Source organism: Trichoplax adhaerens, genomic scaffold (assembly GCF_000150275.1).
Source record: "Trichoplax adhaerens TRIADscaffold_38 genomic scaffold, whole genome shotgun sequence".
NCBI lineage: Eukaryota > Metazoa > Placozoa > Uniplacotomia > Trichoplacea > Trichoplacidae > Trichoplax > Trichoplax adhaerens.
The window spans coordinates 80059-152147 of record NW_002060978.1 but is presented as its reverse complement, the minus strand read 5'-3'; the positions used below and the strand labels follow the sequence as shown (position 1 = coordinate 152147).

General features: G+C 32.9%; 8 protein-coding genes across 8 annotated transcripts in view; 3 read left to right on the top strand and 5 right to left on the bottom strand.

The window, feature by feature from the left end:
• Positions 1-153: 153 nt before the first annotated feature.
• On the bottom strand, positions 154-1279 carry TRIADDRAFT_62217 (uncharacterized protein; the record flags this gene model as incomplete). Its single annotated transcript, XM_002118137.1, has 5 exons — positions 154-222; positions 358-423; positions 699-764; positions 878-982; positions 1256-1279. 5 exons carry the CDS (start codon positions 1277-1279, stop codon positions 154-156), a joined length of 330 nt encoding a protein of 109 aa, XP_002118173.1.
• A 24806-nt stretch (positions 1280-26085) lies between these two features.
• On the bottom strand, positions 26086-27312 carry TRIADDRAFT_62216 (uncharacterized protein; the record flags this gene model as incomplete). The annotated part of the gene is made up of 1 exon (XM_002118136.1): positions 26086-27312. The coding sequence occupies one exon, from the start codon at positions 27310-27312 to the stop codon at positions 26086-26088; it is 1227 nt and encodes a 408-aa protein (XP_002118172.1).
• Positions 27313-37089: 9777 nt separating this feature from the next.
• On the top strand, positions 37090-40016 carry TRIADDRAFT_62215 (uncharacterized protein; the record flags this gene model as incomplete). The annotated part of the gene is made up of 5 exons (XM_002118155.1): positions 37090-37151; positions 37277-37334; positions 37520-37582; positions 38590-38664; positions 39243-40016. 5 exons carry the CDS (start codon positions 37090-37092, stop codon positions 40014-40016), a joined length of 1032 nt encoding a protein of 343 aa, XP_002118191.1.
• A 1624-nt stretch (positions 40017-41640) lies between these two features.
• Positions 41641-43991, bottom strand: TRIADDRAFT_33726 (uncharacterized protein; the record flags this gene model as incomplete). The annotated part of the gene is made up of 8 exons (XM_002118135.1): positions 41641-41831; positions 41911-41985; positions 42150-42303; positions 42470-42610; positions 42693-42750; positions 43032-43114; positions 43287-43404; positions 43825-43991. Coding segments are annotated over 8 exons (987 nt in total), but the record flags the coding sequence as incomplete, so codon positions are not given.
• Positions 43992-48673: 4682 nt separating this feature from the next.
• Positions 48674-51737, top strand: TRIADDRAFT_33763 (uncharacterized protein; the record flags this gene model as incomplete). The annotated part of the gene is made up of 13 exons (XM_002118154.1): positions 48674-48832; positions 49047-49177; positions 49292-49379; positions 49448-49532; positions 49777-49857; positions 49951-50055; positions 50209-50253; positions 50332-50483; positions 50552-50692; positions 50846-50988; positions 51079-51232; positions 51314-51478; positions 51657-51737. Coding segments are annotated over 13 exons (1530 nt in total), but the record flags the coding sequence as incomplete, so codon positions are not given.
• Positions 51738-52054: 317 nt separating this feature from the next.
• TRIADDRAFT_33740 (uncharacterized protein) lies at positions 52055-55541 on the bottom strand (the record flags this gene model as incomplete). Its single annotated transcript, XM_002118134.1, has 11 exons — positions 52055-52184; positions 52333-52397; positions 52493-52576; positions 52831-52929; positions 53035-53156; positions 53266-53298; positions 53516-53555; positions 53886-53927; positions 54559-54657; positions 55073-55162; positions 55491-55541. The coding sequence occupies 11 exons, from the start codon at positions 55539-55541 to the stop codon at positions 52055-52057; spliced, it is 855 nt and encodes a 284-aa protein (XP_002118170.1).
• A 1439-nt stretch (positions 55542-56980) lies between these two features.
• On the top strand, positions 56981-60191 carry TRIADDRAFT_33711 (uncharacterized protein; the record flags this gene model as incomplete). Its single annotated transcript, XM_002118153.1, has 14 exons — positions 56981-57079; positions 57403-57468; positions 57925-57995; positions 58436-58550; positions 58637-58798; positions 58903-58935; positions 59017-59094; positions 59188-59243; positions 59321-59399; positions 59486-59551; positions 59630-59694; positions 59776-59860; positions 59938-60014; positions 60098-60191. 14 exons carry the CDS (start codon positions 56981-56983, stop codon positions 60189-60191), a joined length of 1146 nt encoding a protein of 381 aa, XP_002118189.1.
• Positions 60192-63697: 3506 nt separating this feature from the next.
• Positions 63698-72089, bottom strand: part of TRIADDRAFT_33760 (uncharacterized protein) — a gene marked incomplete at both ends in the record, with an annotated part of 25197 nt that continues 16805 nt past the window's right edge. Inside the window, 4 exons of the mRNA XM_002118133.1 lie at positions 63698-63846; positions 64261-64380; positions 64497-64619; positions 64703-64861. Coding sequence (XP_002118169.1) covers positions 63698-63846; positions 64261-64380; positions 64497-64619; positions 64703-64861 — 551 coding nt within the window. The remainder of the gene's footprint in view (positions 63847-64260; positions 64381-64496; positions 64620-64702; positions 64862-72089) is intronic.

Genomic DNA, 72089 nt, shown 5'->3' with positions numbered 1-72089 from the left:
AAGATTCCTCCCTTCACCTATACATTAATGTATTGAAATAAAATTGAAAATTTCCATTCTTAAAACTCCAAGTGATTTATACACCACTATCGTTTTTATTTCTTATCCAGAATATTACATAATTGATAAATAGTAAACCTTACTTTGCTACTTTTATCGAACCATTAATTCTTTAATTTTAGCTAGAAGTTGTGAATCGTCAGATCCAGAAAGTTCATCAATCTATCAGGGAAAATTTTCATATTGACCGATTTTAAAATTAATATTATAGTATCGTTTAGCAGACGTTGCTACTGTACATGGCATGCAATTTTTTATACGGCAAGATATTGCTATTAGTGATCAATTCTATAATACCTTTTGTCCATTTTGATAAAATTGAAACGTTGGCATGCAACTGATACCACAAGCTTCGGCAGTATCCTATTTTAGGAAATAACAAATCAGTATTGGTGATATAGTAAGACTCAATTGTATTTACGTAAAATACTGCAACCAAATAGACTTAAATGACTATTTTTAATAACATCGCTTGTAAGGAGGAAGTTTTATGACTAAGATTGTTGTAGAATCACTGCTCCTATTAATTAGTGACTGGGCCGTTTATAACATCTCAAGATTAAAGACGATCTTTCCTATAATATAGCCGTTTCACATCCAGATATTTTATTAATGCGCTTTAATTAACCAATACTTACACTATTATCATCAACATCAACCTTCAGAAATATAACATTTTCATATTCTGGATCCTTACTCATAGCCTAGAAATGGGCAAATTAGGTATTTGATGAAGGGACGAACAAAAATCAAGTCCATACAGTATTGCATGAATGAAGAGTTACTGTCCTTGAAATGAAAATAATAACCGTTTTACCTCGTATTTAGGCCCTATACGGCGACATGGACCACACCACTGAGCATAAAAATCAATGACAACTAATTTATCATCGGCTGATTTAATGATAAGATCAAATTCTTCCTAGTAAGCAATTAAAGAAAGATGACGAAGAACAATTAATTAATTTTGGAGACGATAACGAGAGTAGTGCATCCCACAAATTTTTCTTCTAATAAAAAAAATTAACCCTTCCTTTCGATATAAACGATAAGCAAGATTTAGAGTAACCGATACAAAAAACCAAAGATATATATAATTATACACGGATTCCATGTTTAGTAAAATATAAATGTCTATGCAAAGATAAAAATAAAGAAAAAAACTGGAAATATAATCTAAAAAATGAAATCTCACATTGTTAGCCACAAACAAGGCCATCTTTTCGAGAATGAATTGGATAACTAATACGACGAAGGCTTATCTTTTCTTTTAATTTACCACAGCTAATAGCTAATAAATATTAATACCCTACTAAAAGATACACAAAATATTCAACGATACCCTGTCTATAACTATAAACAGCTGTTCAAGTCATATGAGATCATCCCATTTTTTTGTCACGGCCAAAATGATTAATTCTTTTATTTGCCGTTTCTTTTTCAATTTTAAATTACTTCTGTCGATTAAATCTAGACTATGAAAGGTTTTTGCTATCATTTTTGATCCTGTTGCTATGACAACTTCAACCTACGTATCCTTTCTTTCCCCGATAGCGCCCTATCATTCTATCATGATACTTATTAAGTAAAGTTCATTTTTTATTCCATTGCAAGCATACAATACGACGTAAACGATCTAATCATTTATTCAGATAGACAGTAGAGTTGCTTATGAACCAATAATAAAGTGAACATACTAATAGCAAAAATTGGAGTAAAATAACAATCAATTTGGTCTTTTCTACTAATAACAAGACAATACCCTTAAGATACTGTGAACAGCGTTCAAAAATCTATTGTTGCTGGACGTAATTACAATCCAGTAATTGCTATCTGAAATAGTTACATCCCAATTTTCTCGCTATACAAGTCCTTAGCACTCATTTATTCTTTAATTGTCCCACTTTTCTTACAAGAACATTATTGTTGATCATCATTGTCGATAGAAATTGCGCTAGAAACTATTAAATAATTAGCAGAATTTGAGTCATAAATGTTGCTAGTCAATCTTCAGACTTACAGTTTAAAACTGTGCAGCACAAAGAGTTAGCTGATTCTTGTTTATCAGTCTAGGATTAATAACAATCATCGATAAAGTGAATCGACTTGCTTAGAATATTAAAATTACTTCCCAATTTTCTCGATACAACGAGTTTATTTGATGATATGCTATTATTGGAATATTGAACAATGATTACCAATAGAAGATCGATTATTATATGAAATGAAACAAGCATATTTTATAGTTGGTATTTTGAATATGGGCACAATAGTAGAAAGGATAACCGGATTTATGATCATCTATAATGGATCGTCAAAATTTAATCATCAGCTCGGTTAAATGACTACTGATAACTTCCTTAGCAAGAATTGCATAACTCTAACGTACATATTTAAGAACAAATGTAAATAACGTTATAAGACACAGTCCATCAACAACACGACGGGTTGTAGGACTAGTTTACTATAAAGAAAGGGGTTTTAGTTAGCAGCATACCGTACCGATATGAAGTTAGAATGTGTTGTCGTTATGATAAGATTAAGTACGAGAAACTAATAAATTGCAGCTCGTGTTTTAGATTTGTGCGCTAAAAAGGGAAAGACGATTGTTTATGTAGAATCAATTTAATGACTTCTAGTAATTTCCTAGATTTATTCGAATATGAAGACAGTTTAATTGACGACATATCAACCGTAATTATAATTTCGTGCTATGATTGATGGACTAATATAAAATTTCCTCATTTATCCCTAGATAAGAGAGTTTAGTTGACGGTTAACTAATGCAATAAGGATATCGTGTCTTTATTACAATAAAATTTTATAATAAACCCCTGTACAAAGAGACTATGGTCGACTCTGTATCTTTTGTGATTCAATTATTGCGTCATGATTAACGTAAAATTCTTTAATATACTTGTGTATACATAAAGAAAGTTTAGTTGATGCTGTGGAAATAAACTAACAAATCTCAGAGCTCGTAGTTTAATTTGTGTAGTAGAAAGGGTAATCTGATTGTCGGTTTTATGCAATAAATCACAAGATCAATTTCATTTGCCTTAATTTTAAATGAGTATTGGTAGTTTGCTAATTCATCGGTAATAAAGAAAGTCTAGGGTAAGGTATTTGGAGTTGGAATATGGTACTTTGATTGTTAGTACGAGTGTACAGTAACATCCATTATGAAAATAAAATAAACAAATCTCGTAGCCTGTCGTTTTAATTTAGATAATGCAAAGATTAATTCGATTCTTGATCGTATCTTTGGGAATAGCAAAGGCACACTGGTAGCTTGCATTTTAGATGACTAATGATAAATATAATTAAGCAAATACGATTTCGTTTTTTCTGGTATATTGAATATAGAGAGGTTATTTAGAGGTATACGTTGTTGTGATTGCATTAGGTTGTTTATGTGATCAATGGATGATTATCCGTTGCAATGTTAAAATCAACCTAGATTTTATATCAGCTATACACATGAATAGAATGAACATCCAGTAGCTTCGGGTAACATAGCTACAGCAAACGAAAATAGATGTCAGATACAACGTATTTTAAAAAAGATCAGCTTTATCTAGCAATGGAATTTTTTCATGTTTTATTTGTTAAACACAGTCGCATATGTGATTAAAATCAAGAAAATGATAAAGTATTTTATGAACGGATGCAATGTTCAATTGTTAGATACGGATATTAGCGATTGTAATAACATCTATAATCTGTTGTATATAATCTAATTAGAACTACCTAGTTAATCTTTCAGATCTTATTTTAATACAAGTTATACAACCGCATATAATCTTTTATGCTAGACTATTTTAGAAATTATTATCTCCTAATCAAGCTGTCATTAGAACGGGTCCATTTTGAAGAAAAATAGCAAAAGCAAATTGCCAAATGTTTACTCAGAAAGGGATAGAACAGGGCTAAGGTATCTGTGTAAATAGAAGTTCAATAAAGTTCTACCCCTGACAAGAATTATGATGGGCTAGAAGAAGAATTACTATAGTAAATCACCAAATACTCGCTCAATAAGGGCATAGAATAGGAATAAGCTGTCTATACAAGTTAAAATCCAATAGAGATAGATTTACTTCTAAATAAAATCTCTTTACAAGTCAATAGCCGCTAAGACATGAGATAAGCTACCGCTAATCGGCTAATAACGACAGCTAGTAACTCTCTTAGTCGATAGAATATTCATTGGTCAAAATAGAGTTGGAAATAATCATTGAGAATAAATTGGGTGCAGCTAACAAACTATTTCGATCTAAGTATAAGTAAGGCTCGCTCTTAAAAATACTTTGCATATGAGAAGTTACAAAGAAATAAAATAGAGTGTTAGCAAGAATCGTCGGCCGTTAAAGACACTACTGTATCATAATATATAAAAGTAGGGGTAAAATCATGCTTGCTATTACATCATATTATTAAATACTTAGTCCATTTAGCTTTATGAAAGCCCCTAAAGAATTTTTAATGTCTATAGTAAAAGCCTACATCATAATCGAGAAGAAACGACCATGCTGGTAAAGCACATGGAATAAAGCAATGATGGGAATGGAAGATGATACACAACAATACTTTGCTTTTAACGTATAGAAAAAAATTTTAGGAAATGATTTTAGTTTCATAAAGTTAATCCATCATAACAAAAAAAGAAGTAGAGTAGAAAAACGTATCGATTGATATTAATGACACCAACCAGGTGATACTGACTTACTTTCGTTTCTGCTATTTTTCTGTTGGTGAACGATATTTTATTCTTACTCCCTTTGGTTGATTGGCTAGATGTAGGCGATTTTTCTTCTTCCAAATTCCGACTATCCGATTTAATGGTCGATGCTCTTGTACTTTCAGGTTTGACGACATTAATTGGTATTTTCGAATTGGAAGATGATGAACAACCCATGATAAAATCCTATTAATAATATGAAGACAGCAAAGATTAGCTTCTCTATATTGAATAGTAAATTTCGCTTGAATATTCGATTTATGGAGAAGATGTTTAATATCGTTATAATCTGATAGCAACTACTACCCCCAATAATAATTAATTGATATATCTTAGATTGACTGTAATATAACGAATTTGGCCTGAGGAGCTCTTGATAGTTCTAACTTGATTATAACTATGATCTAGTAGGAATAACTTATCTTGGACTGATTGAATTAGGACACGTATTGGCTTCAAGAGCAGGTAGCGGATATAGCCCTATGGCAACTGCCTCCCTGAGGGATAATTGGTCTTCGATGGACTGAAAAAAGATAAATTTTAGCTTAAATAAGTGATGTATATAGCCTGATGGTGACTAATACCTCGAGGAATAATCTATCTGCGAAGGATTGAAACAGGATGAATAATGGCCTGAAGAGCTGATGGTAGTGATAGTCTACCGGCAACGATTATCCACTACGAATAATCTATTTTTAGTAGATTAAAATAGGATGAATATCGATTTGAATGGCTGATTGTAGCGATTATTGATTGGAGACTAGATAAATTATTAATTAATGGAAAATAGTATATGCTCGACTGGAAAATGACACTGGATAGTAAAAGAGCATCAATATTGTATCTTAGATGACTGCATGCGCTTCTGACGCTACCAAAGATGATTAATTGACAATGATTTTTCACTTCTTGTCGACTTCGACTCTATATTATAGAATATCACCGTTTCGACATGGAATAATGCTAAAGAGCTGCATCAATTCATCTCAAGAAGACTAAAATGAAGTGAAATGATATATTTTTCCTTTATCATGTTTAATTTGGCTTGATTCTAAAGCATAATAAAGACATCATTCTATCCTATGCTACACTATTGAGTTCACTGTCTTGTTTCCCAACTTATAATGAAATTACTTTGGCTCGTTTTACTCACCTTAACTTTACAATTAAGAATATTGTTGATATTAGATTATCCTAGCTAACGATATTAATCCACTTTGTCGCACTAACGTTGATTTCGTTATTAGAATTATTATAACCATGAGATGATCCTAAACAACGGCATTAATCCTCCTTGTCGAAGATTAAAATACCGTGAAAATTCTATGGCTCTTTCTACTCGCATTGATTCCGTTATTAAAAATATTGTAAATACTAGATGACTATAAATAACAACATCAACATTAATCCTCATCGTCTAAGGTTAAATACCGTAAAGTTCCTTTACTTCTTTCTATTCACATGGACTTCATAATTAAGAATATGTGCATTATAGATAGATACTAGATGATCCTGAACAACGACATTAATCCTTGTTAAAGGTTAATATACCGTGAGATTCCTTTGGCTCGTTTCCCTCAAATCGACTTTGTTATTGATAATAATATAGACACTAAATGATCCTAAATAACGCCTCCATAACGTCGGTTAAAATACCGTAAAATTACTTCAGCCCTTTTTGCTCACGTTGGTTTCATGATTGAGAATATTCTGGATACTAAGCGACGACATCAATCCTCTTCGACGAAGACGAAATTAGAGTGAAGATATTCCCAACCCTCCTCCCCCTCTCTTCTTGTTCACTTTAAATTTATTTCTAAATAATAACAGTAGTCCACCTCATCGAAGGATAAAATATAGTGAAATTACAAGCTCCTTTTTACTCAAGTTTACTTCGTTATTAAGGCTATTAAATATACTAAGTGATCTTATGCGAGGACATGAATCCTCTTTGCCGACGTTTAAAATACTTTAACTTTTTCTAATCTCGTTAATTTGTGTAGTTAACCAAGTCTAAAATACAGTGATATCGTGTTTTCCCTCTCTTCTTGTTTATTTTGACTTCATGATTAAATGCCTTATGATTATTCTTTCATCCAAGACCACAACATTCAGATTTATAGATACTAGGAAAAATTGCACCATATGCGACAGCATTAGCCTACTGCTACGGTATTGGGCACGTAGCTTAATTTGTTCAAAATATTATGACTTTTCTTCTTCAATTCGATATCATCATGAAGAGTAATATCGATCCTATATTGACATTATTGTGGCCTTATCCCCATTTTTCTGTTATTGTAAAGAGTAATATCGATTCTAATTGCCATTGGCGTGGCTTCCTTCATCACTTTGACATTTATTATTTATTTTAATGAGCAATATCGATTTTAATTGAAACTAGTGTGGCTTTCTTTTTCGCTCTGACATTATTCCAAAGACTAATAATGAGGCTAACTGTAATTATTGTGACTTTCTTCATCACTTGACACTGATTACTTTTAAGAGTAATAACGATTCTAATTGAAACAGATGGAGCTTTCTTCTTCACTCGATATTATTGTAAAGAACAACATCGATGCTAATAGCAAATGGTGTGGCTTTCTTCTTCACTTTTACATTATTCTTAAGAGTAATATCGCTTCTAATTGAAGCTAGTGGAGCTTTCTTCTCCACTTTGACATTATTTAAAGAGTAATCTAGATTCTAAAGGCAATTGATGTAGCTTTTCTCTTCACTTTGATATTATTTGAAGGAGTATTCTCGATTCTAATTCTAAATTGGTGGGTCTTTCTTCTTTATATTGACATTATTCTTCAGATTAATATCGATCCTAACTGCAACGAGTAATTAAAGCGACTCTTTTTTGTCGCTTTTACATAATCATAAAGAGTTATCTCGACCTTCTATCGGCGTGAGTATGGCTCTTCTTCTTCATTTTAATATTACTGTACAAGGTAACATGGATACTCTATTTTGTTAATCGATAACTAGATGAACATATTGAAACTCTATCTAGCACATCTAGACTAACCATATTTACTATAGCCAAACTGCATTATAATGATTGACGTTCTTCTTCCACCCATTAGTATTATAAGAGTGATATCGATACCACATCTAAACTATATTGAAATTATTGGATCTCTTACTCACTTTTACACTCGTATAAAGCGCATTAGTCACCGGATTGAAACAGGTCCATGACCTTTTCAAATACTGTACAGTATTACAAGAATAGGCTGAAGAACTTTTGCTCTTCTTGCTCATTTCAACTTGATTACTTAGAACGTTATAGAGTTAGATATTATTTGATCCGGAGCAACTACTTCAATAATCGATGATGAAAGGTAAAATGAATTTAGAATTGGATTGCTCTTATTTTTGATTATGGCTCATTAGACAAACTAGCACTAATCCTATCTGTATGATTGCTTTATTGCAGCAACTATTTTCAATCTCGCCAAGGATTGCTGGTATGAAAAAATTTTGCTTTTATCCTTCGATATTTATCTCAGTGAAAATATGAATCAATGCAGATAACTTAAAGCAATTCAAGTAGACATTTACCATACTTCTGTTTAAAGCTAAATTTGTACCCGTAATGAAGTAAATCATGGAATTTTTTTTGCAGAACAACTTAAATGGCAGTGTTAAGGTAAACCGAAAATATATTTACTCTAACTCGCAACGCTGACTGGATTCTAAAATGGACTATGAAAGTTTTCTCGTTCCATAACAAGTGCATGAAACCAAAAGTTAAATTGAATTGCAAGAGCGAAGATAAACTAAGATTCTCTCTGCTCTAATAGTTAAGGCTGAATCTAAAATAGGCCATGAAAGTTCATCAATTCAAAACAGCTGTTTGAACTCAAAGGCTAAAATAAATTATACATGCGAAGATAGACCAAGATCCTCTTTATTCTTATCGTTAATACAATTTTTATTCTGAAATAGATCATGAAAGTTTTCTCATTCCATCACAACGGCATGAACTCAAAAGCTAAAATAAATTAGGCGTACAAGCAAAGATAGACTAAGATTCTTTGACTCTTATCATCTTTATTAACCTAACTTCATATTCTAAAATAGATCACGACAGCTTCTTCCTTCCAACACGACGGTATTGCATGAAACCCCAAATAAATTAAAAGTATAAGCAAAGATAGACTACGATCTCCTTTATTCTTACCATGATCACTAATCCCAACTTTAATCTAAAATATTTATCAAGGTTTCTTGATTCCAAAATAATTACATCGACCACTACTTTTAAAATAAACTATACAGTAGAGGCAAAGACACCCTGGGATCGTCCATACTCCTATCTTTAACGCTATTATTCGTATATAATTTCATTCTAATATGTTTATTAATGTTTCTTCATCCTAATACGAGTGAATTGATCCTACATTTAAAATAAATCGTAAAATCTCAAACAGCTGAAAACCATTTGCCTCTCTATATTAACTTTGATTTTATCGCAAAGTACTTTCAGAACAATTATGGCATTATTCCAATCACGGCAAAGGACTAGCTCTCTGTTATGAAAGATTTTCCCTTAAACTTGCTGTTAATCTTTAGTCTAACTAGAACATGAAAGCATTTCTTTATGCAAACAATGGTCTTAACCCACTGTGATTACATGTCATAAAATTCCATGCATGTACTTGAAGTTAATATGAAATTTTCAAGAAGAACACCATTAAAATCATCATTGATGCTGCTAGAATCTCCCAGCCGAGCTCACTTTACGATTGATAATTTTATGACTCATAGTAATTTAGAAACAATGTCTATAATCTACGGACTAGTTGTTCTCAGAATGTATAAAATGGTTAATACATATCAGATTAATTAATGGAAGCAATAAAGAAGGTAGAATTCATATCGAGAAAAATAGCGGTAGCTACGCAACGGCAGAGAATAGCCGTTGATTGATCCCAAAAGTATCGCCATTCCTTCTCTGAGCATAACATCGCTGCATATTAGTTGTCAGCAGTATTAAACCTCCAGAAAAATGAGACAGCAAGCAGCCCAGTAAAATAATCTAGCCTTGGCCACAACTACCCATGGCTAAACGACTCCAAAAGTAATTTTTTAATCACGTTGAATTTTTCTCGCTCCCTTGTAGTCAACGCCATGTCATGCATGATTAACACCCGTATTAATAGACATCCCATTTGATGAATAGATACTCGTTAATCATCACTCTAATAAGAATACAAAGCCATGATGGAGATGTTGAGGAAAGTGAAGAAGAAAGTGACACTTTATGATGGGTATGGTGGATGGATAATCCAATGAAATCCTTGTACACTATGTCTCCATCATGATGGAGCAGTTCGTTTTCATTTTTCACATGATCACTCTGTTAATACTAAATTAATTTGCATCCTATCTTTGACCAATATGATACCATATCCATATAAATCATTGCTATTTCGACTGTAATATAATACAATCAAGTTATATTTAAATTTTAATTTATTGCTGTTATTGGTGTCCTAATCATGGACTAAATATTGACGAGTACGGTAAGTATACTGCAGTATAATTTTTTGCTCTCTTTTACTTCTGCCATCAACAAGTTGATCCTATTCAGCAGGCCGGTTGATATGGCAGCATCCGTGAAGTATACTACTTTTCTCTATCATCCTCAATGTTCATCATAGCTTTATTAAAAAGAGAATTATCCAGATCGTTTTCATCGGCCAATATAAAATGTAAATCAATGTATTCAAGAACGTTATTGGCATAACATAGACCAGTATTCTCATTCTAGTTGAATCATTATTTCACTTATAGTTTACTAGGCGGTTTCCATCAATCCAGAGAAAATGCAATCAATATGTTCAAGGGTTTTATTTCCATGGAATAGCCTAATATTCTCATTGGAATTGAATAATCTGCCAGACAGTTTTTATCGGTCAAGGAAAAATGCGATCAACGTGCTTTAAGAACATTATTTCCGAGGCATAGCCAGGTACTCTCATTCAATTGAATAGCCTACCTAACTTTTCCATCGATCATGAGAAATCGCTATGAAAATGTGTGAGCGTTATTTCCATATCATAGACCGGCTTTTCATTCCGATTTTAATCATCCTCTCACTCGAGCAATAGTCTACAAGAAAGTTGCCATCGATCAAGATAAAACGTAATCAATGACCTCAGAACTATTTCCATAATATGGCCTGGTATTTGATTCAAATTTAATAGCCAACTAGATAGCTTTTATCAATCAAGAGAAATTGCAATAAATGTGTATAACAGCCTTATTTCTGAAGCTAGACCGATATTTTTATTCCAATTTTTAATCATCCTGTCACTCTAATGATAGTCTATAAGACTGTTTTCATTGATCAAGTGAAAACGCAATCAACGTCTTCAGAACAATCTCCATAATATGGCCGGGCATTTCAATCTAATTTAATACGGTGGTCTGCTGGATAGTTTCTATCGGTCAAGGAATATTGCAATTAACGTGGTTAAGAACATTATTTCATTAGCGTAGCTTGGTATTCTCATTCAAATTTAATCTCCTCTCGCTTAAGAGAAGGTCTACCAGATAGTTTCGGCCAGTTAAGGGAAAATGCAATTAACGTATTCAAGAACCTTATTTCCATCGTATAGCCAAGTAATCTCCTTCCATTTCAATCATCATCTCGCTTACCTTCAACAATTTCAGCTTAATCCGATCGATATTTTAAAACGAGTAATTGTAATTAATCAAGGTTATGAAGGAAAAGATCACAAACACTATTAGTAAGTAAAGATGACTAAAAATATAAAAAAAAAGAATGATAGAAATAATTTTTCTGCCTTAATCGATATCTAAAGTTCAATAATGGCTAGTTCAATATAACCATTATCAACATTACGTTTAGCTGCTATAAATCATAAAGCAATAGATGATCGCCCATTTCTGTGTGTTTCACTACATATAGATAATCGTTTCAAGAATGGGAAAGAAGTGAAATGGGACGCAAATAAGATACCACAATTAAAATAACATAACCCAGTAGTGTGGATCGATAGTTTACCCGTTGAATTCATTTCTACTGGACTTAATTACAAAAATTTTTAAGTTTTAAGTTTACATCATTATGTGGAATAATAAGTTAAAGGACTATAATAGATTCATGGGAGTATATTGGAGGAGAGGAAAATAGACTAATCATTCGCCATTTTGGTTGTTAAGGACATTTTAAAATGGGAAAGTCAAAAACAGAGTAGGATATAAATCGAAACAAATAATAAACCCGCTAAGATTGCTAGCATCATTTTGGATAGTAAAATAAATCGAAAAAGCTATCAACAAAGTTTAAACCATTTTACTAGCGTATTAATATTTAAAATACAGACGAATGAGTAAGCACTTACTTCGTATGCTTTACTAAGACATAGAGAATATGAAGATCGGAAGATGAGGACGCCAAAGTTGACCAAGGACGGTATGGGTGGATAGGAATGGAAGCTGTTGAAAATTTTTGGTTCGAATTGCTACTCTGCTACGCGTAAATGCCAACGATATAAAGTTGTTCTGTCATTCAAGCTCTACTTTAACGACTTCAACTTTTTCTGAATGTTACTTGCAGAAGAAAGCTTCGATACAATATGCGATTGATGTTTAATCAAATTTAATAAAAGTCTTTCTTCGACTTTGGATAGAATCATCATCTTTTAATTATTCTCCCATCAATAATACGTTATTCTATTTTGAAAATAAAAAAGAGAAGAAAAAGAACTAATTTTAGATCCTGCCCTAGATGATAGATAAAAGCAATGATGGCTAGAAATATTCTATTAACTATATAATTAAAACTCAAATCTATTGTACATGCAGCTGATGAGAAAACAATACCTAATTTTATCCCATTTCCAATCAAATCAATTATTTTCAATCATGTTTGATAGTCTAGCCTGACTAGGCTGCCTTGGTGATTAGCAAAATAATAGAATAGCAACATGAACTAGCACGAACTATCCATCATTCAATGACATTTTCCTTGATGTCCGCATCATCATATTTTACTCTAATGTGACGATGATTGTCAAGATAGAAGAAAATAAATGAAGAAATTAGTTACGTTCCTTCTAAATGTTCACCGACAACAAACATACATGATTTATTCAATTCGGATAAAACTATCATAAGTATATGATATTATGTCTTTACTTATCGATGACGATAAATTGGAAGAGAAATATCTTCATACTTTAATATTTGTCCAGTTGTTTACTTGAAATTGGCAAGTCAACAACAACATGATAATCTCAATTTATAGATGAAAAGGAAAGCCATAGGTAGCCGCTAATAATAACATTGATGAAGAATGTAGACACAACTATATCACTAATACAATATTGCTTTATTTTATCCTACTAATCATCAGTTTAATTAAATATATAATCATTTCGTGACTAGTTCATGCAACACCAATAGAACTGAGATTCTATCGCAATGAAGTCAAGTAGTAGAAATGTTCCAAAAAGCGTTTTAGAGTAATTAAAAAATATTTGAAATATTGAAACTTTGAAATATTATATAGCTGCAATTTATAATTCTTCAAGTAGATTCAATTCAGGTGACAGTAGGTATACACATATTTGTAATGGTTATAAATATTGAATATTAGAGATCGAATTGAGATTTACATTGAATGAAGAAATATAAATTTGCCTGGATTTACAAGCTATTAAGCAGATTTACTTTAAATACTAGTTTCTTGAGAATATCAATATTTCATGGTATAGATAGGAATTGTATTTATACCATGCGAGTATGTAATCGAAAAACATTACGTTGCTTTATTTTATAAACGGTATCATAAATTTTCCTTTAAACAGATCCATACCATAGATAGAAGTATTACTCAGCAGAAATAGGATAAAAATTTATATTTCGTTAGAAATCATAAACCTTACCTCAATTTATAAGTTGCTGAGTTGATTTAATTCGAATTAAAAGTATATTATGGGTATAATTATTGCACAGAAGAAATTCGACTATAATTTACATTTAGTTGGAAAATATTGAGCTGCTTCAATTTATAATATGTTGTGTAGACTTGCTTCAAATAAAAGAATACTATGGGTAGAAATATAGCAAAGCAGAAAGTGATTTGAATTATATTGAATCTGGAACTATTAAATATCCTCAGTTTATAAGCTGTTGGGTAATTTGCTTCATTTCAATTTTTCTAGACAGACGTGATCCGAACAGAATCATTCTAAGAATAGAAATACGATTAGAATTTATATTTAATTCCAAAATATTAAATTATATCAATTAAAAATTTATAGAGTAGACTTAATTTATATTGTAGCATAATGCACATACAATTATTTTGTGCCAGAACACGAATTAGGATTTATTTTTATTGAGAAAATATTATCTTACTTCAATTTATAAACTATTGAGTAAACTTGATCCAATAAAAGCATACTAATAACACTGATATCTTACAGTGGAGAATTAATTTTTTAACCGTGATATATTTGAATTACTTTAATGTATTCTGTATTTCTAGCAAAACTGATTCAGAAAGAAGCATATCGTACTTGAAACATTTTCGTAGCAGACCTAAATTGCAATTCATAGATACAATCTGAAAATATTAACTTACCTCAATTTCAAATTTTGGGAGCAGCTTTAATTCATACAGTAGCTTATTACGGGGAGAAATATTTTATAGTAGAGATAAGATCGCAATTTGCAAGTTAAATTGACTCTAGATGCTTTAGATCTCGTAGATAAACTTGACATATATCGGAAACATATTGCGCTCACAAATAAAGTACAGCAAGATTAAAAGCCATGTAGATTAAAAAATTTTAAAATATCTCAGGGTAAATTGCGTAAGAGCTCATTGTAGAACTAGAATTTTTTAAATTAATATTAAATCAATAAATACTAAATTGATTTGAGAAAATTTTACAATTCATAGAAAGGCTAGCAGCAAGTTAGAATATATAAAAAGAGCCTAAATTTCTATCGAGAATAGATAAATTGCTTTACGGATAATACATAGGATATTGGATAAACTTAATTCAATATGATGCATTATAACTGAAAGGATTTCGTGACATATTCTTAGTACTACTTAAGAGCAGTTTCATTAGCATCAAATAATCAAGGAACAGATTACTTTAAGCAGTACCAGACAACCAGGAAATAGATAAAATAATATTACCATAAAAATAATTTATACGATAATACTTTGTATAGAATCGATGTAATTGTAAACATTCCTATATACAACTATTTCGTAATAAAAATAGAATTCAATTCTCAGTATCACTCAATAAAGAAACTTAAACCTTATAGGATAATCAGAGCATCTGGGATATTCGTAGTAAATTGACTTAAAATGGTAGCATAAAAATGTTGAACTGAATTTATGCTACACCGTCAACGCTTCAGGAAAATCCTTGTCCTATTTAGTTACAATAGTTTGAGAAATGATTGAGCCCTATTATATTTTTGCCTTAAATTATCATGATGATCTTCATATTATCAGTTGAATTGGATATATTTAACTAAGTTAAGAGGATGGCGACAGTGTGGGCAGTTTGTCTTGAAATAAGTATCAAGTAAATCATAAGGTTCTGTCTCAATCCTTCCCATTTTTATTTACAACTGTAAGGTAAATAATGAGTACTACAACTACATTTTTGCCTGTCTACAACTGTACTGTCTTTATAAGATTAAACAAGGTTCATTTATTACATTAAAATAAAATTTAATAGAATAGAATATTAACAGTGTGGGCACCCACGAAAGATCTCGAACTGAAGGATAACTTATCCTACCATAATCTCCTTTCTCATCAAAAAAGCTGATTTGTTTCGATTTATTACTATCCGATATTTATTATAATCAATTTTACGGTTGAGTTATTCTACATTATAAGAACTAGCCTTAATCACTATTACGACATTTGGCATCATAATATTTTGCTGTATTTCTACACAAGACCGACTCATTGAGTTAAAAAACAGACATTTGAATGTCATCTAACCTAATGACATTGTCAAGTGTACATTCTGCTTTTAGCATCATGTTTATCCAGTCATGTCTAGACATCAGAATATCTATAAAAATGGATACTCTTATTGCAATTCTAATTTGCAACCGTATAAAAAAAAGAAGATTAGGCACTTTGCATCTGCATATATATATATATATACTCAAGTTAGCTGCTTTTTCAAAGTAAACATTGCTATTTGTCCGCCTTTTGAAATTGTTTAAGATTACATTTCTAGATGGACAAAATGGTTAAAATATAATAAGAACATTTAATCAAAGATCAATTATAATCAAAATGCATAATTAAAGTCCAATCCTAGAATGAAGATAAACATAGTTAAGAACTTGAATTTTTGACAACAGAAATTAAACTATTTTGAAATAGCATATTGCTATCTACCTCATAGAGTTGTTTATGTTGGCATATCCATAACAACAAAACAGTCAAAATGTCAATATTTAAAGTTAAGGAGAACCAATTATGACGCATATACTTACTTTCGTAAAGATGAATAAATTTAGCGACTTTCCCAATCCATGGTATAATAAAATTAACGATATTGTAATTGGGCGTCATGTTTCACCTCTTGGAATTGTTTATGCTTATATATCTATAATAAAAAAGGGTTAAAATATCAATAACTAAACTTTAGAAATGATATGAATAATCTACATATGTTATATAAGTTTAACCTGATTCTAACTAGACTAAAGATGAAAACGCTTAAGTACTGCAATTTCTCCATTTTTATACAATTAACTTAGGTCGTTGTAATTAGGTGTGTAGTCTCTCTCTTCCAATTAATTATGCTGTTATGTAAATAACAACAGACTGTTAAAAAATCAATTCTATAAGCCGATAGAAGATAACGATGATGTCATAATTAAGTTTCCCTTTAATGATCAATATGTTCAAGTGCAACCTATTTAGATATAATTAGCCTTACTACCTTGTGATATGTATTCTGAAATGCTTAAAATTCCTTCTAACAAATGGTAAAACTACCAAAATATAACAGCAATCGATCATGTAACTATTAAAAAATGTATAATAGATAGATGCTCATCGAAATCCTAGTCTTAGCAGAAGTAAAATTTGAGGAGGTGGAAGTCATGCTAAATGTTCATATTTGTAATAAATATAATCCTTGTCAAGCGCTGCTATAATATAGCGAAAGAAATCTCTGGCAACCTAATTCTACTACAAACATCTTAGATTGAATCAAGTCTACTTTGATCAACAGTAGCAACACGCCAAATTCCAATTGTAATAGGAAAGCTGAAAATTAACGTAAACCACTTAAGTAGTTCTTTTACTAGTAAATATATTCCAATCTTATGCAATCAATACTCACTAAGCTGAAAGTAATCTAGATTTCAATTAAGGAACTGTTATTAAAAATAAACCATTAATTATACTTGGCCATCAACCGTCGGCTGACACAGTTACTTATACAACCGTGAATAATTTTAATACTTTCTAAGAGAAGAATTGATAAAACTAATAATCATCTTGTGAATTTACTGCTTAAATTATGGATAAATTGTCCTACGATATTATAAACTATCGTCTAATATTGCTAGTACTTCAAGTAATGTTGAAAATAAAACATTTTTAATAAATGGATTTAATGGTAAAATAATTTATCATCGTCATTGTCAGAAACTATTGGTAAAAAATAAAGTTATAATCCCAGGCAACCGGCTATATTCTGTTTATTTAAGGAATTCATAACTTATCATGTTTATGAACTCTTATGCGAGTAATTCTGCTACCAATTTGTGATTTAGGTATATCAAAATAAAGATAGTTTATATAAATAAGTCGATATTTCACGTAAGACTCATTCATAATGATCTTGCCATAAACTACGTATGGGATACAATTTTTCAAAGTGCACTATGAGATAAAGGAATGATTTAAACAACATGGTGTTATTTCTTGCTACTCAGTTGTAAGATAAACAGTAATTAGCCGTTGACATGGATATCTTTAGGTAAGAAAGTATACGCTATATATTAATAATACAATTGGAAGTAACTTTTATCTACCAAGACCTTAGACCTTAGACTAAGTAGAAAAATCTGATATAAGAAATCTTAGAATTATAACAATAACCATCGTAAAGTAATGAATCTTGTTTACTAATAAAACGGGGCTAAACGCGAGAGAATTGACAGTCAACAAACAAATTTAGGTAAAAAAAAATGAAAATGGAGAATTAAGGATATACAGTCGTCATGGAAGTGGAAATCAATGTTATGATCTCTAATGTCTTAATATTTTGAGGAATTAATGAAAATATATTTGAAAATGATTATTAAAGTCATCAAGAAAATGTGTCAAAAGTCAAAATATATTCAAAATTAGAATGATAATGATTTTTTTTCCAATCTATCCAATCACAAAGTTCAAGGATTTCATTATTTATGGATAATTTCTCGTATTTTTGAGCCAACATAAGCTATCTTGTACAGATTGTCTTTACAAGCACAGAGAATAACCAAAATATTGACTTTAAAGGAATTCCCATAAAATATAATTACAAAGTTTTCGGCTATTTACGTACGAATTCTCTTTCCAAGTCTCTTTCAGCACAAACCATCCTTAGTAACTTTTAGAAACAAAAGCGATTGCTTTTTAAACAGAAACTGTGAACTGAAATAAAACAATATTAAGCTAAGTAGAAAAAATTGAACACAACTGAACAATTTTCACGTTACGATTATAGCATGCTCTAGAAATAGGGATAAAGTCAGCCAGGCAACTTTATTTCAAATATGAATTCACATTTGTTGACAATTTATTTAAGTATTTGTAACTATTTTGGAGTCAACTAATTGAAAATCATCGTGAACCTCAACAATAATTTCAATCCTCAAGCAATAGTAAACAATCCTACGTGAGTGGTAGTATTAAGATTTGCCAACTTTGATCGATAAGAGTACTTAAGCCTTTAAATTCCCCGTTTCCCCAGCTGCGGCTATTTTCGACACCGATAAGCAATAAAAATTTAATATATTACTTCAATAAGGGCATCAATTGTAAGCAAGTAGTAATTTTCTTTAGTACGAATTAATATGAAATAAAGTTATTGTGTCTCAATAATTTGAAGAGTACAACACACATTCTCCCGACTTCATTGGTAAATATCGGACTTTGTAGTAGTAATCATCATAAATATTTTTTAGGCCTATTATTCATATCATAAACAGAAAGATAAAACAATCTTGCTTTTAATCCAATGTGTAGTCCTTGCTTTTCGTCCATGTAGTTTTTGGTCTACGATAGATATTTATACAGCTTGAGAAATAAACCAAAGCCGGACTAAAAAACACTAGAAATACTACCGGTGTTGATGTGCATGCGGTAGCCTATGAATAAAAATTATCGAATGTTAAAAATTAGTACGCTATTTAAAAATAAAAATTTACAAATATCGCTTTAAAGCTTAATTACGGATGCTCCTCTCATTTTTCGTCTAAACAGCTTATTAAAATGCAACGGATGTGTATCACATCCGGTGCATCAATAAATCACAGAAGAGCTGAAATACTACGGATACTTATAACAGCCATTGAAGGCTGCATGTATATTGCAAAATTTCTTATAAGATACCAATAATACCTACAATAAAAGGTTGACTTACCATATTCTAATATTAAAGTGTTATATCAAAATAAAAGCAGAAAATTATCAGTTTGAATTTATTAGCTTTTAATCTACTATGTTTTCCTTGCTTTTTATCCAAAAAAAATTGAAGAATAATTAAATAAATTTGAGTTACAGTTATTGCAAGGATAGGCATGTACCAAATTAATAGTATAATAAGAGTTCATTTACATGGAGTATGATAAGTAAGATATTTTACTACTATAAACGATAGCGTAGGAATATTGTACTTTAGCTAATGTACACTTTATGTAAACATCGATGCTATATTTAAATTTTGATAAATTTATATTGAGCACAGAATATTAAAATAAAAATTGAAATATCAGTAACTTTAAAAACATAATTAGCGCCATGGACGAACTTGTTCGATGAAGAAATGGAACTTGCTTATAGCTGCTGCTCAATGTTGATCAAGGAATCATTAGCCACTTCTAAACGGACTACTTCTATTATTGGCATTGAGTACCGTATCGCTATAGGATCTCACCATGGACTGTTAAGTTTTCTCCCTTTGTAGTCTCTGATCTAACTAACTGTACTTATAGCAACCTCAGGTAATTTTATAATCATTTTGTTAAATTTCCGCCATTTAAAAATACCTCGAATAGTCAAATTAAAGGTAGTAACTAACTTTGCTTCAGTTGCATTTGTGGAATCAATTAATTTACGCTCTAATTTGTATCTCCCAGAACGATATACCGATAAAATATAGTTATTAAGTGAAGTAAATATCTTAATCATTAAAATTCGACAAGAGAATCTTCTATTCTCCTTACTTATGTATAAGCTCTTTTAAGTTGCGTCCTTTATTTTAGTATCTTGATGAAACATTTCTATAGCAGAATATATAAACCTGAATTCTCAATTAGGGAATCCTACTGTATAACATATATACTAATTATAACTGGAATAGGTGTTTTCATATTAGTATCCTTTCGGCATAGTTTGGTTGGGATTAAAAATATAGTTACACCTAGTTATGAAATGACCTCGAATCAATTTTATGTGTGATATATTATACTATCGTCTACAATATAACTGGTGTATCTGTACTTAGAATAATTCTCTATTAGAAAACAACAGATCTTAATAACTTTACTACACAACCTTATTCATTTTACCGTAACTAAATGGCTTAAATTTCATTTAATTCAATCTATACTTTCAATTACTAATAAAACAATATGATTAAAATTATGAAGCGACTTCGAAGTAATTCTATTTTTAAATTCATATCAACGTCATATTTACGCAACTAAGTCAGCATTTTTATGAGAGTAACAATGTATTAGAACAAAATAGACTTTAAAATTCGATTAAAGAAATGCATCACCTAGACTATTGTTTAGGATAGGCTTTCTATTCTAATACTAATATGAAAAATTGACTTAAAGCCTGAAATATAATGAGTCTTGCAAGAATAGAAAATACCTTAAATTAAATAATAACTGGGCAATGATCAATTACATGAGTAAATAACAAGAGAATGGATATGAAGAGGTGAATTTCTAGAATTGCTCCAGATTAGCTACAGTACATCATGATGTACAGTGTATGTATTTCAGATAAAGACTCTTTCGTAGAAAGGTTACTACTGTGGTAAACTTGACTTTAATTAATCAAATTACCCCCGAAATGTTGGGCTATGAATAGATGAAACTGTCAAGACTGATTTAAATCCATTTTTCTAAAATGACGAGCTAATACTGCGCAAAATAGTAATATTTTCCCACATTAATATCTTTATATGCCTAACTGTAAATCCATCACCAAGCAAATTCATTAAGCGAAAATTTTCGCACTGCATTTTTACAATAGATTAGAATTCATGGCGGCTATTAAGAGACAATATCCGTCGCCATATACGCCTTCTTGACTGGGATTTTCATCGGCGTATAAATAGCAACTGTCAGTTGGTATATAGTTTCTATAAAGTATAAGATATAATATTATTAATATGAATTAATAGTTAATTTCTTTATCCCATATCCGTATGCATGAATGATTTTGAGTTACAATTTATTATCAGCGTACTAATGAAAGCATCAGCCCGATCATTTTTTGTTCTTTTTATGATTTAAGTAACGAAATAAAGTCTCTGCGGCCTATATTTTATTAAATTTAGGAATAATTTGATTATAACCATGTCAAAAGTAGCTTTACTGGTAGTAAGTACTCCTATAATTTCGAATTTCATCAACAATTGAATACTAACATTACGTAATGTCATTATTTTCCTCAGCGTGAATTCTATTATAGTTCATAGGATGTCTCTATGTCTATAATCCCAGTTTCACGATCAGTAGCTTGTCAATCTGAAATAAATACTGTTCATACTCATTCGATTTCAATTTATTAATGTAACTTTCATGGATGGCATTAGCGTTTATAACTATTAAGTCACTAGATAGGGATGATTGCTGGCTTTATGACTTTTAATCAACTAAGTAGGAGTGACTTCCAGATAAATAAGAGCTATTATTTATTCTACTTCTGCATTTTACAGTTAGATTTTAAATACCTTGAATTCAGATATCCTTTAAAGATCTCCACTTACAAAGCACTCCTTGACCTATTTTAACATTACAGCATTTGCATATCTAAAACATTATAAGTAGACTTGGCATGAATATCTACAGATTATTTCCAATTTATTAGTTCAGTATTACCCCTTATCAAAGTTCAATATTTATTTCGACCTAATAGTATTTGCATAGAAATAGCTAAAACACTATAGCTAGGAACTTTTAACTATAGTAGATACAGCATTAACTATATTGGGTCGTTTATATTCGTTTTTAAAGTACTGTATGACCAATTTTGACCTCATCGCATTTATACAGGTACGTCTGAAATTCTATGAATAGGAATCTTGTATAATATTACACTAATAGCCGTAGAATCTTTTCGTTCATATACTTTTGCAAAGAACTTTATGACCTATTTCGAGCTAATAATATCTGAATGGGCATGTCTGAAAATTACGTGTATAAACTTTCTTATAAAAGCAAGACAATAACCATAGAAATTTCTCGTTTATATTTGCTTTTAAGGTAAGTAACCATTCATACCGATCTAGTAGCACTTGTACAGATAGATTGCTACCATCGTAATTAGGGACAGGTTATGATTAAATGTAGAATTCGCTCTTTTATTCTCTTATCAAAGTTCACGACCTGTTTAGACCTAATTGATTCTACATGAATACGTCTATACAATCATGAATAGAGGCTTTTGCTACACGTTCTAACTACATCAACGTCGATGATTGACACAATAATCTAACTTCAAGACTATTAAACTTCATATTTCGATATAGTGTCACGTTCTGTAATAGTTACATAATTAGTATGTTACCTTCTTTCTATATATGGTTAAAATATCACGTCAGGCGTATATAGATGTAGTTATGGTACTATATTAAGGTTATCTATATATGTATTCTCATGTTGCCATACTTGGCATGATAGTCTATTTGTAATGACTAAACTAGGGAAACCTTTCTGTTAGTGATGATCTTGTGATCTACGTCAGTAGATCAAAGGTCAGAATAAAGAAAGTATATAAACTCTTCATTTTAACAATAAAGTTAGTTCTTCAACTTAATTACTGGGTCTCTTTGCTGATTGCAGATCTAGTACTTGTTACAAAATTTGGAAGTTGTAACAAGCAGGCTCTGAATATATAGTATCTAACTATTAAAAATTGGAATCCCAATCCTGCCATATCTATTACATTCATTTTGAAGTAGTTAATGAGCCACTTTGACGATATTGCACCTGCACGAATAAGCTTTAAATGTTATGACCGAGAAATAGGAGCAAAATTAGCACATACAGCATATATAGACGTCTATTTACCTTTGCACCATTATGGATATTAGAACTTGGAAGTAATAATCCAGTCTTAGCACTTGTGTTATAATTCGGCATGATGGCCTTTTCCGCTTTAATTTTCCACATATGAAAGAAATTCTACTGTAATTAATCAAGCTCAATTGTAAAAGTTTAACTTTTTACAAATTACTTAACACTTTAAAATTAGTATAATAGCCCAGCTGCATGATTATCAATTAGAATTGTAATTCCGCCTTTCAATGCATTTATAATTTATTCAATTACTGCAAGTCTAATTTCTTATACACTATATTAACACTGACAAGCCTAAACAATAACCATGCTTCACGATCGTTAATTAACCTTTTCCTTTTAATTTTAAGAGCAGCTGTAATTTACCAGGTTTAACAAATTTAATTTTTACATATACCTTTAACCATTAAAATCGAGCTATTTAAGGACGATAACCAAGCTTTATGACCACTACCTAAACTTCTGATTTTGATATTGAAATCAACCGTAATTAATGATATTTCTATTTCATAAAATTTTATTCTTGCGTCTTGCATCTAAAATTTAAGGCCTAAACGATTAAGTTGATAATTCACGCTTCACGATGTTGTGTGCTAGTTAAGGAGGACCAATTAAAATCTCAATTTTACCTTATCTACATATTACAGATTTCTTACTAATGCTACACACGATTATTGATAGGCATGTAATTTAGATTCTATAAGCGGTACCATTTATTCGATAAAGTTGACATCTTCAAGCTTCGCATGAACATATGGCAGTCTAGATGATTATGTCAAAGACTCGGAAATAATCGTGATCAACTTTTAGACTTGTAGTTTTGATATTAGAATTAGAGATCATTTATTCCATTGCTATTATGGAGTCTTTAATTTTTCTTGTGCTTAATTACGAAACTGTATCTGTAAATGGTGATAAAATCTTTATCTATAACTATAGAAAACTTACAGTTACAATATATTAGATATGAAATAGATTTTATTGTAGATTCTAGATCCGATTGTGATATTTCCTGCTAACGCAAATCAGTAATTCTAAAAGTTTTCAACACGATCTTTTTCACAAAGATTGTCTCACTCAATTTATACTTTCTATAGTTACAATCTAGAAACATAAAGAAGAGTCTTAAATTGTATCCGCTATAACTTGCAGACTTAATATGCGCTCTTCTGGAATAGAAAGGTAATTAGCCCATACAGGTAATAATCTATATTTTTATTTAAAAGTCATTAGCAGTAATTTAAATATCGTATTTTAAACCTTAAATGTAGATATTAAAGAATAAACACATAAGCAAGCTATGATGATTTTAGATAGAAAAATGATAATCTGCTACGTGATCATGTTACGAAGGAAATCATATACAAAATATGCAAGATATAGCTAACAGTAATTTCATTATAAGTCATAGTATGGAATAGTATAGAATATCATGTTTAAGTACGTTAATAGTACATAATATAATGAGTATTAAACTGCCGGATACCAGTAAACTAGTGGCCAGTGGATGTCGACTGTAATATTTGCATGCAATTTATTAAGCTAAGAGACTATTTCCTGGGTGTGCTGTGATGAATGGGAAAATTTTTATATATTGTTTACAAAACAGCTTAAAATCTCTAAATTATTCAAGATAAAAAGCTAACAAACATGTATTGAATCAATGATAATTATCGTAAAATTATCATAAAGTAGTGGTTGGAAAACTGCTCTGCTAAAAACAGATTACTCCATTCCCAAGATGAAGGATCGCGTAGATTTTTAAGAAGTCTTTCCACTCTTCCTTCTCAATCTTGCTGTTAGAAAAAACTTTTTCTACCAATTGAACTATTGTAGACTTGAATGTATAAGTATCTTTGCTAGATTACATGCTAAGAGTTAGGTAGGATGACAGTTAGTTTAAGTTTCAATGGCAATATTTACATTGCAATCATTTTGTATAGCGCGGATATGCCATAATGAAGACATCAGAAAAGATCAGGTAATTGCAAAATTGTTTCACATAATATCTTAGTAAGTTAATATTAGTTTAGTACAGTCTTACATCGCTAAATATCTCTCCAAAAGTGACTCAAAACTATTTTGAACTTGCAACACTATCTTCGCGGATTAGACTCAACGCTGCGCAATATTTTGCGCCCAAAAGTTACCTCAATTTGATAACAGCCTATTCAGTTTCCCGACGAATTTCTTCAATTATTCACTAATTTAAATATTTTTATAAATACACGTTTATCCATTTCATGTCTTGTACAGTCTTTGCACTTTGATGTCGACTTCTAATGTTAGATGTAATTGTTAACTGAAATTTTAATAAAAATGATTATCCCAGTTGCCAAAATGTAACTTTTATTAAAGAGGACTCTCACTAGTTCATAAAATTTAGTACTACTTTCAATTTCTGTAGGAAGGACATCGCTGGATGATGACTTTAGATGAATTTGAAACAGAATTTATTCAATATTTAAGCTGTTTGTCAGATACAGAACAGTCTAAAATGATAGTATAGATTCAAGGTACAGATTCATTCCTGAATGTAGTCATCAATATGATCATCGACTCATTCGTTTCGATATTCTTGAACTAGTACTTGCTCAGCTTAGATCAGGCACTTAGTGAATTGAATAATTGCAGAATGGAGCCATTATATCACCATCAATTCTTTGCTTGCTAAAACAAAATAAAAATTCTTAGATTGGGGTGAATTCTTAATTAGGTGTTACTTCAATAATCCGCGTTAATGTAGTTCCCTCATCGTTGGATTTAGGTGCAGTCACAGTACTTGTTTCAGAATCTAAAGCTTCCATGATGTCAATTCGTCTCTTACGACGCGAAATCGAGAAACGTCCGAGTGATTGTGGACTAAAGAGAGGCGCCATAGATCCACGACGATTTCCTAAGCCAAATATACCACTACCGATGATAGGTAGATGTGTTGGTTGGCGGACTCGTGGATATCGTAAGGATGTCTTCAGACCTAACTGTTTCCTAATGGTATCATTGGTAGATGCATAGATGACGGGATTTAGAAAGGCATTAAAGACGATTGGCAATAATACTACGCGCTTCATGATATAGTAATCACTAAGTGAGACCAATTTAAATATAATTAGAACTTGATATACTAAGCGAGGTAGCCAACATACAACAAAAACGATAAATGAGATAAATGCCATATAAGTTAATTTTCTTCTGATTACTGCTTTAATATTCCTGCGAATCATGATCCAGTCTGCACCCGGGCCACGGACTTTTAGCGAAGATAAACTGTTGGTTTTACCCGTGCGTCGAGAAATATCGACATAACAGAATATGGTTATCATTAAGGGGAGATAGAGACGGAAAGTCTCCAAAATAAAGAATAGCATGAAATCAATTGGTCTAGCAATTATTTGGCATGGGCTGTATAACTTCGATTGATTTGATATATGAGAGTCACGTAAGATATAATCGACTGGCCAAGCAAAGGATAGAGCCACCAGGGTAAATAATAACGTAGATGTATTGCGTCTACTAAAGACTCTTTTGTATTTAGTTGGTTTAACGACAGCATACCAACGTTCAATACCCATGGAGGCAATCATCTGCACTGATAGATAGCATGGTACATGAAGCAGATATTCCGATGATATCAGTCGACAGAATATATCTCCAGCTAATCCTTTTGGAAGGATGTAATCTGCGATTGGAATAATAAAGGAAGGCATTAAAAATAAGATGCAAGCTTCAATTAAACCACTGACTGACAAACCAAAGATAAATTTATTGGATGATTGACGCATTATTTTTTTCCGACGACCAAGAAGAAAGCAGATTAAGGCATTACTAGTAACAGCTAGAAAGGCTGTAGTAGCATAACATGCCTGCAATATTGGAAGAACATTAGCAGATAGTGTTTCATTGATGAAAATGTTGGGGTTCCGGCTTTCATTCATGTTATTACTTTCTAAATCCGTAGTTTCAGTTCTAATCAATGCTATTTGGTGGTTTATGTAGTAATATATTGAATATGACTTTGAGCAAGATATCAAGTTATCTTAATTATTTTAGATAGGCAATTACTTTTTTCACAAAGGAACAGTAAATTAAATTCCAGTAAAAGCAGTGTGATACAGTTTATGATCTCGATGATTGGAAGCAAATTGGCAATGTCGCTTGATGATAACAATACTGCAATTACGATTAGACAGAAAATCTTAGCCAAGACGGTATGAAGTAACAGATGGAACTTTTCGGGATTATGCTAAATAAAATATTGAAAGATGTAGATTGTCAAGAAATTAATGATGTGAATAAATTCTTCAGAGATGATAATTTCACCAACAAATTACAAGAAAACTAAATGGTTGATGGATTATACTGCTACTTAATCGATAAGCAGTCTAGTCGGGAAATTATCTTCAACAAGCTACCCAAAGCATTTTTAATTTAGAATAGTTCTATGATAAAATATTGAAATTAATGTCGAGACCAAACTCTAGCACGCAAATAAAATTCGTTTTCGTCGATTATAGTGATATTAAAAATCGGTTTGTATTTTTTAATAATAAAATTTGAATTACTTGATAACGATCAATATGACACTAAAGTACCGACTGAAAGCCTATATACCAGAGATCTCTACACAATAAATATCTTTCTAAAGCAGAAAATTGCACATATTACTCATGCAAAAGTAAAATAGCAACTATCGGTTATTGTAGAAATTAGATTGATAATATAGAAGATAAGTCTAGCAATAATGAACAAAGATAAATTAGTCAACACCGATTATAAATCTATTCAAGGTATCCTTTAATTTATCTCTGATGGAATTCATGAATTTTAAAGTAGATGGTAAGCATAGATAATAGCTTATAGGCAAAAATAAATGCATGCAAGCCCATCAGCTAATGTCATGCAAAATAAATTAATGTGTTAAATATAGCAGTTTTAAATGATAACCTTAGGTAATAATTAACTTTAGCTACAGTCATCAGGTAGGGTAATATTGAATATTTAAAAATTAAATACTCCATGGCGATTGATGCATGACTTTAACAATCAAATTGACCTAAGCAGAAACTAGAATTAACGTTGTTTATTAGTTGAGCTTCATTATTCTATTTGATATAGTCAACAGGATACAATATCGACCTTCACTGAGATTCTTAACTGTGACCTTAGGTGCTTAATAAAGTTAATATGGAGGCAATTGCCGAGATCATACGATATTCACATTGTCTAGAAGACTAACCAAGTTGGATTGTGAAACCTTCCTATTTGCATAATCTAAATAGGTTTGGCTCCAGCTGTGTCAATAAGTATAGGCGTCAAGATGATAACAATTTTCAGCAAACCTATTTACATTTTTATCAAAAGCGGATAAATTATACGGATTTCCTTTTATCCTAATCTTAATCCCACCCGTTTATTCCAGATAAGGATTTAATGTAGCGTTGTTCTATATTGACAGTAGGCAAATAAATTCTCATTTGCATTACATGCATGCCATCTAGCTCTGTTCTATGATACAACATAGATCTTGTAATAGAAATACTAAGAGGCATATTTCTGTAAACAATCTTGCAAGAATTTGATACTAGCATGAAAGCATCGATTTATAGAGTAATGGATATTTCTGCCATAGAGTTAAATATATAGCTCAATAATATTCATGATATGATTACGTACTCAATATAATAACATAATAACCGAAAGGAGGAAATTCAATGTATACTTAATACATGAAAAAATTTTTCCTCGTTAGTTTATTAAATATAAACCGGTAGTTTCTTTGTGAAGTTATTATGAAAGAGAAAGTATATTCGACTATATTACTTTCTCTTAATAATATTTAATAGTCTTTGATTAGGATGAGTTCTGTAGCTTTACTATACAGTATTTTAAAATCAGCTTTAGTTTTATTAATTAATAAATTTCATAATAATCTTTTACTTTTACCTAATATACCTTATTATTTGCCTAAATATGATATGGACTATGATGGTGGGTTGGATGAATCAGCGGCTACGGGCTTAGTAGCCATTCACAGAAAATATGCAAGGGATTTTAATAAAGGTGAATACTTTATTGTAGATAGTAATGGAGGTACAATGCGGTAGTTACGGTAGATCAGCGTGTAAGCCGTCGTGAAGTAAAGTGAGGAAGTACTACTACGACCAATAGTGCAACTGAATGAATCTGAGGCAGAAATCATCAGTATTTATAGTTTTAGAGAGAGAACATATGCAGAGAACAGTATTATAGAATTAGATACATCATATACCATAAACAGACTATATAATAGTGCATGGGTGTAGGAAATAGCCAAGACTGTAGGTGCTACAAATTACTAAATACGACAAGCTATATTTAAGCATAGTTGAAATAGACTTTAGAGGTATCTATATTCGGAACATAACGAAATGTCTATATTTACGAACATGTCTAAAAACTACAGTGAAACTAAATACACTACATGGACTAAACTGAATCATTTTGTGAATTGAAAAAAATTAATTTACAATGTAATGTAATTCGACATCTAACTATCGTATTTAATCAGTAACGATTATATTTTTTTGATTCGCCCTTAGAGTAAGATTATGTAACAGTTTAAACAGGCGCAATCGATCATAAAAATTTCAAGCTGTAAGTAAATTGGAGTTTTCATTGTTATATTTCGCCCCTGCTGGCTATTTTTCAGTATTTCGCTGCAATATTAGGAGAAAGGCCGTTGTAAAAATAGAGCAATGAAGGTTACATTTATGTCACATGTTTACGGAATTGCATATGCAGCCCTTTGATATTAATTTTAATATTAATGCATTAATTCTTTCAATTTCATTTGAATAATACATATTTTCAATAAGGTATACACATTTCAGTCTATAAATCAATTTACTATGGAAGCAGTATAAATATAATCCAAAAATGCTTTTCAGCATCTTACTATTTATTAATTTCAATGTCATGTGTTTACTAATTCTTTAATCTTAACTGCCCAAGTCACGCCTAATCAACCAAACAAAGTCTATAAATTAGCCAGTGTTCTCGAAATAATGTATTCGTATATAATTTCAATAATTCTCTTATGTAATGCTATTTCATTTCAAAATGATTGGCTAACTACTAACTTAAATTTAAGCTTCTCATACTATGCAAAACCAATAAACCAATTATAAAATTACTTCAGTTCGTAAATAAATAGCATTCTACTTCTTGGAACTCATATTATTAATAATATAATAATATATCGTACTAAATTATAGCGATAGATGAATTCCTACTTTTCTTAGATAAGGGGACTGAAACCGGCAAAAATATTCTAGCTATAAATGTTAAATGTGAAGCTTACTTCGCAATTATTGACTATTCGATATCCAAATTTTCTGGTTAAAGTGCAATAGTTAATAGTTCTTAGCACTTGATTTGTAAGTAAGTTTGGGATCTATTTCTCGATAGAAGACTGTATCATTAATTTACTAAAATACTTATAGCACCAAAAATTTCTAAATGTATTGTCATTAAAATCATTAATAACACTATTTCACGATATCATTTATAAAATGATTTCTATCAATAAATAACTGAATCTCTCATTATTTTCAAACTAAAAATGTGATAAACGGTAAAGTAGAAGATTAACGAATACATTTATATAACAGACGACATTTTTACCATAATATTATGCTCAATGATATCATTTAGAAATTACTAAATTTTCTACTTAAGTAAATTAAAAGTTTCCGGGAATAAACTAAAAATTCTATTTTGATCCTAAAAATTGAGATAGAATAAGAGTAAATCCAAGTTTTTCAATATTTACAATTTCTTTCTGTGTCTAGTATCCAATTTATACAGTAGATACTAATTATAACTATCCTAAGAAGATCATTAATGATTTTGTCACAAGTAAACGAAAGACTGAAATACAAAACTTTAGATGTAATCCAATCAAGAGTTCAGCAAAAAACACTTATAGTTCTTTCATGCTTCATCAATGAAAAACATTATCTTTTCAGCCTATATTCTATGAACATTAACTTTTTCTTTTAAGTGGCACACAAAGCTATAAAATGAAGGTAAAATCGAATTAAAAACTTCTTAATCTTACTCAAGTTGAATGACATAAAGTATTTATGAAAACATAAAAATATTTAATTTCATAAGTATAAACCTAAAAACAGCGATATTTTAATTTCGTAATATTTTAAAATATTTTGTTTTATTCATTCATCAAGATGTTGACCTTGAAGCTTAGTAGTGGTTTATCTTAAGCCTTAAATTGCATTCTATCAAAGGAAATAAAAATATTTTTATGTCGTTATAGTTACATTTAAAAGTTAACTAAATAACTTTGTGCAAATACTTTATTCGACCTTGGCTAAATGTTTTACTCGTCATTCACCTACGTTTAACCATATTGAATTTTCATTGTTTATGAAGATGAAAAGTAAATAAGCAGATTACATGTTAATCTCTTCACAATAGTTTAGTGATAGATACTAAGGTCATTTTCCTAAGCTGATTCCCATCATCAATATATTTCCTCCCTAGTGTTACTATATGATGCAATGATCATTCACAGTTGTATAATTTACAATATCTAATGCTCTCTATGAAATAACTGAATCGCTATTTCCTGTCATTAGAAATAATTTTTTATCAACTGGGTGTTGCCCGTATGTTCATAATAATTATTAATCCGATACAAACGATACGCTAATATTTGTACAAGTTTGATTGCTGTTCAGGCTAATGATAGAGATAATTGTGTTTATTACTAGTGTGAGAGTAAACCATGTTTATCATGCGATAATAATTGAATTTTAATATCTCGATTTGGTATTAAACATAGTAATTATTTATTTTATGTATTCAACCGTCTGTAATTTGCATTATTTCAACTTTATTATCAATCATTCTAGCAAATAAATTGTAATAATTGCGATAGGGCTGCTCTTGCATTACTTTTGAACATGAAGGAACTGGTTTGACGTGCCATCATTTCTTTTATTCCTCATATGATCATATCATTGCAATTTCGAGTAGCTATTTTACTTAATCAAGCGAAATAGTTCGACTTATCGCTACGAAAGGAAATATGATGGTGCATTTTATACACTTGGGAAGCTTAACGAATTCCCGATAGTGTAGCAGATCAATTTTGATCAACGTTTGTTGTTTAGTATCTATGGTTCTGTTTCAAGATGGTCGATAAGGAGACCAAAACATAAAAATAGCAGTTTAAATACTACAATAAAATTTTAATTTGTGCACAACAATAACAGTCCTCGATATTGTTCTCTACTTTAATGAGCGATAAACTGATGATATATATAATATACCTTTAAAATGTTTCAGATCCTTATTTTCCACTTATAACGGAACAAAAATCTTTAATAACAGCTCCTGCTTCGAAACTAAAGTTTAACATAAGAGTATGCGCAGCTTAACTGCTAAAATAAATCCTTTGCGATACTACCTTCTTCCTAGATAATAGTCCTTTGGTATTTACGGTATACCACTGATGATATTTTTGTTATTGTACCCACTTATGATAGCAAGTACCGTTAATCCGTAATAACAGCACTCATATTAAAACTTGACTTTGAAATTAGGGCATGAAGAGCTTGCCTGTTTCAATAGATCCGTAGATTATCTATTTCGATAAATTGCCCGTTAAAGTCCATGGATTGAAATTAAAGTTTTTATTGTCACCATTTTCACTTACAACGGTACGATAATCCATAATAACGGCTCTCATAATGAAATTAAAGTTTGAGCTCAGAGTATACTTCGCTTGAATACTCTAATAAGCCATTAACTCGGGGATGTACAAGTCCTTGGCGAATCTATTTTCTTCTTAGAGAATAAGCTGCCCGCCAGTATTTATGATATACCTTTAAAAAATTTTTTTTTATTACACGGATATGCACTTTTTATTATCTGCAATGAAAACGCTCACACTAAAATTAAAGTTTCGATTAGGGCATGGATAGCTTACCTGTAATAACAAGTACTTGGTATACGGCTCAGTAAAATAGCAATGCTCTTATCTGTGATAGAGTTTTACTTCAGTGTTTAAACACTAGCAAAATGGGTTTAGCAATTATATTCGAATAAATTTTTAAAATGATGCTATTAATATTTGAAGGTATTGACGGTAGCAATGTACGCCTATTATAGCAAATTGAAACAAACAAGATATTGCCAAGATCTATACTCAAGTTTTCGTTCACTTTTTAAACTTTGATGAGCTCTTTTCGACAACTTTGCCGCTAATAATAGATGAGAATAATATCAACGCTTATAGGCCTATTCAGCTTTTGGAAAGTTTTAGTTCATTTTTCATACCCTGCCGATCTCGATTTGACTATGGATTGTAAAATTAGTCTCACCTGGATGACTTGTTTAATTTTTGATGAAATTAATGGCAGTATACAGCAGATAACAATTACGCCCGTACTAAGATCACTAATCAAGTTTTAAACCCTTTCTCAATCTCTTACCCGTCCTTTTAGCTACTGATATTGGGAAAAACTATGAAGACGAAGGAAATTAACACTTGATAAAATAACCACTACTACATCAAACGATAACAGCGGTACTAAGATATTTGATAATATTTTATGTCTGTATTCAAGCTATAATTAATTCTTCAAGAATTCTCTTACGAATAAGGTTTCTAGAAAGGAATTTGTAATCGTAGTAACACTGGTAATAGTTAGAACAGTTAGAACGATACTGCTATCCGCAATAAAATTTTATTTGTTTGCGTAAAAAAACTCTCATCGTCATCATTTAAATTAAGGAAGCTCTAATAGAGCAGTTGCAATATGATGATTAATAATTTAGTCTTCACAGCCAATATTAACAGCCCAAATACGGAGCTGTAAGTATTTTTACTTACAGATACGCAGGATAAATTTGGGCTATGAATAGAACAGATTAGCTTTGAAACAATGCTATTTCATATTAGTATTTTACCATAGTAACACGCAAAGGATTTCTATCTATAATGGTAAAGCATGTGATACTCCAGAATAAGTATTGCTAATTATAGTTGTTAAAGTTAGTCGATATCTAATATCTAATAAAAAAAGATATCGCCACCGACATTCAGTTTTAGCTGTATAAAATTTCAGGTCAATAGATGAGAATTACATAGGCCCTAACATGGTTGCATAGGACTTAAAAGTAGTCGGTATTTAAAAATAAATTTTTGATTGGTAAATTTACTGAGATCAGAAGGAATAAAGATAGCAGAGACATACTATCTTGCAACTTATTGATTCGATGAGTTTCTAACCCCCTATTGCAGCTAAAGTTGCATATCAGATAGAGCTCATATATGCACGTACATTTCTGATATGGAGTTATGTGCTATTGCTAAGCTCTAATTGGACCTATCTATTGCGTCCTATTTATCACCTTCAATACTATAAATTCATAACCGATCCAAGAATTAATCAGTACTAGTCCAAACTCCCGTCGCTTTGCTGACGGTTTACGATAATGTACCCATTTGTTAATAATTTGTTAATAAAATTAACAGATAGTATTATCATTCGATAATATATATGTTATATATCCCGGTAATAGTAATGTACTATGCTATATTAAGATTAGTTAATGGTCCAAAGCACATTATGATAACTAATGTACGGTGATGGATATGCCAAGTTAAGATTAGCAGGTACTGTAAGATATCTACAGTGCGGTACAATGCCCTTAGTCCTGTGGTCAATTCTATACCAATCATTATAATGTGTCTAAGGATTGCTTGAGTATTCGATAACAACCGTTATAAAAAAATGTAATAATCAAAATGGCTGAGTAGAAAACTCTATAAAGATTCTATGTTTATTCAATTTTCATCAGAGTATTACATCAAATCATAACTTAAAGGCCCAGTGGCCACCCTTAGTGATATAACAGATACTATTTCAAAAATCAGTACTCTGTAGAAATTACTACCTTAGAGCTATTCGTTTTACATGAAGAAATCTTGAGGTAAAAAGTACAGTAAGAATCTTATACTGACCTATTGAAATGAACCCATAATCAGAGTCATCTAACAATAGTATAAATACCCCTGCGCTGCTCGTAGGGAGGCTGGCTGGCATTTCTCTAATTGAGTAGCGACTATTCAATTTTTAAATCCTAAATCTACTACTTATAACCCTCTGGCTTGACTATTTTGAGAATTTCTAATTTAATCCATTCTCAACTTTCTGAGACTATAAGTATCATTTGACAATATTTATATTTTGATTAGTTTATCATTGTATATGCTAGCTTATAATAACAATAGCATTCAGTTTGCAAGCATCCGACCAGCTTGATGAAGAGCTTATAAAAATTTCCCAATGTCTGTGAAGGTCCAATGAATCTTAACAAAATTCTTTGACGCGTAAATAACAAATTGCACTTTGATCGGATGTTCAAAGGTTATTTTAATTAGCGTCACATGATGGGATTAAATTAATAGCCCTTTTCTATTTCTTTCTTAGGTGTTCTTTAATTCGAATGGATTAATGAGGTATCGAAGCTGCATAAATTGAATTAAATTTAAACGACTAAATTCATAAGCATTACAATGATATTAATAAAAATCTAATTTATAGCCTGATTGCTAATCTATGAACATCTTTCCATTATTACAAGCAATCGCTAAGATATCCTAACAACAGTATTACTGGTCATTTTAAGCGTCTGTTGTTCAGTTCAAGGATTCATTGTGTAAGTAAATAGAATTCAAGTTTTTTGTTTCTGCGTATACTATACTACAGAGTCATTTTGTATGATGATCCATTTCGATAGTTAATTTCTTACTCCTTTCCAATCAATTTATCCATTAAGCATTTTTATTATTAATTGCGTTTACTATTTAATTTGAGAATTTTATCTTTGTTATCCTACTTACAATATTACAGTTGACGGATATAACTCTGAAAATTGAAGTAGTTTAATAACTATATTGTACGTTAGCAAAGTTGACATTAGACTTTTCCATATTATCGGTACCTCCTTTTGCTGCTATGCAAGCACATTCACGCTCTAAAGGTTATGCATATATGTACATAGAGAATATCAGGAAGTCTTAATGATCTTAGCATATGTTATCCTGTAACGAAACAGTATCAATTTTAGTCGTTAAACCGAGTAGCTATCAATTACCCAGGCTTCCGTAATCTTATAGATGACTCCTGAAGTATGATTCAATAATATAAAAATATGGTACGATTACTTCCCAAAGTCAAGAATTTGATGTAGTTTTGAGATTTAGAATGGCGAAGTAACAACCGCTATCAATATCCGCTTGTTCATACAACTGCTGCAATTGTACCGATCAAATTTTAAACATTGATCAATCCTCACTTTGGTGACGATCTGATTAATTGGAATTTATTCTATTTATGGGCAGTCGCAACAAGTAAAAAGTTACTATAGCATTATAGGGGGAATTAGGAAATTTTCTTATGCCATCAGTTGATTCCTGCCAATGTAAATATCGGCCTATCTATCCTTTAGGAAAAGATTAAAGTAATTTAATGACATCAATAGCCGTTGGCATAACCAAGCCATAGGCTTTGAACAAATAAGTAGAACTTTCCGTCTTCATTCCCGATTATTTATAGGGTATATTAGTATAACTCTTAAGTATATTCAGTATCATCGATAGATTTAGCTTCTGACTCTTTAAATTTTTATATTAGGATACTATGCCTGGTAATTCGGATAATACCGGAGCCGAAGAATCGGCGAATAAATTATCCCCACTTGGGTAAGTATCACAGGCTAGTGATTCTTAGCCTCTTCCAAAATAAATATGAGTTTCTCTCTTATTACTTATGTCTTCCTTGGATTCTTTCGTATGTTTTTAATATAATGAATATTTCCCTACTATAGCGGTTGGCTTGATACCGCTTTGCAGACTTTGATTGTACAAAGTTCGCCATTCCAAAGGGTAATTCATACTTGCCATTTTATGTACGGTGACGAATTGCATAGCATAAGCAATAGAAATTGATCTGTGATTATTGCAGTTTCGCCTTGGAGTATATTTTATGTTGCACGAATGTTCAAAATAAGAAATCTTTACATAATAAACTCACTTGCTAATCCTGGATTTTATACCGCCAAATCTTATAGGATTTATCGTTAAAGCGAAGTAGAAGCAGTGGAGGTATTTTCCCTTCCAGCCCTATCCCAGAGGTAAGATACTTGCGCTGATGAATATTATGAAACTGAGAATAAGATTTCTATAGTACTGTAGAATGAGGGTAAAGTCTGGTAATTACAAGAATTGTTGTATATTCAAAGCTGCTGAATCTGGGCATATTTTGCAAGTTCATAAAGTCAGATATATGCTAAATTCTTAACTATGTCTAGTAATCGTTGGACATACTACGATATCGAGTATACGTAAGATTATAGAAATCAAATAGGATAGCTTAGATATACTAATTTACAATCCAGTTACTTATAGCAATATAACTGTTACAGTATGAAGAATGGGCAAGTTCGTAGGTATTAAATAAAGTAGTTTACATGTGTCGGTTCACGATGCAATTGCTATCAAAATACATTGTATAACTATTGCAGTAAAGATCAGGAGGCTTGGTAGATTTGCTTCAATATGTTGATTTAAGATCCAATTACTAGCAGCTAGGCTAAAATACGCTTCTAGAAATTGTAAAGTATAAAAATTATGACAGTATGGAGTATAGGCGAGATCCTAGAGGTTAAATAGGTTTGTTTTAATATGTTAGTTTACGATCCAGTTGCTTAAGAAGGATATAGCTTTTGAGATGCGAAGTATGTATATAGGCAAGATTGTTGCGGTAATAGATGTGTTTAACTATTTATGTTGATTTACGATCTAGCTTCCTCGGAAAGTATATAACTTACTATGATATCGAGTAGAGACTGATATTGGTATATCATCTACTTGCTAGTAAAGCTGTAAAATAATTTAAATATCATAAAGTAGAAAAGCGAGCAGTTTAACAGTATAAGTTTGTTCTATTTCCCGCTTCCGATTGGACTGCAGATGATCTACAATAGAATACTGTTTGTAATCTTCTCTTACATAGGTAGTTAAAATTAGTCAGAAATAGTTGTTATTCAATTTAAAGTTAAGCTTGTTATGGAAGCCAAGCAGTTATTATGGCTGATTTGTGTTCTTTAACGATAACCAGCTTTTATTTCGAACAACATAGGAATCCCAAGAAGGTCTTCGTCTTACTAAAAGCATGAATGATTCCTTGATTGAAATTGATGATTTATCAGGAATTGTAAGTATATAGCCTTTAACCTTAGTGTCTTCATTAATTTGTAATATATATCATCAATTCCATCGAGTAAGATACCATCAGCATGATTAGTATTTTAGGGATTAACAGATAAGTTAGAAGTTAGAAGGATACGATGTAAACTTTACAACATCATCAATAGGATCGATAAATTTCAAGTGTTTCACATAACCCCATAACCCATCCTATGGTTATAATACGTAAGATAAATTACAGTCAAATAAAAAATCAAGTAATCTTGCTATAATTACGGTTAGTTATGGTTTAAAGCTACTTGCCATAGCTTATGGCAATGGCTAGTTCCACCTTTAAAATTATTGTCGCTATGTAGATGATTCCGTTGTAATCAGCCCTGACCATGATCTCAAAATAGTTGGCAAAACATCCGTTAAGAAGAAATCTCAATAACCATTTAATTTAATGAGTGAAAGTCTCTTAAACTGAATTACTCGATCTCGTGTATACTACTTTAAGAATCTATTAGGTTTATTTCAAAGTCTTTGTCCTCATAATATCCTTTGGTAACTACCAATAACCTCTTAATATTTCATATTTCAAAGGAGCAAAGCACAGGTCAAGATTTAACGGATGGAAATCAATCTACAAGTAATGGTTTATCGACCATTACTGAACATGAAGATACCGTTGATGGCTTTCGATCATCCTTAAAAGAAGCCAAGGAACGATTAGAACAAATAAAGAAGGAAAAAGAAGAATTACTAGCTTTACAAAAGCAGACAGCGCATGAATTATCCAATATGACGCAAACAAATCAAGCATTAATCAAAGAATCAGATGAAAGAGAAGTAGAATATGCAATATATAAAGAAGAAGTTCAAGCGCTTAAGGAAACCTTGATAGAACGCGAAGAAGAGTTGCAACTACAAAAACAAGAATCCGTTCAATTGCAAGCATTATTGAAAGAGAAAGACTTAAAAATAGATCAATTAAATGAAAAGAATCATGAGCTAAAATCGCAAGTTGTCTGTTGTATGCAAGAATTACAGCATGCCAAAGATGATAACAACAACATTATGCAATCTTTACAACATACTCAGGAATTTCTACAAGAAGCTAAAACAGAAGGAGAGCAATGTCGTCAAATGTTAACCCAATGCAAAGATATGTTGGTGGATGCAGAGGAGCGACGAGAACAATTACGAATTGTGATTGAGCAAAAAGAGAAAGAGATCATAAATGTTTTAAACGATAATCGTAAATTGAAAGATGTTCTGGAGAACTACGAAAATCAATTAGATCCAAATTTTTCCCGCCAACAAGATTTGCAAAAGAATGCTCCAATTTTTGTTTCCTTATTTTGGTTATTCTTTTAAGGACTATTATTGAGACTCTGATGAAAGACAAGCTTATAGCTATCCTATCCATACTCATATTGAAGGAAATCAGCCGTACTAATGAATTGTTTTGATATTAGAATGTATTTATCTCGCGTTGGTTAAATATATAACTGCTCTATGGTCACTGGCAAAATTAATTTTGACCCAGATAAGATAGTTTATGTATTACATAATTTTAAAATTTTGATAGATCGTTGCAGGTATTTTTTAGGTCCTAGCAAAATCAACGCTATATACAACTATTCTCTACAGTACTACATTATTTTTGCTACATTCATAACTTTTAAAGTGATAAGAGTCTCACGTGTAAGCGTATTTTCTTCTACAATTGTCGTATGCTATCAATTACTACTTGCATTGTAATCAATCTGTAATTATAATCAAGTAAAAGCTTGAAAAACTAAATTCATTTTCTTATTTTATAGTTTGATATTTTTCATACTGTACATAAGCAAATAAGAGTCATTATGGATACTTTTGTCGGCGTTAACACCCCACTTTCATGATATGCACGTATGCTAAACTCAACAGCTAAATCTGCAAACGCCAGAATAATTTCTACATAGTGCATGGCTGTATAATAATTCTGTATTGGAACTGAAATTAACTGACTACTCTGAATGGTTCCTGACTACTAAGAGGACAATTAGAAATACCTGTTTATCTTAGCCTACTTATTCCCTACTTAATTCAACCGCTACATAACTAGCACTATTAGTTAGTTCAATCTAGATGTGCTTTATGTACTGTAGGTGATTATTTCGCAGTCCAGATTCTTTAAGAAGGGTATAAATGTTCACATTAATCCAATGAAATCCATAATGTATAGTGACCACTGAGCAATTTACAGTTCAAAGAATTTATATTTTGCCAAAGCAATCCGGCTAGCGAGCAAATTCATTACTGATACTATTTATATTACATAATGATGAGGATTTTCACATATCATGAACGAGTAACTTTGTCAATAGGGATACTAATTTCAAAGTCTTTGGCAAAATGATTGATCATTCAACAAACTGTAACTTATAAATTTGAGAAAATTACTATTATCTGTGATTATATTTCTCCATTACCATTAGTTAGTCTATAACATAGGCTGCATATGGTGATGTTGCTACAGTTTTAACGTTAAAAATTTGTTTTTGTCAATTTGACGATAGTCTACTGCGTCTTCTAGAGGCTGGATAATAATTTTTATAACGGAATCATTATAAACATTATTCATTCATGAAAGTAGTGGCATTAAATACTACAGCAGAACGGAAAGAGTCAAGACTATGGTGTATGCATTACCCATAGAAGTATTAACCTCCCCACATTTTTTTATGGTATTTGACTGCATTTATTTCCCTTCAGTGCATATAAAAATTCCATCCTTACAGTTATTGTATTATTAAAAGGAGATATACAGTAAATTGCAGGGACAGATATACAGCAAATATAGTTACAACCAGCTATAGAGTGTGGGGAGGAATTAATTAATAGGTAAAGATATATAACCGTTGATAGACGATCAAATTTGATAATGAAGTGATTCAAATAAACGACTTATTACAAAGTCTTCCTATAGGCATTAGGGCTTCCACCAGAAATATTTTCATCTGATAAGCAAGCTAAAAAATAATGATAAATCTAATGAGAATCTTTCTTCTACCCGTACACGAACAGAGTAGAGAAAAACTAGTTTAATCACACACCTGTATGGATATCCGTGATATTTTGATCGGAATATAGATAGCAGTAAACTAAAGAAAAATATCACGATGCCCAGACCAGCCATAGCAAACACTATATAGGAAATAGTAAGAAGACTGTATCAGTTTCGTACAGCTGATGAAAATATTATCGAAATTGTCCATGCGCTTACGTTGTTTCTTGCGTGAGTCGTCTGTTGTCGGCACTTTCTCGTTCAGTATCAAAACGCCAAAAAAAAATATTACATCTTTACGGAACATGAAGTTAAGGATTGTTCGGCAAGTTATCATTAGTAGACAGCTTTTATCAACATGTAAAGACAATCCATTCAGGAAACTTATTCTATTGACTAATACATATAGTTTTCTGAAGACTCTATGGAATACATTCAAACTTGATTTAAAAGGATACATAAAATCGCAACAATATGAGTTTCAACGATAAACTGGCCCTGACTACCACCATGGAAATAGGAAATTTCTCCGGTTTGAGGGTTGCGCGGAGCGTAGGGTGGTCCACGTATATGATTCCACATTTGTCCCGATGTCATACAGTATACGATAAACTAAATGAAGGACAATAAGAGAGCAACGTCAGCTATCTATCTAACGTAGAAGCTACCACTGTACTTAAAGTGATCATCGTATCAAATGCGATGAACGCAATACTCTAACTAGATTATTAAGAACTTGGTTAGAAAGTGAACCAACTTAATAGCTAAGTCAACTCACCAGTGCTGCCATAGCCCAGTAAGATTTGTTGTACAAAAATTCTAAATTCTTTCGCCTCATGTACAGCAAGCTGCCAATGAGTGTGAGAAGAAAACCGAGAGCTAATGTACCGGCATAGTTTGGTGGCCTAAAGACGTGGATCTAATGAAATGGTATGATAAAGTTAGAAGACTCTATTGCCACTTGGACCTGATAGTGTATAACCTACAAGTATGTTACTTACATGGATGTCAGTTCTTTCACCTATCCATTTAGCCATGCCTTCAGCAGATATTCCATGCCTGTTTAATATAAACTTATGTTGATAAGCAGGTCCGTCACCCATGGTTGTGATTGATTACAATGTAGTCAACAGTGCTCCAGCAGCAACAAGTCTCATAATCATCGGAGCAGTTTACAACGCTACCCTATATGAACCCCACTTGATCATTACGTTAATGTAGACCTAACAATGTATTCAATCCTTCCACTCGTGTAAAGAAGAATTTATCATGTGCATTTTACTAATGAATCATTTCGTAGTAGTAGAAGTAAAGCGCTAGCAGTAATAACAAATTATTACCTTTGTATATCAAACGTATCTGCTTTCTTTCGACCGCCTCGAGGAGGAAAATGGATAAAGGTAGGGGCAGATTGTAACTTGAGCTATTTGATCCAATTGGGTTGCATTAGGAAAAGTTGAAATAGGTCTTAGGTGACAGAATCGTCATGAAGATTTTGTGCATGTACATTTTACAACCACAGTTTGTTAACAACACTTTGATTCTACCAACAAGTGTGTAAGATACGTCATAAGTGATAATGATGTATTCCTTACCGTAGCGAATACATCCTGGCCCTCATCAAAATCTACTACAGCAAAGAAAAGTTTAGAAGAATACATTTGCGACGTTCTCCATGAGTCAGCGACAACCTTATATTCATCGTTTGCGACCCTGTCATATGAAATAGGCAAAATAGCGTAGAAGGAATATTACAAATCAAGCGGATCGGAATAGCATAAGCCACTAGACAGAACCTAGTCAGTAAAGATAGGATACTAACTGTAATCTACTGTAATACAACTATGACTACTTGCATATTCTTTAAACAAAGTATCCAGAGTTTTCTCAGTAAGATATTGTACCACTTGTAACGTAGAGTACTTTATCCAGATTGATTACAAGATTATTTTGCAACTAAAATGGAGCATGTCTGCAAACTGTTAACTTAAAGAGATCAAAGCATTTCATGATCTCGTATGATAGAGCAATCTCTTCCGCAATATACAAACATGATTGACTGTTATTCTTCATTCTATCATGATTTCATTATCATGTTATAAGCTGAATTGAATTGAATTGATGACGGTGAACAACCTGCAAATGGAGCATTGACGTTGAGGAGCTAACGCCGTCAACATGACGATGACGGAATAATTTCGAGGTCCACTTTTGATGTAAGTTTTAAACTTTTCGCCATTCATACGAATAATCGATCGTCTCATATTCCATTCTAATAACTGCTTGATTTTATTATTTAATTGAGCCTATCAAAAGAAGATGGTAAAAGTTGAGTGGCTTACACGGAAACGACAGGACCGCATCAAGCTTTGGCAGATAGGTTTGTCGATGAGCAGACTGGCCTGACTGGTCAACTGCCGGTAGCATCGATAACCCGCCAGAGTAGCGATCGACCGATTGGGCCAACTACTGTACATCTGTAGTCTTGTTTTTATCCTTCTAGCAAGGATGCATCCATGCTTACCTCTTTCTTTTCTTTCTTTTTAGCACTATCCGACAAGCCCCATAAGGAAATGATGACTAAAAGTGTCATTACTAGCCAGATTTTGTTGTTCGCCATGTTGGCTAGTTTTGTATCGACGAGCACTGGTCTGTCGTGGCCGGTTAGAACAGACCCTTGCTAGTCAATACATTACTACGCTTGCTGTGGTATTCAACACAAAGTCATTGACAGCTAAGGGTTAACGACTCCTCATGGATTTGTTCCAATATTCAATCCAGCCAGATTCTTTATCCACAATCTTGATGAAAAGAATGTCGCTTATCTATATCAATTTAAGTGTGTATTAGTGACATTCATTTTGCTAACAATTTATCCAAGATGTGCAGTACAGTAGGAGAAAAAACATACCAGGACTTGAACTTCAGTTGGACGGACAGACATTGGACTTGATTTTGCCAAGAAATGGTATCCAACACTTCATTATCATAGTACTTTAGTATGGAGAGAGTGGATTCTGAAAGGACTGATTTTTACTCGGTTCATTTTACATTGCATTCCATTACCTGTTACTAAGCTCTACGTAGAAGGAGTCTATTTCGATCATGAATGTTATTTAAATGAGTACAAGTGATTTAGAAAACAGGCACGAAAGATCCATACTGAGTCACTATTTTTCCCACATTTTCGGCCCAATATGGTATGCAAAGTCCGTCCATCCGAGGAGAGTTTCCAGTCCTAATTAGCAGTCGATGGAACGCTGAGTCTTGAGGGGGGAACATTACCGTCGAGACCCAGTACGGTACGGTCCGGTGCGGTCCGGTCCGGTACGGTACCGTAGACTGTAGTACTGTCCTGCTGTGAGACTGTTGCATTCTCCTTTTCATACTTGCAGTACGGTACGCTACTGTCATTGACTAGTGTGCACTACAGTACTCGATGCATCACTGTACTGTACAGTGTACAGTACAGTACTGTAGAGACCCTCTAATTTTAACAATACAGTACAGTACAGTACTGTAGATTGTCATGTCTCTCCTAGAGGGTCTCTACTGTAGTGTACAGTACATACTGTACAATACACTGTACTGTACAGCAGTGCTGCATACAGTACAATCCTGTTGTTGATTGATTGTTTATTCATGGCTTTTAAATGGATATCGCTAAGATGTAGCGGATCAATTCGATTACATGATAGATCCATTTTATTTTACTTTGCTTTTGTAGTAGTCTATGGCTATCGTCTCATTTTTTTGGTGCTCGTGTGCTGGCTGTAAATGTATGATTACTATATGCTACGTGGCCCAGATAGTGTACCATACTGTAGAAGTGTGACGACATGCTGTACAGTGTACAGTGTACAGTACAATGAGCCTCAGTGACACTGGAATTGACTCGATAGACAACTGTACTGTACTGTACTCGAAGAAGTCCGTGTTAGAGATGGAAGTCCATGTCATCGACTGCTGGATTTTCCTTTTCTGGCACAGCACAGTAGTCCGTCCTTCACTCTGTACCACTACCGTACCGTGTCCACTCACTGTCCACTGTCCACTGTCCAGTGTCTAGTCCAGTCCAACGACGTGGTGTACACTGTACAGTACTGTACACTAGTCCGTCCTTCACTCTGTACCACTACCGCATCGTGTCCACTGTCGAGTCCAGTCCAACGACGTCGTGTACTGTACAGTAGGACAAAACTGGATTTTCCTTTTCTGGTACAGTACAGTACAGTATGTACTGTAGGACAATGCTGGATTTTCCTTGTCTGCTACAGTACTGTACAGTGTACACTGTGTGGACGGTAGTCCGTCCTTCACTCTACAGTACAGTATACCACTACCGTACCGTGTCCACTGTCCAGTGTCCAGTCCAGCGATGGAGTGTACTGTAGGACAATGTGCAAATGATCCTCTGTGGCGCTACAGATGTTCAACTCGTTCAAGCAAGGCAGCCGTTACTAACGGTAGGCTGTAGTCTACTGGATTGACGGTAGACCTGAACGTCAATTTGACGGTCAGTAGAGCCAGTGACATCGCCCGTGTCGGTTGACATGTGATGCGGTGTCACACCGCCTCTCCAACGAGCCATCCAAAGTATCACTTACCATTCTTGGCTGGCTGCATGAGAGCGAGCTAAAAGTCATTGAGCAGCAAGTGCGTTAGCAATCTTCTTATTGGACTTGAAAATGTTTCGAGTTGGTCTTCATTGCACTCGGCCTCTTCTTAGCGAGAAGACAGTTGTATCACGTTTTTCTCGCCCTTTAAGCCAATTACCCAAGTGGAAGAACACGGCCCGAATCGAAAATACAATTCGACATCATGGTTATGGACGTCTGTCTCAACGTTCATGCGTCAACTTTTATCCACAAAATGCTCCCAAGCAGACCAGGACTGTCTTAATTGGAGCGGGTGCTCTTGGATTAGGAGGTGTACTGGTAAGTCTAACTCGATGCATTCTTTCGCATACTTTGACTCTTGCATTTGGCTGTTACCTACAACTCTTCCACCTGTAAAATAGACCATAATGATGCAATTTGTTCAACATTTTGCTTTATCCATCTTGCTGTGCCATATTGCATTGGTGCAGGCATCATCAGCCAGTCCTTTTCTCTGTAGTCAAATTATTTTCCTCTCATGTTGATTGATCTTGTACATTGGATAGGATAAAGCAGATAGAGTACAGTGAATGCATGTTGATTGACCATCTTCATCGGATGCATTACTGTACACTGTACAGGTGTGTTGGCTTGCTAACATGGCCAATGTTCATACTATGCAATCGTTGAACTCGTCATGGACGAGAGTACTTGTCACATTGGCGCAAATGGAATCGACCAACGATGCCATTCCTTTACTTGTAGTCGCTGGTAGAGCCGGTCAATACTTTACTTTTGAATTTATACAACTTCGATTGAACTGGATATATATTAGGGCAAATAAAGTACAGCAAGGCTAGTAGTAGATGAGCCAAGCTTATCGGATCGATTATATTACTTCAACAGTATCTGCTATTTTGCATGGCCAACTTTCATACTTAATGAATATCATGCAGCTGCGAATCCGCATTGAGAGTTACCCTTACTAATTATTCTACAACTGAAGTTCACCTGGCCTGTCATTGTCCTGTACCATTTTCCATTAAGCTGGATAGGATAACTACAAAGTAGCGTATCTATTCAATAGATTGCAATCCTGTACAGTAGATGTAGCAACACCTATTCGAGGTCCGATCTTGTATTCCATATACTTTATCAAGAGATCGTCATTACTGGCCGCAGCTCAGGTAGGCTAACCATCTATCCCATGGATTCAGTACTATTTCCAACACTGAACCCACCTGTAATATGTAAAGAACGCAAATTGATCTAGCATAACCATCTGATATTCGCACTACAGTACTGCAGAATAGCTGCCGTTATACGTATGCATACCTTGGAAATTTTCCTACTGCACTGGATGCTAAGCGAGTAAGCGTTCTATGACTCGATCCTATCTCAGCGTACTACTCATTCATGCCTATAGAACGATCATTTCTTAGATCAGTAGCATGTCGTACAGTAGCAGTGACACTGGGTCAAATTACTAGCAGGTCTGTCTAATTTTTCCACTGGAAAAGAAAACCTTGTCATTAAATGGTTCATTGCCCCCAATTTGATAGGCAAGCAAAGATGAACAGTTTTACCTATTGGCACTTTTAGTCTAGTAATGACAGTATACAGCATATCAACCAAAGTGAATAGTATACAGGTCTATGCTACGAAAGACCAAGATCGAAGGTAATAGCATAAATTGCATTGATGATCGTACCTAGAGCCTATCTTCTGAATTGATATAGCTAGTCATTCTATCCAACCAAGATGGTGCCCCTCACAAATAAAACTACGAGTACACTCAAATTCGCTAATGACTATCTAATTAAATACTTCAAATTGGGCGACATAAAATACCACTGACAAAATCCTTTTACCCTATCTAAACAAGAGCATTAATCTATGGTTTGGCGTCATGTTAAGTGATGATATTGGGTTGAAATAACGATATGGTCATGAAATAGATTTGCCTTCAACAATATTCTCTTTTCCTTTCATTAGTTTTATTTTACTGGACCCTTTTCTTCTGAGTCAGCTAAAGTAGAGAAGAAAGCTGTAGACTCGGCAAAATCAACAGGTTTGTGAAACAACCACTTCTTGTTTATGGAAAAATAAGTACCTTCCTACTTTAAATTCATCGCAGTAATGATAAAATTAATTCGAGTCCATTCCCATTTGGTAAATCGTTGTAATTGCCTTAATACTTTACTTATACTTTTACTCTGAAATGTAAAGAAACTGAAGTTGACGAAAGCGAGGAGCAACCCGTGGCAGAAGAAACGGAAGGGAAACCTGCTGAGGAAACTGAAAATCGTACCGAAGTGAAGAAAGAGACGGAAACAAAAGAGAATGCCGATTCGTCTTCCCAACCACCGGAAGCATCCTCGGCGACGGATACACAAGACAGTACGCAGGCCGAAGCTACAGAGCAACCGCCTGTTGACGAAGGCCCTCAGATACCGGAACATGTTACATATATTCTAATTGGTGCAGGTACCGCCTGTTATTCTGCATTCAAAACAATTAGCAAAAGAGATCCGAAAGCTAGGGTAAGATAATCATACTGATGCTGCTAATTAATTATATGTGTACGATTGTTAGCTATTAGTAGAATTGAATGATTATTATCAAGCGCTCTCCGTACAAAACGATAACTTTGATTGCCCAGAATAGAATCATCAGTTATCCTGAGAAGGATGGCATGAATTTCAGAAAATAAAGTCCTAATCATTTTCCTATAAATATAATATAAAATTTGGATAGATCCTTTTGATTGGTGAAGAAGACTATGTACCGTATATGAGACCGCCACTTTCTAAGGAATTGTGGTTTAACGAAGATGCTAATGTTGCAGAAACTCTAAGATTTGTGCAGTGGAATGGTCGTGAGGGAGGGTAAGTCAAACTAGGTTCTATTTTTGCGTATGCTTATCTCGTTCTAATTCAGTAGTCAAATTGTCCATCAATTCTCCATTTCATCGTTATCTAACCAATTGATCCTTGCAACAGAGTTTTTTATCAAGAAAAGGATACTTATTTAACTCCCAAGCAACTAGCTGAAGGCCAAACAGGTGCTGCGGTTATCTGCGGCAAGAAGGTTATTTCAAGAATTTGTTTGCATTCATCAATATTACATATGGAAATTAAATCACTAGCAATTATTAGGTCGTTGGTATCGATTCTGTCGCTAGAAAAGTAACACTAGATGACGGTACTCGAATTGGCTATGACAAATGCTTGATCGCAACAGGTACAATACTCTATGATTAGAGTATCAGTTTCACGAAATACAGATATTCTACTGCGCAATTGTAACATAATCTGCTGTGGCCGTACAAAATTCATGATAATATTATCCAATCGGTTTATTTATTACGTGAATCTATAGCATTAGTTACAGTAATAGCCAAAAGATGAAACACTTTAAATCATCTACAAAAGGATAGAGTAATAATTAATCAATATAACAAATACTTTTCAATTTTTAATTATAGGTGGTTTTCCGAAAAGTTTACCTATATTTAAAAATTCTCCACAGGAAGTTAAAGACAAAGTGTCATTTTATCGTAATGTTAGTGGATATATCTTAATTTCTTGTAATTCATAATTTCGAATTTTTTGTTAAAGTACTCATCATAACCTCTTTGTCCCTATCCTACTTTAGATAGCAGACTTTAAAAATCTTGACGGTATCGTACGTAAAGCAGAGAGTGTTACAATAGTTGGTGGGGGATTTTTGGGCAGCGAATTGGCCTGCGCATTGGCACGAAGAGGTCAGCATATGATCATGTCGATCAATCAATAACTTTTACTTAATCTAGAATATCTACGACATTCTTAATAGGCATTTAATTTAAAGAGTATATGTTTAGAATAGAAGGAAATATATGTATATATATATCAATCAAGATATTTACTGTACTTAGGTCGCTCTACTGGATTAAAGGTCCACCAAGTATTCCCAGAAGAGGGTATCTAACGAGTACTTTTATGCTTAGCAGTATAACTACGGTTTTATAATATGCCATGTATTTTCTGCCATGACCTAGGTAATATGGGTAGAGTTTTCCCCAAATATCTATGTGACTGGACCACAAAAAAAGTTGAAGAAGAAGGTGTTCATGTTATTCCTAATAATACCATTTCAAAGGTTGAATTAGAAGATAATAAAGTCTCTCTGTCACTAAAGTCTGGTGAAAAAGTATGTCACTTGGTAACATAACGATTTATGCAAAATTCAATTACTAATTACTAATTTCGTTTATACAGATTGCTAGTGATCACGTTATACTTGCTGTCGGCTTGGAGCCAAATACAGAGTTGGCATCATCTGCACAGTTAGAAGTTGACGATAAAGAAGGGGGATACAGAGTCAACTCGGAGTTGCAGGCTAGAAGTAATATATGGGTGGTAAGTTACTTTCCGTCTTTACTTGTCTGGAGTGTCTCAACGTTTCAGTTATAGTTTAACCGACAAAATAGCAATTGTGACGAGACCAACCTGTTTTAGGTACGTAAATTTAGCCTTTGTGCATAATTTTAACCGCATTGACCGTTATGTTAGGCTGGTGATGCAGCTTGCTTTTATGATATCAAACTTGGACGAAGGCGTGTGGAGCATCATGATCACGCCGTTGTCAGCGGTAGACTAGCTGGAGAAAATATGACAGGAGCAGGGAAACCGTATTGGCATCAATCCATGTTTTGGTAGATTTGCATTTATTTCAATGACACACAAAGTAGTACAGTACGTTGATGTTGCTAATGTTTATGTTACTTTGTCAACTGATATTGAAGGAGTGATCTTGGGCCACACATTGGGTATGAGGCTATTGGCGTAATTGATTCTTCCTTACCGACTGTTGGTATATGGGCAAAAGCTACGAAAGCGGATTCACCCAAAGCAGTTGTAGAGGCATCAGACGATAATATCCGCTCTACAGCACAAGAGGTAAAGCAGTAACGCTGGTTTAAAAATATTTGCCAACCCTTTTTAGTAATTGATAATTTTCTGTTATTGCGTCTTGTTCAGGACGCAGCACCTGAGACCCCTGCTGTAGCACCAGAAGCTAGCAGCAACTCTGACGTTCTTAATAGTGAGAAGTTTGGTAAAGGTATTGTATTTTATACAAGAAATGATGTAGTTGTTGGTATCATCATGTGGAATACTTTCCAACGTATGCCAATTGCTAGAAAAGTAAGTACTCTTAGGTGACATATCCGTAAATAGTTACGCAGAGTTATTTTTTATATAAAAAAGGATTTTAATTTGTCAAATATCTAGAAACCTCTAGCAACCTCATATAAGTAATGGTGTATAGCTGATCTGCTTTAAATATCTCACGTATGCCTTAAAACAATTCTCTTTAAACCAGGTATTGAAAGAAGGCAAAAAATATACTCCAAATGAACTTCAAGAGTTAGCCAAGCAATTTAACATCCTTGGCCAGGAATAAATATAAAATTCTAGCTGCCAAACAGGCTACAAAAGCAAAATATTCGTATACATCATGGATATTGAACAAATGGGCATGTATCCTCGGTCCAGTGGTTGGCTAGGAATTATTCTAGTATAGTAATTATTATTAATTATTCAGCGGATATTCTTTTTGCATCACAGTAAAATTGCATAAATTAAATGTATCAGTTAGGGCTATTTTTGGAGAAAATAAAGCGGCTTTTGCACGATTCTTTCGTTATCCAGTTTACGTTATAGTCAGAAGTAAACAATTATTTTTCTTGTTGCTGAACACTTAATGTAGCTAAATCATTCTTAGGCCAAATTAGGCTTTTCACTTTTCACTGAGAACTTGTTCCAGTAATTGTCATCAACTACATTGAAAGGTACAGCGGACGATACAAGATCTTGAAAAGAAAGTGTAACCAAAGGAGCCGCAATATTTCTTAAAATAGAAAAGAAATTGTAGCATAATAACAAATTAGCATTACAATCTGATCCTAGCTTTATTTGTATAAAAATAAACCTTTAAGATTTGTGCTTTAATTTTAATAGTAGAAACACATAGAATAACATTAAAATATGATACTAACTCCTTCGTATTGGTTGAACTGTCATCAATGCTATCGCGCGGGCGAAGGGCCACAGCTACTAAATGCTATAATAGCAAATTTGATTTAATAGCTCAGAATTTGACCCTGCAGTTAAATGAATTCGTAGACAACTCAATTTATTCATCTGGTGTAGCGATACCTTTTTGTTTACTTTAGACTCTTCGAATATCCATTTCTCCTGTAGCTTTCCATCCACATACAGCGTCGTATTTGTTAAAACACCCTGATAAAGTAAATTTTTTGAATAGTACAGAAGGTTTGTCAATCTTGGATGATGTACTTAATGTATACTAGAATTCTTTCAGTTAGGTCAGGAATGATACTATCGATAATTATAATACGAGTGCACAATGTTGTTACTTTACATCGTCTGACGTATCATACCATTACCATTAGTTACCGGCAATTTAGTCATTTTGCAAAATGATTTTTTGCAAGTGATTAGCATAAAAGCTGCACTATGAAATAACTATTTACCTTTTCGGGAACGTCATCTTCCTGTGGATGAAACTCAAAAGCACGAAGATCATTGGCGATACCTATTCCTAATGCTTTAACGTAACTTTCTTTTAGACACTAACAGATATAATCCAAAGATCAACGTATGGTTCAGCAAAAATCATTACAACAAATTACGCAATCAATCATCAGAAACAATTTTCATCTTATGGTTGTCTTTACCCAATGTCTGTAGAAAGCTTCTAATTGTTCCTCTTCAGTAAAAAATTTCCTAATGCTCCTCCATTCATAATCCGTGAATTGTTTCCGCATAGTATAAAAAAATTGATCAAGATCTTCTTTGCCTAGTAATTAAAATAAACAGCTTAATATCTTGTAGGCTAGTTCTAGCAAAGTTTCACCAAAAGTGAGTGAGCTTGTCATAAATCGAACCTATAATTTATTGTAACTTACCAAGCCAATCAACTTTCATAACGTCGATTCCCGCTGAAAACGGTAAAAATATCATTTAAAATATTGGTTATAATAAAGTTGCTTATCACTGCGTTCTCTAGCGACTATAGTGAATCAGTTATAACAAGAGATTGATTTAGACTTAAGGCTAAGTCTCTATATATCTATGAAATATGCAGAGGAAATGGTATAATATTGGATATCAATGCATTAATATTAACGCTGTAATAGCTAAAAATGGACAACTTACTCTCGAACTGGAAAGATGCACTTAACACGGTAAAGTCTCCCTAAATAAATGAGTACAGCCGTATTAAATATAAGCATCGATAGATAATGATTTACGATTTCATCGTCATTATTAAACTTCAAAATAATCGATACAAGGACTAATTATGCAAATGACTAGTGCGGTATTTACAGGAATTTCAATCCACTGAGCATTCCATGAATACATTCAATTAATTATTCCTAATATTACTCTAATTTCGTGGCTAATATCACGTAAGAATAATTTTATATTTTAAACGGCATATACGGCATCATCAAAATCTACAGAATACTGCAAGTTTCGTTTATTTACTGCATAATAGTGGAATGCGCTTCAAATAGAGCCTCACCTGATGGGATACGTTGAGTGATAAGTTGGAATTGTCTCCGACCTAGCATAAACAACCCAAAGTGGATAGAAATGATCATTGCTGTTAAAAACTGATCTTTTAGTTTTGAACAAAATTATACACTCTAGTTATAGCCAAGCACCGAAAACGTAAAAATGAGAACTTAATATTTGATACTACTGTGCGAGTATAAATATGAGGACGATATACACAAGAAATAAAACAGCGCATACACATAGATGTGTTCATTTCACAAGAGCGAGATATATAAATTAGCACCAAAATTGTAAAATGATGACATTAACGTTGATACTACACTTTTAGTTAAAATTGCATCATACCCATTACACATAAGGAATGACGTTTATGGTATAAATTTTAGTGATGGGTAGCATTCTATTATCCATTGCAATTAAAAACTCAATTTGCAGTGATAATATGTTCTGTGTAGTTCTATAAATAGCTCATCAATAGAGGCAAACTGTAATCTAGCCGTAGATTACTATTAAAATCGCACAATGGGAACGTTAACATTTGATGCCACATTTTCAGTTAAAATTACATATTATACAGTACAAAGATGTGATATTGCCTATACTGTATATTTACATTACTGATGAATAGTAAAGTATAGCAAAACTAAAGAATTTATTTGCAGTCATTTTGACCTCACCAGAACAGGTTTTCCCTTATCAGTCCTATCAAATCGAATCCTGTCATAGGGCAAATGCAATAAATCGTGGACAGCTTTCCTCAGTAACAATCGACCACACTATTTAAATAAAAATTAATAAGATTAGTCATCAAGTTGTGATATGCTGGCATAAATCGGAAGCGAAGCAGTCTAGCAGTCCCACTGAACTATCATAGCGCAATTCGTATTAGCATACCCTAATGGATTATACTGTAAGTTGTTTGTACGCGTCTGTTTTATAACTGAAAGAAGGGAAAAACGCCCGAGCAAATGCAGTCGCCCCGTAGCTTCTGCAATTGCAGCCGTACTACAAATCTTATTGCTATGTCATCATGATTGTCTAATGCATACCAATAAGATGGAACAAAAATTTCTTTCGATGTATTTGCTGACGTTACAGTACAGCCAATCGAATATGCATCTAGGATTGACCTTAGCATATCCGTATATAACTTGCTAGTATGCACACTACTCAGTAATGACAGCTACTTACCAAACTTGCTTTTGCATCACGCTTAAACATAAACTGACTAATCCTATTTGCTTCTTCTTTTTGTAAACAACTTGCAGCCAATATCCATTCCTAAACAATACGAAAAATAACAAGGTTTAACTACTGCGGTTAGCAAGGTCGTCATGATGCCCAGCTACGACTGTCATTTCAATCCTGCATGACGTATTCTCAGACTGAAAGTGTTAACGATGGGTTTCAAATTGATTTACATCTATGCTGGATGAGTACAATCTTATTTTGCAGTAAGAGAAGAGAGCCCCTCAAGGCAGTCCCCACCATGCTATAGAAGAGCACAACTATCATGTTCTTGATTAAAAGCTGCAGCAAGCAAGCACACCCAGTCAGAGCTGAGTTGCTCATGCTGCACAACTAGAATATCGTCTTGGCGAGCTACAACCTCTTTACTTGGCTGCCATTGGCTGTAATGAAAGGCCCAACGAAGAGACATAGTCCTAGCAAAATGATGATGAGATCGCAAAACTTGTCTACACCAATATGTTATTAAATTAGACTTAATCATCGATAGATCATGCAATCGATCAGCGATTGTTATGATCTGCGATCATCTAGCAATTTTGATGTTAGGGCAAGAAACTAAATAATATAGTCGCGGTTCGTTCGAATAGTTAACTGTTTCAAACACTCCAATTTAGTAGTACACACAGTATAACAGGTATTGAGTTTTCTCAGTACAGTAGCAAGACAACTTTTTGGCTGTTTCCATGACGTCATCAGCACGAGCCATACACAAACTTCAACTACAACCGTTATTGATACTGTGCGCTATAGTGCCAGCTACAGTATCAGTCAAATGACTAATAAGTCACATGACTAAGGAGTCACATGACTAATACGATTTCGTTTGAGTAAGCCACATACAAAAGTGACTCGCATGCTCAGACACATGACTCATTACTATAGTAATCCAATGTAAGACATCGTTGCTATGGTAGCGTATTAATGTCGAACCTGTAGGACCTAAACGATTGCAAATCCCAATCGCTTAAACTCAATTTCTTATTGCCAGCTAAAATCAGTTTACAGTATGTTTACACTATCTATCTTGGATCATACAACTTGTGTGCTTAGACACTAAACTTATTACCATAGTAATCCAAAATAAGCCATCGTTGCTGTGGTAGCACATTAAATGTCGAACCTGTTAGGTGCTGTAAATTATTGCAAATTCCAATCGCCTAAACTCAATTTCTTATATTGTTAGCTAGAATCAGTCTATGTATCTATCACCGATCATATGTAATATATCGCTAGTAAAGGTGATAACTTTACCGAGGGATATTTTCATTTTAGTACAGTAGGAGAAAATCGATTCAGGAGCCATGATGAAATGATGGCTTGCATTCATCCCAGGATATACAGTATATTGAGATTCTAGACTACTGGATGATCAATAAAGTCGCTGCAAAGACGATTTATAGTCATTAAATCAGCTTGCTTCTTTATAAGACTATAGTAAAGACAAGATCCGTTCCAACTAATGGTATAATTCTCTGTTTTTGATTTCAAGCCGGTTCGCTGTGCAAAATTATATCACTCTCAACCTCTGTACACCTCTAAAATATCCATAAAATACATGATGATATCAATTGTCTGATCAGACATGACTTTAGCACGCAATGCAAACATATCGATGCTGAACCTAAAGTACGCAAATTGGACTGAGTAATTAATACTGTCCCATCTCTACCTTTAGCCAATGAGAGCATAGTATTGGATTTCGACATCAATTGGCCAACGACTGAGATACAAAACAGTCTCCTTTCTCGACTTGGCTGCCATTACTGCCAATTCCATCACTTTTACTTGCTTTGACGTCGATTAAGTTGATTTTTCCATAGAATAAAACTGTTCTCTTGCTGATTGATCATGGATCGATTCATGTGGGTAACCACCATCTCCTTGATAAAGGGGGAATTTGAGGTTATACAGAAACATAACGTTCGAATCTATGATGGCGATAATCGTGTAAGTAGGGCCAGTTATTCGAATTACAAGGCTGACGAAGTGAAAGGAATCTTTCTGTAACGTTGCTTCAAGGCAGATCATGCGTAAGATCTGCTATAGCAAAGGATACTATAGGTTATACAACATCAATTTTAGATTACCAGGGCTAAATCATCTGCCTTGTAGTGTAGTTGGAATCTGATCGCGATTCATTGAAATGACGTTAGCTGTCCTCCAGATCATCATGATGGTGATGATGATGGATAGCCTTGTTATATGATGAATTAATCAACTATCGTAACTATTGAATTGAATTAAATTGCGATCTTTTTAACTCCTCGTAGACAAATTTCGACTGCGGGACATTAAGACTTACCAGTCATCAACTTATATGGGATGATCAGTTGCAAGTAAGTAAAGCCCTCTTTACGAACGCAGTATGCTAACAAAGTTGGGTAAACGCTACCATAGTAATAATAATATTATAAGAGTACATGTTGATTGCACTGATTACTCAGTTGCAGATCCATTACTGATGCAAGTGAGTAAAGTTTTCTCTATTAAAAAGCAATCTATACTTATACAGTAAGGTAGATGGTATAGGACGTGTTTCTTCAATTGATTGAAGCACTTGAGCCAACCTTGTATTATTAATCACTGTTATGACTATGGTCTGTGTCGTATACGATGTTCTGAATGTTGGCTTAGCTTGCTAATGCAACAGTAATTACTAGGTGGATTGATACAGCATACTTTGCAGTTTAGAATATTTTTATGTGCAAATGTACCATGATATAACTATTGAGGTCGTAAGATGCACCACCATTACTCTATCAATGACATTGATATACCATTGTTAATAACAGGATCGTACAATCTCCTTGGGCTTAAATCTCGTGCAAAAAACGGAGGAAGTCATAGCAGGTTTTAACAGAAGGTAAGAAATGCTGCGAATCTGAGAAAAGATAGATAGTCCATAGTTTGTTAATGAATGAGTTAGTAATCTATGGTACAGTGTTAAAATTCCAACATATCGCTTAACCTATTACTATAGTATTCAATTGTAAAGTATCTAAAATTATGTAAAAATTACCTGGATTAATTTCTATCTTGGAATGAATAACAGTCTTCCCCGGAAACACATTAGTACGGATAGTATAGTTTATATGAACTAAAATGAATTCTAATTTTTTGATGGATCTCGTGAAAATACAGTAAGATCTTTAGCCTCAATCCTGCTACAGAACATGCTCCAATAGAAATACTATATGTGCACCTAACTTATATCATACCTTTAAAATATCTCAATGGATGAAATCAATAAAATTGATTGTTTTAAATTTGCCTTCATATTTGATTATTGCATGCTATCAATAGTGCGAAAATTATATTGTATCTTCAATCAAAACCTACAAGCCAAGAGCCTGGGCCAAAGATTAGTAGTCAATTCAATTATATACGTTTATCTTTTCGCGCTGGTGGCCAAAGCGAGGTAAAAAAAGTCATGCTATCAATTACTTTATCCATTAAAGGTGAAATAAATGCAATGCAATAACATCCTATCCGATCTTGTATCAGTATTATGCTGCCTTATGTAATCAATTGTCTCGAAAACGTTGGATTACTCAAGTAACTAACCAGCGCCAAGCTACTCGTCCAAGCGGAAGACATATGGGCATTGTTGGAATTGAACGTAAAATCGAACAGAAGCAAAAAGAAACTCAAAGCACAATTTCTCAGGTTGTGAAATATTTATTAATGAAGAGTGATTTAATTAATTAAAACATACGATATACGTATTAATTAAGCTTATCAAATGGCATTTATGTTTTGATTTGTTACAGGCATTTTCTGATTTAAATGCTCTAATGGACAAGGTTTGGCACATACTCGTATATATACACAAACATCAAAGTAGCCGTATAATTTCCATTATCCATATTCCTATCATTTTATAGGCTAAAGAAATGGTAGCCATCGCTGATCGTGTTGCAAAGAAAATTGAAGAAAAGAAAGGGCAACTATCCGATGACGAGGTTAGCAGTCAATAGCTCCTGTAGGCCACAATCATCCAATAGTAACAGTATTGTGTAGTTATCGTTGTTGACTATTAATTAATCTTTATCTAGACGGTCCAATTCAAGTCTTATTTGCTCAGTATGGGTATTAACGATCCCGTTACCAGGTAGCACAATAAACACCTTAAAGGTATCAATTTATCAATGCTAATAACTTTTCAATCTTTGAATTGCTCAACCATAGAGAGGAGCATGGATACGGCAACAAATATCATGAAGAGCTAGCAAAACAACTTGCGACATTTCTAAAAAGTTTGATCGAGGTAAATGCCTTTATACATATAAAAAGGTAAACCCTTTATGAGTAGTATATTATAAAATTACTATCCTTCCTTTATTTTTTGTGTAGAAATCAGATGGATTGATGACTTTGACCGATGTTTACTGTATGTATAATCGCGCAAGGGGTATTGAGGTAATGCGATAGAATTTTATAAGCGAGTCACTATGTGTAGTACTTCTTGACTCAATGCACTTATTTACTATCTCGTAGCTGGTTTCTCCTGAAGACGTATTTATTGCTTGCAAATTGTTTGAATCACTTAAGCTGCCTCTCAGGTATTGCATTACATTTATGCCAATAACCATCTGTCACTGTCTTACATTTTTTGTTCCATGTAATATTGTATTTGCCTTTAGACTACGAGAATTTGATAGTGGAGTGCTGGCAGTACAATCGGAAAGTCATAGTGTAGAAGTGATTGTGGAAAAGATAACTAAAATTGTCAGTAAATCAAAAGTCCTCATATTAGATTAGCTTTATTTCAGCCTTTATCCTAAGTACTTTAACTTTCATTGTAGATTAAGAGTAAAGGTTGCATAACTGCGGAAGAACTGTCACCGTTAGTAAAAACCTCCATTACTGTCGCCAAAGAAGGGTAAGTCCGCCACTATGTAAATTTAATTTTATTTCCTGCTTAATACTTTTTCAATACAATTAATTATTCTTTAATCTTTATAGATTATCAGCTGCGGAAAATTTAGGGATGGTATGTAGAGATGATTCGGTGGAAGGATTGAGATTCTATCTGAATAGATTTATGAAAGATCCTTGATAATTATGTACCTTATAAATTAGCAATATATATAAGATACCTGATTTCCAGATCTTGGTCTATAAATAGTATTATTTGAAAAACAGGAAACAATGGATAATTCAAGTTATTGTAAATAACCTGGTTTAATAATTATGGTTTGATATAATGTAAAGTATCGTCATTGATGAGAATGCAATACATCATCACCTAAAATAACTAATCGACTATATGATACGGACCTTCTATTAAAAAAGGAAGGCCAAATCTGTAAGAGGATTAAATAAATGACTCTAATCTAAGCGATCTAATACTCTACATGCTACTTTTCACAATCGGACATACGTGTATGTGGCTAATTTGTTGGATCTTATTAAGCTTGCTACAAAAAAAGTAATATCACCAAAATATTATGTTCTTAGCCGGTGTATCACCTCACTTGCATAACGTATTTCATATAAAAATTTGGTGGAGTGAGTTCTTTACGTTATTCTTAATGGCACTTGAATTGCTATGATTCGCTCCACCATTGATTTATTTCTTTTGCAGAGCTATAGTATGGAGAAAGGGAAATCGCTATTTACATTTCATTTGTTTAGAGATAGCGAATGTATAAATTTATGCGTACGAAGCATGTGGGACCATACGAGCATGCTAGAGGTCTCTTAAATTATGCCGATACAACAGAATGATATACTGGACATCTATTTGAATATACTGTTGCCTGGTTTCTAGTTATATCATTGATGCTCGCTTTAAGTTTCGTAACAACAGTCTATTGACGATATTAACAGTTGAAAATACTGCATGAATATTTGATTTAAAGGTAAATCCTAATCTTCTATACTTTAAATTTCCATTACCAGCAACCTACTTTTTGTAAGGAGATAATAATTATATAATCAGCATATCTGCAGTGTTTTATTAACCACCTACTAGCTTTGTCTGCAACTTCACAAGTAATGATACTAGATGCATGCACTTCAAGAAAGTAGCGATAACCTTACAAAAGGCAATTGGGCATAAAAGTACATCAAATACACTTGTCGATTTATTAATCGTGTCAGAAGATAGATAGACAAAACCACCCAATCTACTACAAAATTAAAATAATCTATTACATAAATGCAGCCAAATGATGGTAATAACAGAGGCAAAACAATGCTAGGATTAATCCTGACTTGAATTTTGAGTCCAATAAGAGTAATATCGAAAGTCAAAATTAGAGTAAATACACTATAAACTATAGAATTACTCGGCATTAGCTGAGCTTCTCCAAACTTCACTTAATGGTAAAAATCAGACATAAATATATCATTTCCATTTCTAATACATCATTGTCATTGACTTTAAATCCCAGGACTACCAAATACTACTCAGTACTTGCATCCAAATTTCAAGCCGTAGACTGCATCATTAACAAAGTTGTTGTTAACAACTTTGAGCAAGAATCTGCTATGCGAAACTGGGTTTAAAAATGCAAACTACTATTACTATTATTATTATTATTATTATGTTGATCGTCTGTATGACCACACAAGAAACATAACTGATTGATTGATAGGTTGTTCGGTTTGAATGAAATCAAGGCTATTATAATAGCCATAACAGAGGACATTCATTGATATTAGCAATCTAAAACCTGATATAGAATTGTTGAATACTGTAATGACAGGTTGAATTATTGGCGTTCGGTTAAATTAATCAGCTCTGAGTCCGTTTCCTTGTATATCTTCGATTTTCGAGGTTTCTTTGAGTACCATCTAACCCTAAAAGAATTAAATTGACAACAGTATTTAATTCTATTATAGTTTATTACTAGATCTGTTATTATTAGACTACATTTTATTTGGGTTATAATTATAATTATATTAATGAACGAAAGATTCATCGTCTTCGTTAGGTTCATTACTTACGTGTAATAAATAATAAAAAATAAAATTACAGCACAGCCAATACCAACAGCTAAACCAACGGCTAATCCTTGATTATAATTACTTGTCGGAGTACTAGTTGCAGCTTGGGACGTTGCTGCTTTGGTTATTGGTGTTTGCGTAGGAATGGCGGTGACGTTTGCACGGATTGCTCCCATAGCACTTACCATATGCAGATTGTTACCTCTGAAAACAGCAGACAGGACAGCACCTGGAAGAACACCTGACGCATTAACTGCTTGAGCATTTGGAGGCAGTTTGACGTAGAAAATTACAGTATTTATGTTCCTACCAAAGGATAATAGCGTTATTAAAATGATAAGCAAATAGTATCAATGAGTCCGCGACTAATAGAAATAGTAGACGATATTTGTCTTAATATTTTACCTTGACATTGAAGGATACCCGGGTCGGATTTTAATATTATCTGCACTGAAAGTAACTCTACAAATACATAAAAAGAAGCAATTTTGTTGATTTTTGCATAGTATAATATTGCAGGCTTCTATAATACAGTTCATTTTTAACGAATAAATTAATTCGATGTGTTTCATAGAGCAATCTACAACTATTGATTATAGTAATTGCAATAGTAATAAAATTATCTCAATCCATTAAAAATCTTTCCTATCCTCTCTCTAAAATTTCAGTAATGTATAAATGAATTAATTTTAAGCCATAATTTCGTTGATCCTTGAGCTACTGGTTAGACAATATGTACGCAAAAATAAATCTGTAATATTAGCGGCTAAGATCCGATTTACAAGATACCTATGATTTTTTAGTTTGCATTCTTGATAGGTTTCTTGACAGACACGTGTAACAGCCCTTGCTAAAGCTGCTTTAAACCTGGCGATGGAAGCTGCATTCCACTAATATTTAAACCATAACGAAAAGAATATCAACATAAAAAAATCGATGATATTGAATACTGTGTGATGCATAGCATAGAGAAGCAGGAGTAGATGATGATTGGTGTTGTACTCTGTTGTTAATTATCGCATGGGCATCGACAATCTCTAAAATTATTACCGGAGTAGAAGTTCGGTATTCAAAGATTGCTGCTACTGAATTTGCAACCTCGGCAGCATTTGGTGTTGGTGGTGTAGGAGGAACGTAATTCGAAGGAGCTATATCACAATTATACAATCATGAAGATAGTATAGAACTCCAGTTATGCAAAGTTAAAGTAGATTTGTATCAACTCTACTACTAAGTAAAGCAATGTTCGAAATAAACTAATAACAGGTATTTCAAGAAAGGAGTTATCGTATCATCAAGGTACTTTAATAAACTGCTATTTACTCACGTAGTTGACATTTATTATTTATAAACACCAAGCCAGATCGACAGATGCAATAATAGTTAGATGGAGTATTTTGACAAATTTCATTAGGTTGGCAAGCATGAGTTTGCATGGTACATTCATTTATATCTTGAATGAATAAATGCCGAAATAATAATCACACCCTTACCAAAATACAAGATATTTCTGACATTTTGTAAAATTGGAAATTATTTTAATCTGCCCTTTAGCAATAAATTCTAATTTATTACTACAGCAAAATTCTATAAGTAACCATGAAAAATTTCCTAATCATTCAGGATCTTGTGCTTACCAACACAAGTTCTTTGGTTAGCATCTATTTTGTAGCCTGGTCTACATAGGCAACGATAACTACCAGCTATGTTCAAGCAGTTGTAGGAGCATCCACCATTATTTACCGAGCATTCATCAATATCTATCGATGATGTCAATAAAATGTATGATTGAGGCATGTGGTGACGATTTATTTCAGGATATAGCATAAGATTATTAACTAAATGATAACTTACCGACGCAAGTTCCAACACTGGTTTTATTATAGCCAGTTCTGCAGGTGCATGTTTCATTTCCATCTTGCTCATAGCAGAAATGGATACCACATTGATTGGGCTGTTGACAAGGAGAACTTGCTAAAATTTAAATTAGCAACAATATAAGAAAAATTGTAACAATCGATTTGCAATAAATCCCACATATTCCATTTAAATAGACAAGTATGTTTCGATTTGAATCACTTTTATCCTCCACGTATAGGTTAATTACGATAGGAATGAGGTAAAGCAATAATCCTTTTAATATTGAACCGCCATTAAAGATGACTAGCCATTACCGTTGCAAGTTTTGTTGTCACTATTGAGGACATAATTAGCATTACATGTGCAGTTATAGCCACCCGGAAAGTTATTACATATTTGTTGGCACTTATTTGCAGAATTGCATTCATTAATATCTAAATGACAATGAATGAATTTGTTAAGTTAAGTAATTGCATAAGTTTATAACGGCAGTCATGAATGTTATCGATAAAAATCTTGTTGAATTGTATCATCAACTTTATATACTAACCTTTGCAAGTCTTTCCGTCAACATCCAAATAGTATCCTTTTGGGCATGTACAACGGTAGGAACCAATATTGTTCACGCAAATATGACTACAATTATGTCGAGATCCTTGACATTCATTGATATCTAAAGAATATGCAAGCATAAATTGAATTAACCTTTCATAAATACTATTCCATACAACTGGAAATTTAAATATGGTCTCCAACCAGCGCAATAAGTTCCGTTTCCTGACATTCCTGATGGACATGAGCCACATGTATAACCTGGTCGTCCAGCCGATGCTGGCTGATCAATACATGTTACTCCTGGAAAGCATGCTTCTGGATTGATTGAACATACATTAAGATCACTTTCACATCTTGATCCTGTATAGCCATTTGAACATTTACAAGGAACTGTCACGAATGTTTCTCCGACTAAAGAATTCCATATGCATCGTCCATTACGTGTACAATTGCACATATTGATGATCGGCGTATGAGTACTTGATCTGCCTTTACTGTCAGTGGCAATAAATATTAGCGTAGCAGGATTAGCAGACCTAACATTCCAGGTAAAGTTACCGATACTACTTCCATTAGTAAAGGTAATTCCACTTGGTAGATTGCCGATTAAAGTAAAATTGACGCTATATCTATTTGCACTGGAAGCAGTTACCAAAAAAGACGTCATGGAGCCAACAGTAACATTAATGGACGAGGGGGCACTTATAACAGGTGGCTCGTGATCTAAGATCGCAATAAAGTTTTACAAAATTAGCATTCAACGAGAAGAGATGCTGACGTTAGAATAATTGATTAGTCAATAATATACTGGTTTCATTGCCATTTACTATAGATACATATATCGCTGTAGTAACATCTTATATAGATAATCTACGGGATAGTATGCAACAGGGAATGTATGTTGCTGTTTCTAACCTAATTCTGTTCGTTCCTTGTTTAGTTGGTCGTCTGTAGATTTGGTTTGTGCACCAACGGTGATAGAATTGGTGGCAGCAACATCAAACAGACAAGCTAGATTTGTGCCACAAACTCTTGTGGCATTGCTTTGTAGACTTTCACTACTAAAGGTAATATTATTGACAAACATAGGCAGATAATTGATAAACGATGGAGGATTACCAGCTAGCAAGCGAGAGCTTGGAGCCACTCTCCCTAATATCATGAAATACGAATAAAAAATTATTGTACAGAATTATAGCGGAGTATTAACTTCTAATTCTTGGCAATATTTTTCATGTCAGCATTAGAGTTTAAATGAGGGTAAAGTTCATTTGCAAATTATTTCTATTTACAGTTAGTTTATTGAAGTATCAGTACTAAATCTTTTCCTAGCTAAAAGTTAAATCAGTCATACTACGGTGGGAACCGATATTCTTTATTTTTATTTGATGACTGAATATGTATATGAATGTGACCGTATGCGAAATAGGTCACGTTCATATACATTAAAAGAACTGGATAGAGATACTTTATCAAACAGTTGACGAAAACACTGCGCTCATGATATCGCTGCAACTGTAACTGAACATCATCGTATATACTGAAGAAGAAAATGTGTATTTAAACTACGATGGTTACCGTATTATATCCACACTATCGAGTCAAATAGTATTTTCATCTTATTTCAAATCGATCTCTACTTACAGGTAGCAGCAATACTGTGAATTTGTTCAGCTGAGGAAGTCGACAGTGAAAATTGTACGCCGGATGCACTTTCAAAATCATTTTGAACTCCATCCCATTTTCCTAATAATCCTTCAGTATTGTGATAGTAGTTTCGAGATAGGGCTAGAGTTATATCAAGAATACCATCTGACCGTTTCATAACACCCAATATAGACCCTAAGTAGGAAATGATGTTTAAATATTAATTGAATTATTATTAAAGTCTTCACTTAAGAATCCCATTAAAGTACTAATATTGATGGAAATTATATAATCTTAAATGCTCTATTTTATTCTTTAAGTTTTGTCTACTAGTTAAGCTTTTGAATCGATTAAATTTATGCAGCATAAAACAGTTCAGATATTTTCTTATACTACGACAAGATACAGTACAAATTTTGATCGAGATTTTGTTGTCTACAGCAAAATTGAAGATCTGTATGGGATTAAATATCGACTAAAATTATGCAATACACGGCAATTCCTTTATTCATTGATGTTTTTCCTGTAATGGTTTATAAAAATGGCGCAAAATAGATCACTGCACAATTCTCAATAACTGTCTCAGGTATTTTATATTATTGCTATGGAATTCATACTACCCAGATATTTAACATATCTGAACCCTAGCTAATTATAAAAGCTTATATTTTTTTCCATTCTATGACTAAAACAGAGATAACTTATAGCTGCAAAACAAGTGTACAGAATAGTATTATTCAAATCTACATATACAGTATGTAATTAATGTAGTATGGCCAAGATGGAACTAATTGGACATATAGCCATACACTGTATATGTATACGAGTTTATATATAGATCATAACGGGTTGAACCGAACCGAACCTTTCTGAGGTCTAGATGTAATAAGTCAGATCTAACTTGGATGCTTAACTAGTTCAATCAATTTGCTCTTAAATATAACAACGGAAAATGGATTATTAGCTACATTTCAGCTTCTACTCTGAGTAATCTAGTATTACAATTAAATAGATTTCTAAATATGCGACATAAAGTAGCCAGATAAATTTAGAATCACGTAAAACAAAGACGGAAGAAAGTCAATTGATGTAGATTGCATTAGAAACTGCCTTCTATCACAATTTTCTTTAACAGTTCATGTTCTACCTAACAGTATAACAATGCTACATAGTGAAATCCAACTATCGTATTCATGCAAGTCCTAAATATGAAAAAACTTGCTGATCTCAATACTTTATTTTCATAAAATTTTCTCTATTAAGATCATGACTGGTAAATTTAAATTTTTAGTCTTTACCTGATTCGAATTGAACACTTGCAGAGGTTCCATTCATGGTAATTAAAACCGAATTATTACCGAAAGGTACGGATGATACATTTCCTACCATCTGCTTAGCACGATTATAGTAAAGCTCGATCTCACCAGTAAAGTTATTGGCTTTAAATTCAACTATTCCGCTGTTACCTTCATAACCACCTACAGATTTAAGTACTGTTGCACCGGCTCCAGGAGAAATTTCATCGCATCGACATTGATATTCGAACGGAACTAAACTGGTTGTGCTATTACGAAGCAAGATAAAATCACCAATCCCATTAAAAGTATAGTTTTGAAAGTCCATAGTAGTAAAATGAGGATCACCCCAAGTCCAAGCTAGGATAAAGATCAGTTAAAGGTGATATTAAAGGAAAAGACATGGTATCTGATGTTTATGAGGATTGCCAGTAATTAGAATAGAATTAGATGCCATATTATGCAGATATCGAAAAATTCATTCAAGAACTGAACTTACCTAGACGAGGTGCATGTCGACAAGCCCCACTTGGATAGGATTTGAAAAATTCAACACATAGAGAGATTGGAGTTTGCTTGTTACAACAGAAACTATGACCTGATTGATCTAGCCTTTCTCCATTCCATCGAGCCAAATATCCAGCATTAAAGTTACGAGGACCTCGTTGATAAGCTCCAAAGCCAGGGTTTGCTAGTCTGTAGCAGCAACGCCGAACAATGCCATTGCGTATAAATCTTGAACGTAAACATATTTGTCCAGCAAAAAAATCATTGAAAATAAAACGTCTATCGAATAATGCTTGTCCGTATGAACATGGGCATAAAATGGATCTGCTGGTTGGACGTGGTTGAGTTAGGAAAGCTCGACAAGATCCTTCGCTCAATCTTTTAGTGCTATTTGTCAATCTAATCAGAAAAGAGTCATGAAAGACGTCAATCTTATTAGCTTAATGTAAAGTTCAATCATGGACAATAATTATATATGTTGTCTCAAGAAAGTGAACGTAAGAGTAAACGGGTTCTGGTTGTAATTTATTTCTACTAATTTATGATAAACTACATCATAAGCGTATTATAATGTTGGAATATCGATCATAATATATTTTGCATCATTAAAAGGAAATGATAAGACGATTTCTATGTAGACTAATCGCCTATTATAATTATAAGATATGGATTCTGATCATAATCTGATTGAAAGATTCAGGACATACGTTAATACTAAAACATAAATAATAATTAATGTGTGATACACAAGTGCAAGAAAATTATGCCACATTATATGGAGGTCAGTTTAGAACATTAATAGTTACAAACATGGTATAGCTAGAAATTCAATAAGAAAAGGAACATCGATGCTAGTTATAGAAGACGAATCATAAGCAAGTTCTTACGCAAATCTCCAGTAGCCACGTTGACCTGAGTTGGATTTATTTCCGGTGACTGACTGCAACAGTCCACTTGTCCCTGACATAATGATATTATGATAAATAGGCTGCATTTCATTGCCATTAGACCATCCAGCTACTGGTAAACCAATATTAGAATTGCTTAAATGGGAATTTTCACTCGGCAAGATCCACTCGATGCCATCTCTAGGATAGCGGAAAAAGGTATAAGTGGAAATCCCATCTGTAACTATTTGGACTTGAAATGTGTTTTTCTAGAAAACAAATAGAAATGAATCATGAAAATAATCTTTAGCAGCAACTGTCTAAACTTGAAAGGTATTTTGGCATAAATTAAATAGAATTTAGTCCAGAGGGAAATCATTTACTAATCTACAATTTTTGTCAATGAGCAAGTTTGAAATTTGGGGAGACACATACCGGAGAAGAAACATTTGCGGTGTTAGAATTTGGCACTATATTCTCCCAGGTTACTTGCAAACCCCACTTCGCACTAAAATTGTTCCTAGAAAATGCCACTCGCGTTTCATTACTGTAAGTAGCTAATTCACTGGGTGACATAGTTTCGTAATAGGTACCGGAACCAGCAGGTTGTTTAGTTGCGGCCAAACACCAAAATGGCGATATAGCAGCCAATCCAGAAATGCTTGTTGCACTACCAAAGGGTATAGGATATTTAACAGGGATATATCGATTGAAAGTCACCATGCCATTACTACAAATCTAAATAAAATTGTTCATTGTTTAACCAAGATTTCATGGATAAATCGCTAAATTAATTCTTTTTAATTACGTAATTTGTATCTAGGCGAATAATTAGACTGAATTTTCTCATTAGTTATGAAAGAATATTAAGACGGCAGCTATGCACTAATTTCTCAACATTAACTCATAATAAGATGGTGCTGGAAAAAAATTAAAAGCAAATAGTAAACGTCTTAACAATACTTCAAGAAATTGCTGTGCTTATTTTTATACTGGCGATGGGATAGGAGTGCAATCGATGAATCGATTAGCAGCTACTATCGAAAGCATCCAAATCTGATTGGTATTCTGAGAATAGCTATTTTTGAATAAGAACCATCGCAATAAATAGCCATAAGCGAACTGATCAGAGACATAATATCAAAATAAACCTAGTATTGATCATTTCACTTTTTATTATATTAACTGAAGTACCGTAGAATATAGTTATAGGCGAATTTTGTAAACAATATGTCGAGATGGTTATAATATTCATGATTTTACTCTAATTAAATGCTCGCTCATCCCCAGCTTCATTAAGCGCTGTGACATCATTAGCAGTAAAAGATAAATTGCGATATTCACAAAATAATTTAATCTCAAAATTAATAGAATAGAAATTATTCAAATTTTGGATCAATTGTTGAAGAAGGCAATCAAGACCAATTTGAGAGACTATCAGTAGCCCATTCAATGGTACTATTATTTATTGAAACATAAATTACTGAATAAAATACTAGCCACAAATAACTTTATAAGCAGATCGATGAAGTACTTTGCAATAACTCAACTTATAAGCAAGTTAAACTGAACTCATTGTGCGCGTAAAAGATGATTTATCATTTACCACGTGTGATAGACTTTAGAATAGCATTTATCAACCCTTGTTGATTAAATAAAAAGATTATGTTACGGCACTGGTTGATTGAAATATTAACTTACAAACGCCTTGTAGTATAATTTGCCATAAATTGGTAATCCGATTGTTGCAGGCACATCGACTGACGGACATAAAATTTCTGGTGATACAGATTTACTTCGGGAGAATGGTCGTAAAGCTCCACTGTCTAATAATAAGATGGTATATACTAGTTAATTATTATAATTATTAATGAATGAGATAGATTTAAGAAATGACCAAAATCATTCCTATACTGTATAGTATTGTATAAGTGGCCATGGCCGTAAGATAAAGGCATTCATAGTTAATTATAGAAAAGATACTTTAATTGGAAAGGAATCTTATCAGCAACTAGTATAGTTTACTGTACATATAGCAAAATAATGCTCTCAAATAGATAGACTTTTGCAGTTTAATAATAAGGAAAAAATATTTACAACCAGTGGTAATATCATACAAGTGATAACAAGAAAGATTTTGCACCTACACTTTGAGCATAGACAGTGAAAATTTCTATCTTAAGCTAGGCGATGAGTATATTAGAAGATGCTTATACTCAAACACTATACCAACACCTCCTTCAAATGTGTTGGAATAAAAGACGCTGAGATCTATTTTTTCTAGCAGACCTGTTTCGTCATGCAAAGCATGCTGAAATTGTATTTTTAAGGAGGCACTATACATATTTAAGCCGTTATAAGAAATTCTGCACTAAAATCCTAAAGGCTCTACTTGACAGCACAAAATACTTAATTAAATTGATAGATGTATAATTAAAACGACTTTGAAAGCTATGATTTTAACGTCACGAACTAGATTAGCAATTACTGTAAGAGAAAAGGGCATGAAACTATTTTATTATGATGAAGAAGCCTATAGTTACTACATCAGAAATATGCAGTGCAGAGACTTTCAAAATATTGCATCAGGTCTTGAAATAAAGCGTAAGCGACGAAGTCATTACTAAAATGTTAGATTTAATTGCTGCGATCAGAACTAAATTAATAGATGTTATCAAAGACTAGGCTAGATGACTAGTATAAGAGTCTTTTTAGAAGTTAATGGAAACGATATGTATTTGATTCCATTTGGTATCAAGACTTATGTGGGTAGTAGCTCCAAAAGGATTAATACTCAAAATATTTAGTTCGCGAAAACGGTAATAACTTCCGTAGCTCATTTTATATTATGGTGAGCAGAATAATCAAGTCGTTACGAATTTTCTTTTCAAGTTTAAGTTGAGTAACACAAACTGATTCATCGTTAACATAATAATGAAGATAGAGAATAACTGTTCGCTGTTATTTCATCATTGACCTGTTTTAAACTTAATTCATTTTACTATCACAAACATATCGAAAATTATCATTTTTCCCAAACACAAAATTAATTGGTATTACTGATCTATTACCGAATGGAAGAGGGCGTGTAGGAGTTGGCGTAGGCTGTCGAGTAGCTGCAGGCCCAGTTGTCGGCTTCAATATTGATGAAGTCATCATCGTAATAGTATCAGTATCGTAAGTCGACATTGGAAGATCAGAAAACACAGTCTCTCGAATTGTAGTGTGAATGATAACTTCGTCACTGTGAGG